This window comes from Ipomoea nil, unplaced genomic scaffold (genome assembly GCF_001879475.1).
Source record: "Ipomoea nil cultivar Tokyo-kokei standard unplaced genomic scaffold, Asagao_1.1 scaffold2848, whole genome shotgun sequence".
NCBI lineage: Eukaryota > Viridiplantae > Streptophyta > Magnoliopsida > Solanales > Convolvulaceae > Ipomoea > Ipomoea nil.
Window position 1 is genome coordinate 1,702,860 of NW_017619276.1, and position 60,948 is coordinate 1,763,807.

The window sequence follows — 60,948 nt, forward strand, 5'->3', positions numbered from 1 at the left end:
AACGAGACTCATACACGACAAACGGGGTACAAAGGGACACAACGGGACACGGGGAAACAACAAACGGGGGAAAACATCACAATACACACCAACTTTCCAGCGGGTGGGCGGCGGGTGGAGGACCACCCGCCAGTGGCGGCTACAGTTCCAGCGGGTGCCCGGCGGGGCAGTCGCCTGCTCGCCGGCTGCCCGCTGGAAATCGGGTAAGGGGGCAGCGGGTAGGTGGTGGGTACCCTGCCCCCACCTACCCCCCACTGACTCGTATGTAATATTTCGGTCTCGGGATCTTTCGTGGAACCCGAAACCATGTCCAGACACATTTGAACACAAAACGACGACACCATGTATTCAAGTAACGGAATTAAACCAAGAATCACAACAATACACCCTAACACGATTCCTAAACGTGTCAGGACTCAACATAAATCACATAACAATCCAGGGACATCTGGAATCACAAGAACATCAAGAAAACTATATGCAAAGTCCTAAACACAAGTCCTAGGCTAGACTCAACACCTGATCATGCAAAATCCCACCCAAATATACCAAGAATATCATAATACGAAATCCACGTTATAACCCTAGGGCTCTAGACATAATCAAAATATAAGATCGTTCATATAATTAATCATAGTATCAAGAACATCAAGATTATCACATAAACATCAAGATTATCACATAAACACCAAGATTATCACATAAACACAATATAATCCCTAGGCAAATCTCTGTCAAGACTCAAGCACAGAATCATATATCAAAGGAGCCAATGAATAAGATATAGCAAGGAAAATAGGTTTTGTCGAGACATGGGTTACCTCTTAGCCCTAATCACTATCCTTGGCTACTAAGGTTCTTCTCTAAGATTCTTCTTCCGATTATCCTTCTTAGGTTAGTTGGTGGGGGAATTCCTTGGCTGGGGTTCCTGTGAGTGATTTCGTGTGAGGGAAGGGAGAGGAAGGGTTCTATTTGCTTCCTAATCTCCTATTTATATGTCTAAGAAAAACCTATTCAAGGTCTGAGTAATAAGGCCTGCTTTCCCCCATTCCCTATGGGTTTAAGGTTCCTTGTTTAGGTAAGGGTCCACGATCCATTGTGGACCACCTAAGTTAATTAAGGGGATTATAATTGGATTTAATCCCCTTTTAATTATTTTAATTAGCGGGATTAATTTAATAATTAATTCGGATTTGAAGGTCGTAACACGTGGTGTTACATAGCATGCATCCTAAGCTCGCAAAATAAGATAATAACAAGGCTCAATAATAACAAACAACGACAGCAATGGGGCACAACAACAATCAATAACCACAAGCAGTCAATAGGGAACGCATCCATCATCCAACCTTATACCAAGTTCCAACCATTACTCCTTTCCATCCTTATATCAGTTCCAACATGTACCTCCAGGCCACCCTTATAACGCATCCCTTATCCCTCCAGAGCACGCATGCTCCCCACCGACATACCGCCTACAAAACCACCGATATGGTAGCTCCGCAGTACCATTAACACATGATCTGTGCCTATAGCACAATAATCAAGGGCTCATGCCTATAGCACAATGACATGGCACCGCAACGCTAATAACTTTATCTATGCTTTTAGCAAACTAATCAAGGGTGGTCTGTGCCTATAGTACAATGACCGAGCACTCGTTGTGTTAAACCGCCAACAAATCTTTTCCACCAATCACAACTCTTTTCTCATTATGGAAAAATCAATCACAATAACCAATGCTCAATGATAACAGCAACCAACAACACTCAATCAACAACAATAGCCAATCTTTAACAACAACAACAACAACAACAATTAAAGCTCAACAACAACAATAACCACGACACACGATGTGACACCCCGTAAATCTAAATTCTAATTGTGATTAATTAAGGAATTAATCCTAGCCTTCCTTGGTAATTTCTCTCTAAAAATCCTAAAATTTAATAGTCGAGGGACTAGAATTTGACTAGTCTCTTTAGTCAACCAATTGTACCTTTTGCCTTATGTTTTGTACCTCAACCCTTTTTACCTTTCCAACCTTAGTAAGGGTAAAGTTGACCTTTCACACATGTTTTGTTGTTCAAGCTATCCCTAGCAAGTCATTCCATTCATTTCTCATGCTAGCCAAAGTTCCCAAACACTCTATCCTCTCTCTAAAAAGAAACCTTGCTTATTCTTCAAGTCAAAAGGAGGACCTTCTAGCTTTGCAAGATCCCACCCCAAGATTCCTACTTTCTACTTCCCAAGCATAGGGAAGGGTAAGATTCATAGCTATTTAGTGTTTTTAGCCATCTTTTGGGTGTCTTTATCTAAGTTAGAATCTTTCTTGTGTTTTGGCTTGTGTAAGAAGTTGGTGGAGGAGAAGAACTCCAAGAGGAGGCTTAGGAGAGTGTAAAGGAAGAATTGTAGTCTACAAAGGTAACCCATACTATACCAAACCTATTTTATGCTTGCTATTGATATTTCTTGGATTCTATTGATGTTCTTGATATGATTTGTGAGATTTGATGCATGATCTTGTGATGATGCATGTTTAGAGCTTGTATTTAGGTTTCTTGAATGCCATTGCTTGGATTATTCTTGGGTTAAAGTCATATCTTTGTTGTGTGTGAGATTTTGGGTGTTTTAGACTTGAATTTGGCTTTGTTGATGAATTTCCCCGAAGGGAAAATATTATACAGGGGGGTGTACCCGCGGGCTGAACATCGGGCAGTGGCCTACCCGCCGCACCACCCGCGGGGAACGTGGTTCTTCTCGGGTTATACCCCGCGGGCAGGCTCACGGCTGGGGGCCTACCCGTGGCTCCACCCGCGGGGAACGTGGTTCTTCTCGGGTTATACCCCGCGGGCAGGCCCATGGCTGGGGGCCTACCGGTGGCCCCACCCGCGGGGAACGTGTAAGGGGATTGTGGAGATTTGTTCCCCCTAATCTTTTGTTCTTGGTATTTGATGTTTTGACCTCCTGTTGTTGGATTATTGAGCTTTTGTGAGTCTTCTTGATGTTTCGTATGTCTAGAACGATGTGTTAGGAATCCGTGTTAGGATTTGGTGTCTTGAATCGTGCTAAGGATCCAACCTTGTGATTCGTTGGACTAATATGAGTCTTGAAGGTTCGTTGGAACCATTTTCGGTTTATCCGTTTGATGAGCATGCTAGTTTGATATTGTTATGCTAGTATGTGTGTGGTTTGTTCCTTCTTGTTGGGGTTCGCAACTTGTGTTTCCAACCATTTTGATGTTGGATTGTAATCCCTTGTTGTTGAGTATTGCCTCATGTCCTTGTTGAAATCTCTTGATTGATTCTTATGATGTGATCTTGTACAAATCGTTGTACCCTTTGTTGATACTTGATTGGGCTATTGATGAGCCTTAATCTTCTTGATGGTGATGATTATGTGTGATTATGATTGAGATAGGTAGTATATTATTGAGCTCTGCTCACGAGATCGATGGTAATATTGTTACTTTACGGTACCCTCATGTACTATGAGATCGATGGTAATACGGTTCTGATTGGTGGTAAAGATTGGTGGGGGACGACGGTCCCAGGCTGAATAAGGTTGGACTCAGAAGTACAGGGTGGCACTAGGAGGTAACGGTTGGAACTAGTGATAAGGTCAGGGGTAGCCATAAGGTTGGAACAGGGCATAAGGTTGGAACTTGGACCTATTATGTGAATTGTCATTATGTGATTATTGTACTTCTTGCCTTTGAGCATGTCTATGATGAACTCTATGTGACACCCAGTAAATCCAAGTTCTATTTAAGGGTTAATTAAGTAATTAATCCTAGCTTAATTGATAGTTTAATTCCTAAAATCCTGAAAATTTAATAGTCGGGGACTAGAAATTGACTAGTCAACCCAAGTCTATGAGTTGTACTCTAAGCTTTGTGAATTGTTCCCTTGTCTCCTCACACTTTTCATCTTAGTAAGGGTAATGAAGACCTTTCACCTCATGATTGTATTCCAAGCTAACCTAGAGTCATCTTTCATTCTTTTCCCTAACACCCTAAAAAGAAAAGCTCCCCCTTCTCTCTAGAATTTAGCTAGCTTCTTCTTCAAGCCAAGTTTGGGCATTCCAAGATCTTTCAAGTTGGTCTCCAAGATTCAACCTTTCTTACTTTTGAGCATATACGAGGATAAGATCTTTGGTCCTTTAGTGTTTTTAGTACCTTTTAAAGCCTAATCCTAAAGGCATTGTCCTAGGGTCGAACTTAGGCTCTGATACCAACTGTAACACCCCTAAATTTTAAAACTTTTAATGCTTATGAAATAAAGGCAATTCTATTATCAAATCCCAAACAGAGCATAACTAAACATAATTGTTGGGGTGCTATGCCACATTTGAGCTAGAGAACTCAGATGTACAGGCTAAACTATCCAAACAACAGAAATCCTCAAATCAATATCTAGTACAACTTCGAGGCACGCAAGCCGATAAAAGAACTAATCTAGCTAGGTCCACGGGTTCAACTTGCGCGCTCCGGAGCTACTCATCTGTGCTTGAAAGCCAAATATATTTGTTCAACGAATAATGCTGGTAACCCACTCCAACGCGTTAAGTACAATATAGGTAGATATATAAGGAAAATCATTTTGAAGCCGGAATACATATATACTTATGAAACTCTAATTTAAAACCGAGAGTAGACTCAATCGAGCAATGGCAGATACATTCAATATAATTAATCACACACATAAAGATTCTAGCATGCACCCTAAGGTCACAAGACTATTTCATATCAATCATAACAGTATTCAATCACTATTTCAAACACGTAAACACATTTGGTGGTGCCGCAGGACCAATCGCATGCCCATACATGAGGGTCAGCGCATATAACTCTAACACGGCCCCGAAACACCCTGCTTGTACCGCCGAATAAGGAGATTGATCGCAACCAATTGATGAACCGCAGCTCATTTATAACGTTTGATCGCAACCAAACGGTGGACCGCAGCCCGAATAGTATGTATATCTGATCGCAACCAGATTATGGACCGCAGCCCTATATATATATATATATATATATATATATATATATATATATATATATATATATATATGTATATATATATATATATATGTATGTATATATATATATACATATATATATATATATATATATACATATATATATATATATATACATATATATATATATATAAAACAACTGATGGTTCTCAACCCATCCAACTGCCTGTATAGCCAATTGATCGCAACCAATTGGGGTATCATGCACAAATAGCACATAGCCAAGCACATGCAACCCACATTAACACATAAGGAGGGGGGAATCATTGGGGAACACTTATCCTAATATAACTTATGCGTGGTCAACCACATTAAACTACTCGAGACACGTCTAAGGGGTCATGCACCTTCCTCCTAGGCCAACGGGGTACCAATTCGACTAGCATGCGATATACAAGATGTAACACCCCGAAATTTCGAAACTTTTAAAACTTATATAACAAAAGTCAATTCTCATTAAATCCCCAAACAGAGTAGTACTAAACATACGGGTGCGGGGTGCTATGCCACATCTGAGCTGGAGAACTCGGATGCACAGGCTAAACTAACTAAATATCCTCAATACATCATCATGGCACGCAGGCCGAAAAGAAACTATCTATCTACTCCAAGCTCTTCTAGCGCGCTCTGGGAGCTAATCCTCTGTGCCTGAAAGCCAAATATATCTGTTCAGCGAATGATGCCGGTAACCCACTCCAACGCGTTGAAATACATTATAGATAGATATGTATAGATATATGAAAATCATTTTGAAGCAGGAAGATATATGCTTAAGAGACTCTAGTTTTAAAACCAGGAATGGACTCAGCAAATAGGGGTAAGCACAATAATCAATAATAACAGTTAAGGAGAATCATCATAAAGAATACGCAACTAAGGTCACAGTCTATTTCCACCTCAATCATATCATCATTCAATCATCATTCGTGACACTCAATCACACTGAGCTGGCGCCACGGGACCAATCGCATGCCCCAAACATGAGGGTTAGCGCATATAGCACTAACACGGCCCCGCAGCACCTTACCTCATACCGCAGCATGAAGGGAGTTGATCGCAACCAACCCTTTAAAGACCACTGACGAACTCAACGTCGGACCACAATCCTACACACCGCTGACGTGCCCAGTCGGTGAACTGTGATCCCCTTTACAAGGGGGGACATACGACCCTACACACCGTTGACGGGCACAGTCGGTGGACCGTAGCGGATCCATCCCTACACACCGCTGAGGGACTCAGTCGGTGGGCGAAGATCCTCGGAGACTACGACCCTACACACCGCTGGCCCATCACTCGATGGATCGTAGCCAGCCGTAGCCCTACTCACCGCCTGATTACTCAGGTCGGTGGACTATAGCCTTACTCGGGTTTATTGACCCTACACACCGCCTGGCGCGTCCAGTTCGGTGGGTCATCATACCCGAGGCCCATGTGGACCGCAGCCCAAGAAGTGAATCACTGACCGTAGCCAGGAGGATGAACCGTAGCTCATAAGTAACCAACAGTGGACCGCAGCCCTATATAATATTTATATACCTGACCGATCGCAACCGGCCTGGTTAACAGTTGGGATGGTTCTCAACCCATCCAACTGCCCGTATAGCCAATTTGATCGCAACCAAATTGGGGAATCATGCATCACATAACACACAATAGGACATAGTAGCACATAATAGCACATGGGGAAGGGGAAGACACATAAATAAGCTTACGTGTGATCATTCACATACTAAGAATAGTCCTAAGGGGTTCATACGACTTCCACCTAGATCAGTGGGTTACCGAATTGACTAGCATGCAATCCCTAAGACTCTTTTATCCTACGAACGGTACCCAAAACATCAAACTAGACTCAGGCACGACAAAAGGGGTCCGTTGGGACGCCACGGGGGGAAAGGGGAACATCAAACGGGGAAGCCGAAGACCCAGGGCGGGCACGGATCAGCGGGTAGCCGGTGGGTGGGGGTCACCCGCCGGCTGCCCGCCGGAGATCATCGCCCGGGCAGCGGGTTGCCGGCGGGCGAACGCCTGCCCGCTGTCGGCGATGATTCTCGGGAAGTGGGTAGGTGGCGGGTACCCCTACCCCCCACTGACTCTTTCATCACAATTACGTCCCGGGATCCTTTGTGGAACCCGAAACCATGCTTATACACTTTTAAACGCAATTAACGACACCACGTAGGCAATTAACGGATCAAAAGCAAGAATCACGTATAACCCATCCTATTATGACTTCTAAACATAAACAACACCCGAACATGCGAATTCCCACCCAAATATATATCAAGAACATTATAACACAAATTCCCAATCCACCCTAGGGCTCTAATCCCTCCCAAATCATCAAAATCACGATTTATCTTTAACATCAAGAAATATCAAGATTTGTCAAGGATCATCATATCAATATCAAGAACTTCTTTTTAACATCAAGATCATCAAGATTATCAAGAATACCATGAATCATCTTATCAATCATCAAGAATATATCACAAATAACATAGAGGAATTAATCAAGACACAAGCATATAGAAGGAGGCCAAGGAAGGAGATTATAGCGAAGAAAATAGGTTTTGTTGAGACATGGGTTACCTCTTAGCCTTAATTAATTTCCTTGGCTATAAAGGGTCTTTCTTTAAGATTTCTCCTTTCTTGATTTCTCCTAAGGGAATTCTTGGAGCTTCTTGTGTGGTGAGAGATTATTGTGGTGTGAGTTCTAGGTGCCTCCTATGTCCTTATTTATATAATTAAGGGTCCTAATTAGGGTCTAAGTGGCATGGGTTTGCTAATTCTATTTCTTATAGGACTAAGGGACTGGCGTTAGGGATAAGGGTCCATGGACTATGGTGGGCCCCTTTTTGGCTAATTAATGGATTTTAATTCCCTTCTTAGGGTGGGTGATAAATTAATTAATTTGGTTTAGGGGTCGTAACACGGGGTGTTACACAAGACCCTTTTATCCTAAGAATGGAACCCGATACATCAAACTAGACTCACATACGACAAACGGGCTACAATGGGACACAACGGGACACGGGGAAAAACACCACAATCCATACCGGAATTCCAGCGGGTGGCCGGCGGGTGGAGGGCCACCCGTCGGCGGCGAGTCACGAGGCAGCTGGTGCCCGGCGGGCAGTCGCCTGCCCGCTGCCAGGCGGTGTTTGGGCAGCGGGTAGGTGGCGGGTACCCCTGTCCCCACCTACCCCCCACTGACTCCTATGTACTAACACGGTCCCGGGATCCCTCGTGGAACCCGAAACCATGTCCAGACACATTTAAACACAATAATGACACCACGTAATCAAGTAATGGATTAAAACCAAGAATCACATCAAATACATCCTAACAAGACTCCTAAACATGTCAAGACTCAACACCCGAACATGCAAAATCCCACCCAAACATACCAAGAATAACACAATACGAAATCCACGTTTTAACCCTAGGGCTCTAGTCATAATTAAAATACAAGATCATTTATATAATTTATCTTAGAATCAAGAACATCAAGATTATCACATAAGCATCAAGATCAACACATAAACATCGAGATCATCTCATAAACATCAAGATTATCCTCATAATCATCATATCAATCTCAGGAAAAGTCTTATCAAGACGCAAACACAGAATCACATATCAAAGGAGCCAATGAAGGAGATTATAGCAAGGAAAATAGGTTTTGTTGAGACATGGGTTACCTCTTAGCCTTAATTAATCCTTCCTTGGCTATTAAGGTTCTTCTCTAAGATTTCCATTCGATTGATCTCCCTAGGCTTGGTGGTGGGGAATCTCCCGGGAATATTTTCGTGTAATATAAATATGGGTGGTAAGGGTTCTAATTGTTTTCTAATCCCCTATTTATAGAATCAGGAATCCTAATCGTAATCTGAATAGTAAAGGCCTACTTTCTTTATTCCTAATAGATATATAGGTCTAGGATTCCTAATTAAAATCTGACTAGTAAAAGGTTTACTTTCTTTATTCCTACCAGGATTAAGACTCTAGTTCAGGCAAGGGTCCACGATCCATGGTGGACCACATTAATTAATTAAAGTGAATCCTAACCAAATTAAATCCTATTTTATTATTATTAACGGAATTATTTAAATAATTAATCCGGGGTTGAAGGCCGTAACACGGGGTGTTACAAGTACGATGGTAACTTTGTCCTTTTCCCCTTCGGGAATTCATCAATTAAACTCAAAATCAAGTCCAAACACATCCCAATACATTTCAACAACAATATGGACTCGAACAACAGGAATTAAACCAAGAAACACCACAATTATACCCTAAACACAATCCCTAAACATGTCAAGACTCGAGATTAAACACATAACGGTCCAAAAGCATCAAGAACATCAATATCATCAAGAAATCTATATGCAAGCCCTAACCTTGAATCAACACCCGAGTATGCATAAACCTACCCAAGAACACCAAGAACATCACAACAACAAGATTTACAATATAAACCCTAAGGACAAGCTCTAAACATAATTAAATACAATAGCATACCAAGACCCGCAAATTATGCCGTGGAAACATGTTCACCATGCTTGGTGAACAAGGTCCCAAACGTCATCGTTTTTACCGAAAAAAAAATTAGTTAATGTGCTGTTAACGGCGTTTTGCATTCTATGTTCAGATTATGAATTTACATTTATTAAATTATGAATTTTCTGTTATGAGAATATAAATTTATAGTTATGTAATTATGAATTTTTTGTACATTCATAATCTCATAACAGAAAATTCATAATCTCATAAAAGAAAAACATTTATTAAATTATGAATTTTCTGTTATGAGATTATGAATTACAGTTATGTAATTATGAATTTTTTATACATTCATAATCTCATAACAGAAAATTCATAATTTCATAACAGAAAATTCATAATTTCATAACAAAAAATTCATAATCTCAGAAAAGAAAATTCATAATTTCATAACTACACATTCATAAATCCATGCCTGCACATTCATAATTTATGAGTGTTGAAGAAACTTGCGCGAAGAGGAAGTGAAACCCCAAAAATGTGAATATGAAGAAGAAAAGTTGCGCTGTTAATTTTAAAAAAAAAAAAGAAAAAAAAAGAAAGAAAGAAAGAAATATTGGTGGAAGATAACGGTGCCCGTAGACACCGTTACCGTTTGGGTCCGTGTTCACCATGGATGGTGAACACGGTTCCATGGCATAACGATTGACCAAGACCACACAGGGCCATCAAGAATATCAACAATAACAATAATTCATATCACAAATCCCTAAAGACAAGCTCTAACAAAGCACAAATACAAAATCATACATTCAATCGTTCAACGGAGCCAATCAATAAAAGATAGCAAGGAAAGTAGGTTTGGTAAGACATGGGTTACCTCTTAGCCTTAATTAATCCTTCCTTGGCTATTAAGGTTTTTTCCCAAGATTTTCCTCCGATTGATCTTCCTAGGCTTGGTGGTGGAGAATCCCTTTTGCTAGGTTTCTTGGGAAATTTCGTGTAATAGAGTTATGAGAGGTGAGAGGGTTCTAATTGCTTCCTAATCCTCTATTTATAGAGTTTGGGAATTCTAATTACAATCTGGATGGTAGAAGGTCTACTCTCCTTGTTCTTATCCAGCTTAATGTCTTTAATATAGACACGGGTCCACGATCCATTGTGGACCGTACTAATTAATTAAGGAAATTCTAACCAAATTAAATCTCATTTTAACCATTTGTTAACAGGATTAATTAAATAATTAATCCGGATTTGAAGGCCGTAACACGGGGTGTTACAATTTTTTTCAACAATTTTTATTTGGAAGACCTTTTTCGGCTTCTTTATTTTCAGTTTCTCTTTTCTCTTATATATTCTGAAGCTAGTTTCTGAATTATTATTACCACTACACCATCATATACTACCACCACCAACACTACCACCACCACAACCACTACTAGCACCACTTATTATTATTACTAGTTTTATATGCGCATTGCGCAAATGGGTCAATGCCCAATGTTTATATTTAAATAAATATTTAAAAGTATATCAATGCAAGATTATATATGATAAATTTATACATAGGTAATTGAATGTCGAATTTGTTTATTTAAATATGTAAATCAAAGAATATGAATGCAAGATAATATAAGAAATTCATTATAATTGTCACTAAAATAAATGTTTGCAACTTTGTAAAATCGATAATCTAAATACTTGGTCTAAAACGATAGTCTAAATAAATACTACTTTTGATTTGAATTTTTTTAAGTATTCTTAATTATCTTTTGTGTAGCATTGGCATTGTCTTCATCTTCACTATTTGTCCTCTTCATTTTTGTTGGTAGTGTGTTATTTGCAATTGGGTTACTGTTGGTAGCATAGATGATAGTGTCATGCAATGAGATTATGGTGTAGGAAGCTGTGGATTTTCCTTGTGTATATGACTAGGATCTTAGTTGTACTATGAACTCTTGATCTTGCAATAGCGTGTTGATATTTTTGCAATGGTAGTTTGTTCCCCTACATGTTTCATGTGGAAGTATTGAAAAAATATTAATATTTATTATATTTGCATAAGGTTCATGAGTAGTACCTCTTGTTCTGTTTTCATAACTTGTTTACTTGATAGTAACAACAAAAACTATACAGGTAGTCCGAATACTGATGCTGCAACGTGCCTAGTTTCATCAATAATTTCCACATCCATTTTGTACCTGTTCATTTTCAAGTTAATATTTTTAGAATTAGTAGGAAAGAGTGTAGTACTTGATTTTGTGTGTATTTTTTTTTTAATTTTTTTATTGAATTGATATTAACCTTCGAGTTAAATTGTTTTCCACTTTATGCATAAACTTTTTTGAAATAGTGACAACATCCTATATACCAGGTATTTTTGTTGTGATGTTTGGTGTTGATTTTGCCTGTAATCTAAGCAGGTTGAGTCTAAAAGATGAAATGAATTGTAAATTTATATTAATTCTAATATATTTAATGAATGCACAATAAGTATTTCACATGCAGGATAAATGAATCGGATGGGGTTCAAACCTAAGACATTTCTTATTGAAATCAATAAGTTAATAATTAAGGATAAATTTGGAAATATCAATGAAAAATTAAAATCTGAACCTTTCATTTCATTTAATAATTTGAGGGGCATTTTTTTCTACCCATTATAGGCCTAATTTTTCTACACGCTTTGCGCGAATGGAATAATGCCCAATGGTTATTTTTAAATAAGTATTTCAAAGTATATCAATGCAATATTATATAGAAGATGTTCATGCATAGATAAATAAATGTTGAATTTGTTTATTTAAATCGGTAATTTAAAGTATATAAATGCAAGATAATATATGAGAGATTGATTATAATTGTCACAAAAAATAAATGTTTGCAACTTTGTAATAACGCTAGTCTAAGTACTTAATCTAAAAGCGACAATCTAAATAAATACTACTTTTGGATCTTAGTTGTGCTATGAACTCTTTATCTTACAAACACGTGTTGATATTTGGTGGTGGTAGTTTTCCCCTACATGTTTCATGTGTTGTGAGATATGTGTAGTAGGTTATCATGTGAAAATATTGAACAGAATATTAATATTTATTATATTTGTATAAAATACTTGGTAAATAAATATATATAACATATTTTGTATTATAACTTTGACATTTAATTACAAGATAATGTAAAAAGAAAACAATGGACAATGTAATGAATATAATAAATTAAAAAGTTTAAAGGTAACGAATCTTTGAATTGTAGAAAATAAAGATAATATAACTAATGAAATTATACCTCTTTTAAAAAATTTTATAATGAATATTTATTTTTAAATTAAGGCATTATAGATATCTAATTCTCAATTAATTAAATGCATATGCATTATTTTTTGTTGTAGCTACTAATTTATTTTTTAATTTAATAAGAGCAATAAAGTGTCGTACATACTTTTCATCCACAATAATGAAATCATTGATTTTTTTTTTTAAAAAAAAAAAATCTATTCGTTGTTGAGACAAACTGTTTTGAGAAGTTAATGAAAATTGCTGTCAATGATAACAATATAAATAAAATTTGTAAAAATAAGTTGATTATTGGGTGTAATTACCTCTAATCCTTATCTAATTAAAGAAAGTGTATTAAATTTTAAATATTTACTTGAAGTACTGAATATTACATTTGAAAGCTTTTGTTCAAACCTATGTTACGTTGCCAGATTATAAAATCTTTAACTAGGACACTAGATGCGAAATTTTTTTTTATATACTACTAATAAAAACAAAATCATACTTTTATAACTTCCCGCCCAAACAACCTCTCAAACTATTACTATATAAAATTTAATAATTATTAGGGTAAATAAGCTCATAAATTACACGAATATTAGTATAATTAACTAATAATTATAATGATAATTAAGCTAATAATTACCATAATAATAGTCCAATTACAATTAAACATGGGTTGCTGAATTTTTTTATAATTATTACCATTAATTTTTCAATTAATTAATTAATTTTATATATATATATATATATATATATATATATATATATATATATATATATATAATTGCACAATATTAGTATAATTGACTAATAATTATTATGTTAATTAAACTAATAATTACACGGATATTAGTATAATTACAACTAAACTTGGGTCGTTTGATTTTTGTTTATAATAATTAAAATTAATTCATTCAGATATGGAGAAGGAGGAAAAAAGTAAAGGCGATATGATGAAAAGGAATATTTTTCTTTTGAAAGCTTATGAAAAGCAATATAATTAAAGTATAAAAGTATAATTGCACATATATTAGTATATTTGCCTAATTTTTATTATGATAATTAAGCTAAACATGGATCGTTAGATTTATTTTATAATAATTACAATTAAATTATTTCTCCTTTTTCCCATGTTTATTTTTGTAATAATATAATTATATAAATCATATTACATATCGATTTTTTTTAAAGATAATTGTAGACAAACAATTCATATATTATTCAATTAATTGAGTAATTCTTTTGCACTAATCTTATAATCAAATAAATTAATGTACACTTTCAAATATTAAAAATGTTTATAATTTCATATTTAATTTATTATATAAATATATAATAAAATATTGTATCCGTACATCGCACATGTAATTGGTTAATTATTTGCTCAAATTCAAGCAAGAATAACATCATAAAATATAATCGATCCAACCTATTTAATCAATTTCACTATATAATATTTGTTGTTATGATTTATATAATTGTATATCGATCTAAACTATTTTTTTTTCATCCACAATAAGAGCAATAAAGTGTCGTGCATACTTTTCATCCACAATAATGAAATCATTGATTTTTTTTAAATTTCTATTCGTTGTTGAGACAAAGTGTTTTGGGAGTTTGTCAATGACAATTGCTGTCAATAGAGGATGCTAATAATAGTAAGATATTATGTTCGATTGTGCATGTATGACAATGATGTAAGAATAATTTTGTTCGATAAAAAAAATAATAGTATGATATTTGTAAAGTAATATACAATTGTACCATTATAAAAAAACATACAAAAAATATTAATACCATAATGACCTAAATCATTTCAATAATGCAAAAGCATGATTGAAATATTAAGTTTTGTTCTCAATAATCAAAATAAGATTAATTAAATGAAAAAAAAAAAAACAAAAAAACAAAAGAAGCTTAACTTAAATTTGTTTTAAAAAAAATGAAAGAAAATCAAATGATTTTCAAAGTTCCTGATTTATAATATTTGAATGCTATGTATTTAGTTAGGCTAATTATTTGACCAAAGTTTATATTAAATTTAATATTATATTTTTAATACATTTTAACATATTCATAGTATATGTTTAACAATTATACCAACTCTAATTGGGATGGGGTTCGAACCTAAGACCTTTCTTATAGAAATTAATGAGTAATTTAAGAATAATAAATAGTTAACGGAATATTCCGTTAATAAAGTTTATACTAACGGAATTTAACGTTATTTAAGGGAAGAAAATAATATAATAAAAGGTAAATAAGGAAAATCATTAAAAAAAATACTAAAATCAAATAATATGAACCATTCATTTTAAGAAACAATTACCACTAACATTTTTTTTATTCCAGTTAATGGCCTAACATTATTGGAATTTATTAGAATTGTAGATATAGCCCTAATTTTATTGGCTCTTATTAGTATACTGCTAGTTCTTTTACGCGCTTTGCGCGAATGAAATAATGCCTAATGATTATTTTTAAATAAGTATTTTAAAATATATCAAATGAATATTATATCGGAGATGTTCATGCATAGGTAAATAAATTAAATGTTGAATTTGTTTATTTAAATCGGTAATTTAAAGTATATAAATGCAAGATAATATATGAGAGATTGATTATATTGTCACTCAAATAAATATTTGCAACTTTGTAATAACGCTAGTCTAAATACTTAGTCTAAAAACGATAGTCTAAATAAATACTACTTTTGGTTTAAATTTCTCTAATTTTTCTTAATTCTCTTTTGGGTAGCATTGTCATTGTCTTCATCTTCAGTACATGTCTTCGTTTTTTTTTTTAATTGGTAGTGTGTTATGTGCAATTGGGTTACTGGTGGTATAGCATAGATGGATTTATTGAAGAAGACAAATATGTCCTCAGTTGAATTAAAGAAGTAAGGACATCTATGTCATTTGCTTAGCTCAAAGTTTGTTACAACCGTTTCTTCCCGCCTCAGCTTTGTATATAATCTCCTCTTCTTCTCCGTTATGGATTGAATAAACAGTTCTTTTCTTCACCTGCATACGAGACACCTTTTCTCTCTCTAATCTTCCCTGCTGCGATTCATCATGGTATCAGAGCAGCGGCGATCAAGCTATGCCGCCGCGGTTATCGGTGAGTCCAGCCACGGTGTTCCTCCGACGAATTCTATAGTCAACGCACAGCAAACTCCAGTTCCACAGAGGAACAATACTGCGGAGGATTTGGAAAATCCGCTCTATCTGAGTGTTAGCGAAAATCCTAATGCGATTCTCGTTACTCCTCTTCTCTCCGGCAGTGGAAATTATGCTTCATGGAGCATATCAAAGCGCGTAGCCCTGGAGGTCAAGAACAAGTGGGGATTAGTTGATGGAAGCGTCCCTGCGCCAGAACTCACGCTCAGTACGGATCCTGGAGGAGGTGCAACCTGATCGCATCCTCTTGGATTCTTCGATCTGTCCACACTTCCATAGCGCAGAGCGTCATGTATATGGATGAGGCGAGAGAAATCTGGAACGATCTTAAACGAAGATTCTCACAGCGAGATCCGCATCGGATTTCGTCGTTACAGAGCGAGATTTTTGGTCTAAAGCAAGGAAGCTTATCGGCTAATGAGTATTACACTAAGTGCCGCACACTTTGGGAGGAGATGAACGCTCTTAGGCCTCTCCCAATTTGCAAGTGTACACCACGGTGTTCCTGTGATCTAGTGGATCAGATTAGAAACGATCGAGAAATCGATCAGGTCATCAGGTTCTTACAAGGACTGAACGAGGAATATAACTTCTTGAAGTCGGGAGTTCTGGTGCTTGATACTCTTCCTGAGATGCACAAGGTCCTTGTTATGTCTGAGAAATTCGAGAGGCATCTCAGTCTTACTAACCTGAACAGTCTAGGTGTGGATATTGCCCAAGCTAATGTTGTATAGGTTGATCAAGGCAGTTCTGATGAGATGACTGCTGCTGCAATCAACTTCTCGAATGGCAAGAAGTTCGTGAACTCGGGAGGAGCCAAGGCCAAGTGTATTTTCTGTGGAATGAGTGGACATACCATCGAGAAGTGTTACAAGAAACACGGATACCCTCCCGGTTGGGTTCAAGGTTACAAATCAAAAGGAAAGCAGTATGCATCCAGTGCAGCAGCCACGCAGATTGATCAGACCTTCACCCCACAACAAGTTCAGGGCCTGATTTCCCTTCTAGATCGTATGGGGCAGAGCCAACAGCCTACTAGTGCTGCAGTGTCCTTGGTCCCAAGGTTCAACAACACCAACCCCATTGATGAAGGCAAGTATATTTCCACACAAATTAACTCTGCTTATTTGACTTCTTCTACTTGGATTGTAGACTCGGGAGCTACTGACCACATCATATGTTCTCTTGATTTTTTTGATGAATATTATACTGTGAATGGTGCCATGGTCAATTTGCCAAACGGGGATTGTGTTGCTGTTAGACACATGGGAAACATAAAACTGAATGCTAATCTATAGCTGAAGGATGCCTTACACATTCCTTCGTTCAGATTCAATATTATCTCTGTGAAAAGGCTTCTGAAAAAACTCACCTTATTCTTTGATGTTTACACCTAATCAGTGCCTTCTAGTGGATCATGGGAGGATGATTGGCTTTGCTAAAGAAGAGAATGGGTTATACTTGTTGAATAATCCTCCTATTGCTTCTGTTGAGTCCGTTATTTGTAATTCGGCTCCAATACTTTGTAATAATGTTGAGCTATGGCATCAACGATTGGGGCATTTCCCCTTGAATAAACTGCATTTACTTTCCATTGATATTCCCTCCTCGAATTCTAAAAACATGGCTTGTGATATTTGTCATCTTGCTAAGCATAGAAGGTCCTCGTTTCCTCTGAGCACCACTGTATCCATTGCCTGTTTCGACCTTGTCCATATGGACATTTGGGGTCCATTCCACATCAAAACTATGAAAGGAGAGAGGTGCTTTCTCACAATTGTTGATGATTATTCCCGTTTCACATGGTTAAGACTCATGAGAGACAAATCAGAAACAAGAACTATGATCAAGGAATTTTACAAGATGGTTCAAACTCAATTTGGCGTCACTATCAAAGCCATAAGGAGTGACAACGGCCTAGAATTCAATATGAAAGAGTTTTTTTGGGAGCATGGCATTCTTCATCAGAAATCCTGTGTTAACACCCCCCCAACAGAATGCAGTAGTGGAGAGAAAACATCAGCATGTTCTAGCAGTGGCTAGAGCTCTGAGGTTTCAAGCAGGTCTTCCTCTCGAATTCTGGGGGCAGTGTGTTGTTCATGCAGTATATATTGTTAATAGACTTCCTTCCGGAGTTATTGGTTGGTCTAGTCCATACCTTAAGCTGTATGGTAAGGATCCTGATCTCACAGTTCTAAAGGTATTCGGCAGCTTGTGTTATGCTGCAACCTTGTCTACTTCTAGACACAAGATGGCACCACGAAGTCGGAAATGCTTGTTTGTTGGTATCCCTGCAGGTGTGAAAGGTTATCTGATGTATGATCTCGCTGACAGCACCACCTTCATTTCCCGTGATGTAGCGTTTCATGAAGATCAGTTCCCTATGGCTCTTTCAGATATTCATCCGCAGAAGATGGTGCCTTCTCTGCCTAACATCCCAACCACGACATGTGAAGATATCAACCCTCAAGTTAACCAACACTTAAATGCAGAACCATCAGACTTCCTACAATCAGGGAACATGGTTAGTGAGATTCCTCCTCAGATGAATCAACAGCTTTGTGCAGAGCCATTACCTATGCCTCAAAATGAGAATAGTGACAGTGAATCCTCCCACAACTCTGCTTGCAATGATCGAACTGAGCTGGTTAGTTCTGACACAAATATGTCCTCTAACGATCATGTTGATAACATTGATGATAACATGAATAGCTCTTCTCCCGCCATACAAACTCGTCGCTCCAGTAGACAAAGGCAGCCACCTAGTCGACTACAGGACTACTATTGTGACAGCATTGTTCATCACAGAAGCTCCCCTCACACATTATCAAAGGTGATGACATACGAAAATCTTGTCCCTTGCCACAAGATGTTTTCCCTAGCAGTCACAACGACTAATGAACCAAGGACATATAAGCAAGCAGCTCGACACACATGCTGGAAAGATGCTATGGCCGCAGAGATAAAAGCTCTCCAAGAGAATCAGACTTGGGAACTATCTGAATTGCCTCCCGGAAAAGTCCCCATCGGATGTAAATGGGTTTACAAAGTGAAATTGAAGACCGACGGCACAATCAAAAGACACAAGGCAAGACTCGTCGCCAAGGGCTACACACAACAACTCGGTATTGATTACCTTGAAACTTTATCTCCCGTTGCTCGATTGACCACTATTAGGACATTTATATGCACAGCTGTTTCCAGATCATGGCATGTCCATCAACTAGACATTAATAACGCTTTTTTACATGACGATCTTAATGAAGAAGTCTACATGGTGTTACCACCAGGTTTTGAGAGCACAAAGCCAAACCAAGTATGCAGGCTTCTTAGATCATTATACGGTTTGAAGCAGGCAAGCCGTCAATGGAATGCAAAATTGAGCGCAGAACTTGTTCAAATTGGATTCAAGCAGTCTCAAGCCGACAACTCTCTATTCACCAAAGAAGCAAACAGCGGCTTCATTGCCATCCTAGTGTATGTTAATGACATACTTGTGGCTAGTGCAGATATGTATCTCATCACAGATCTTAAACGCTTCCTGGATGCCACTTTCAAAATCAAAGACTTGGGACCTCTGGGTTATTTCCTAGGGATTGAAGCACACATGGGAGAAGACGGGATGAGTTTGTGCCAACGAAAATACGCTCTGGAAATCCTAGAAGAAGCAGGCTTCCTTGAAAGCAAACCGGCAAGCACTCCCATGGTTCCAGGCTTAAAACTTGTTCATGGTGAGGGTAATGTTCTGCCTGATGCTAGTTCCTATAGAAGGTTGGTAGGAAGGCTTTTATACCTCACTGCGACAAGGCCTGACATCACATATGCCATTCAACAATTAAGCCAGTTTGTAGGCACCCCTACGGATGTCCATTTGACAGCAGCACACCGGGTATTGCGGTACATCAAAGCCTCACCAGGGCAGGGGCTGTTCTATCCTTCACACTCAAGCCTACACCTCAAAGTTTTCTCCGATTCCGATTGGGCTGCCTGCAATGAAACACGAAAATCTGTAACCGGTTATTGCATATTCCTTGGCTCCTCTCTTATATCATGGAGGTCAAAGAAGCAGGCTATGATTTCTCGTTCCAGTTCCGAAGCTGAGTACCGTGCCTTGGCAGCAACCGTGTGTGAGATCCAGTGGCTCAAATACCTCCTCCATGATCTTAAGGTTACAGAAGTTAAGACTGCAACTCTATACTGTGACAGCCGGTCAGCCGTAGGTATTGCCGAGAACTCAGTCTTCCACGAACGCACCAAACACATAGAGATTGACTGCCATGTTGTTCGCGAGAAGATAAACCAAGGTCTAGTCAAATTGCTATCTGTATCAACCAAGAATCAATCGGCTGATGGCTTCACAAAACCTCTCCCTACCGCTATGTTTCGTGACTTCATTGGTAAGCTCGGCGTACAAGATTTGTACTCCCCAGCTTACGGGGGGGGGGGGGGGGGGGTATTGAAGAAGACAAATATGTCCTCAGTTGAATTAAAGAAGTAAGGACATCTATGTCATTTGCTTAGCTCAAAGTTTGTTACAACCGTTTCTTCCCGCCTCAGCTTTGTATATAATCTCCTCTTCTTCTCCGTTATGGATTGAATAAACAGTTCTTTTCTTCACCTGCATACGAGACATCTTTTCTCTCTCTAATCTTCCCTACTGCGATTCATCAGGATTCGTTGTGCAATGAGATTATGGTGTAGGAAACTTTAGATTTGTCTTGTTGTGTATATGATGAGATCTTAGTTGTACTATTAACTCTTTATCATACAAGCACCTATTGATATTTGATAGTTATAGTTTTTACCCTACATGTTTTATGCGTTGTGAAATGTGTGTCGTAGGTTATCATGTGAATGTATTGAACAAAATATTAATATTTATTATATTTGTATAAAATACTTAGTAAATAAATATATATAACATATTTTGTATTATAACTTTGATATTTAATTACAAGATAATGTAAAAAGAAGACAATGGACAATATAGTAATATAATAAATTAATAAATTTGAAGGTAATGAATCTTTGAATTATAAATAATGAAATTATATCTGATCTCTTTTAAAAAATTTTATAATGAATAATTTTTTAAATAAAGGCATTATATGCATCTAATTCTAAATTAATTAAATGCATATGTATTACTTTTTGTTGTAGCTACTAATTTATTTAATTTAATAAAAGTAATAAATTGGCGTACATATTTTTCATCAACAATAATGAAAGCATTGATTTTTTTTTAAATTTACATTCGTTGTTGAGACAAATTGTTTTGAGAGTTTGTCAATGACAATTGTTACAATTACTGTCAATAGAGAATGATAATAAATAATTCAAAATATATAGTTACAATAGATATTGTTATAATGATATAGTAAAAATTAACTTACAAATTTCTTTTGAAGTTTTCATGCATTGATAAAATTTTGATGTGTAAACTTGTTCAATTGGAGCCAGTAGGATGTCAACATTGTCAATTCTTTGAAAAATGGTCCTACCGTTTTAAAGTCCAGGTGTAATTGTATTTATGATGAACAACTTTGTACATAGGTCGCGCATGTCTGACAATGATGTAAGAACAATTTTGTCTGATAAAAAAATAATAGTATAATATTTGTAAAGTAATGTACAATTGTACCATTATAAAAATACATACAAAAAATATTAATACCATAACGACCTAAATCATACAAATAATGCAAAAATATAATTAAAATATTAAATTTTGTTTTGATATAAGTAATCAAAAGAATATTAATTAAACGAGAAAATAAAAACTTAACCTAAATTTGTTTTTTTTTTAAATGCATAAAAATCAAATGATTTTTAAAGTTCTTGATTTATAATCTTTGATGCTTAACTTTGAATGTTATGTATTCAGTCGGACTAATTTTTTGATCAAAGTTTATGTTAAATTTTATATTATATATTTTTTAATACTTTTTTTGAATGCATATATTTTTTAATAAAATTTAACATATTCATAGTATATGTTTAACAATTATTCTCACTCTAATTGTGATGGGGTTCGAACCTAAGACCTTTCTTGTATAAATTAATGAGTAAGTTAAAAATAATAAATAGTTAACGGAATATTCCGTTACTAAAGTTTATACTAACGGAATTTAGGTTATTTAATGGAAGAAAATAATATAATAAAGGGTAAATAAGGGAAATCATTAAAAAATACTAAAATCAAAATAATATGAACCATTCATTTTAAGAAACAATAGTACCGACATTTTTGTTGTTTCAGTTAAGGGCTTAACATTATTGACTCTTATTAGAATTTTAAGAGTAGATATTGAAAAAATTAATATGGGTATCGTATCATTAAAATATATCAATGAGAGCCATTTAATGCTATATATTGTTTATACATTAATTCTGTTTGTACAAAAAAAATCAGATAAAAAATTATGAATGATTTGAGTTCATATTGTTACCATGGTTGCAGTAGGCGCTAGGCGCTAGTCGGGCGCCCGGACAGCGCCTAGCGCCTAGGCGGAATCTAGGCAGCGCTAGGCGGGCGCCAAAAAAACAGTGGTAGACTTGCAGTTTGACAATTTTAATGAGGTTATTTTCAACATTTAATCAAATAACACATCCAAATAAATGAATTAATGATAATTCATAAGTCATAACATCAAAACAATGGTTTTCAAAAAATAAAAAATATTAAAACAATATTAAAAATTAAAAATACTCAAATATGAAATACTCAAATACTTCAATCATCCAAAGATTCAAGGTATCAAACTAGTCTACGAGTGTATATATGTCATATTATATATATGTATGCGGGCGCGCGCGCACACACACATATATAATAAAAAAAAATAGGCCGAGCCGATCGGGTTAACTCGACCGAAATGGACGAGTTAACTCGACTAACTTAGACACTAGGCGGCCAAATCGGCCGAGTTAGGCGCTAGGCGGACGCCTAGGCAGCCGGTAACCTAGGCGGGTGCCTAGGGGGGAAATCGCCACGGTCTAGAGGCGCCTAGCGCCTAGGCGGGCGCATAGACCAATTTTTACAACCCCGATTGTTACAGGCACCCAGTCTAATAGAATTTATAATACCCAAAATCGTTCATTTACTATGCCATAATTCACAAATTAGTCATTGATTATCAAATTTTTCAATTAAGACCTCAATGTAGTATTTAACTCTTACTCAATAAAGTCCTCCATCATTCACTATATTGAGTAAACATTGAATAATTGAGGATTTTATTGAGTAAAAATTAAATAGTCGAGACCATTTAAAATAAAAATTGAATTGAATATTATATAAAGACTTAATTTAATAACATTGATATTCGATGGCAAATTTGTGAATTATGACATAATCGATGTATGATTTTGGGTATTAACTCCGGTCTAAGATATACAACTATTAGAATAATGGTGAATTACATTCATTATAATATGGCAATAATAAATGAATAAATTCAGAAGGTACTATGCACATATGGGGAGCGTTATGCTGTGCAATCGTGTGCACCATGCATGGTACGATGCACACGGTTGCAAAAAATGATGTCGTTTTGACGTCCGACTTAAAAAATAAAAAATAAAAAATAAATAACAGAATTTGCATAACTACACACACATAACTTTATAATTATACATCCAGAATTGCATAACTACACATCCATAACTTCATAACTATAAATCCAAAATTACATAACTACACGTTTATAACTTCATAACTATACATCCAAAATTGCATAACTACACATCTATAACTTCATAACTATAAATCCAGAACTGCATAACTACACATCCATAACTTCATAAATATACATCCAGAATTGCATAACTACACATTCATAACTATAAATCCAGAATTGTCTAACTACACATCCATAACTTCATAACTATACATTCAGAATTGCATGTATAACTACACATCCATAACTTCATAACTATACATTCAGAATTGCTACACATCCATAACTTCATAACTATACATTCAGAATGTGAAATTATAACTTCATAACTAAACATTCAAAATTGCATACATAATTAGAGATCCATAACTTCATAACTATAAATCCAGAATTGAATAACTACACATCCATAATTTCATAACTATAAATCCAGAATGTGAAATTATACAATTATGAACATATGTTTAAGTAACTAACAACAATCAAAAATGATTTTTTTTATTTAAGTAAAACGACGTCGTTTTTACATCCGTGTGCACCATGCATGGTGGTGAACAAGATAATTTGCCCACATATGGATAGCCTAATTTTTTTATTTTTTTATTTTATTTTTTGCTCAAGGTGATCTGAGTAGTTGAATTGTATGGTGTTAGAGTTGACACGAACCACGAAACTATATGCGGTGATAATACATTAAACTAATGCATGGCAGCATGGTTTACACAGATTGCAAAATCCAGCATCCACCTACGACCTATAATTATAACATAATTAATTTATGACCATTAAACTATGTGAAAGGAAAATATTCATTCTGGTCAATAAAAAATGTTTAATTTGGTAGAAAAATGTTTTCCTAAATATTTAGTGGGAAGACTTTTTCCAGAATCTTTATTTTCGTGTCTATCTTCTCTCTCATATCTTTTCAAGCTAGATTCTGAATTTTTATTATCACCACCACCACTACTACTGTCACCCCCACCACCACTATTGCCACCACCACACCACCACGACCACATCACCACCAACACACCACCACGTACTACCACCACCAACATGCACCACCACTTTATTATTATTATTATTATTATTATTATTATTATTATTATTATTATTATGTTCATTTTTTAGGAAAAATGAACTAAACAGAAAAAATGCAATTTCGTAGCTTTCAACTAAACAAAAAACGATAGTTTTCTAACCTTTAGCCAAACACCCGAAAATTCAAATATTTTTTATAAAAATTAATTATTTTCTAAAAATTTCCGTTAGCCAAACTTCTAACATTTTCAAGGTTTTCAAACAGACCGTTAATGATTTGAAAAGAAGAAATAAAACATTAAGTAAACAAAAAAAAAAAAAAAAAAAAAAAAAAAAAAAAAAAAAAAAGGAAGTGATAACAATATTGATAAAATTTGTAAAAATAAGTTGATTATTGGGTGTAATTACCTCTAATCCTTATCTAATTAAAGAAGGTGTATTAAATTTTAAAGATTTACTTGAAGTTCTGAATATTACATTTGAAAGCTTTTGTTCAAACCTATGTTAGGTTGCTAGATTATAAAATCTTTAACTAGGACACCAGATGCGAAATTTTTTATTATCTATACTACTAATAAAAACAAAATCATACTTTTATAACTTTTCGCGCAAACAACCTCTCAAACTATTACTATATAAAATTTAATAATTATTAGGGTAATTAAGCTCATAAATTACATGAATATTAGTATAATTAACTAATAATTATAATGATAATTAAGCTAATAATTACCATAATAATAGTACAATTACAATTAAATATGGGTTGCTGGATTTTTTTATAATTGTTACCATTAATTTTTCAATTATATATATATATATATACACACACACACACACACACACACAAAAGATATAAAAATATAATTGCACAATATTAGTATAATTACCTAATAATTATTACGATAATTAAAGAACTAATTGCACAGATATTAGTATAATTGACTAATAATTATTATGTTAATTAAACTAATAATTATACGGATATTAGTATAATTACAACTAAACTTGGGTCGTTTGATTTTTTTTATAATAATTAAAATTAATTCATTCAGATATGGAGAAGGAGGAAAAAAGTAAAGGCGATATGATGAAAAGGAATATTTTTCTTTTGAAAGCTGATGAAAAGCAATATAAATAAGGTATAAAAGTATAATTGCACATATATTAGTATAATTGCCTAATTTTTATTATGGTAATTTAGCTAAACATGGGTCGTTAGATTTATTTTATAATAATTACAATTAAATTATTTCTCATTTTTCCCATGTTTATTTTTGTAATAATATAATTACATAAATCATATTACATATTGATTTTTTAAAAGATAATTGTAGACAAACAAGTCATATATTATTCAATTAATTGAGTAATTCTTTTGCACTAATCTTATAATCAAATAAATTAATGTACACTTTCAAATATTAAAAATGTTTATAATTTCATATTTAATTTTATTATATAAATATATAATAAAATATTGTATCCGTACATCGCACAGGTAATTGGGTAATTATTTGCTCGAATTCAAGGAAGAATAACATCATAAAACATAATCGATACAATCTATTTCATCAATTTCACTATATAATATTCGTTGTTATAATGATAATGATAATGATAATGATAATGATAATAATAATAATAATAATGTTTTTTTTTTTGTTGAGAATTAAGGCATGTCCATTTTAAATAAAAAGGGCAACAACAAATATCATCTTTTGAACATGTATATATTTGAGATAATAAAGTGGGTCAATTGCTTCACTTTGCATTTGGGGGCCTTGGACACTAAAAATAATAGGAATAAGGTTCAAAGTGGTCATTAAACGTAACTTGAAAATGCAATTAAGCCATTGAACGAAAAAAAAAATGTAATTAGGTCACTGAACACTCCAAATGTATGCAATTTCACTTGGTAGCAGGTTACCATCCATTTCAAGCAGGTTATTTGCTTACGTGCAGTGGCGGGGCCAGAAAGTCGAGGTTTGGGGGGCAAATTTATAGAGAAAATTTATCATCTTAGTCGATATTAGTACCAACCACACAATATCATTATATATATACCATATATGATTGTGTCAATTATTGTTGATAATTATTTTTAATTATACTATGTGCAATAATATATGAAATATATAATTATATAAGTACGATCGTTAAGATTTTCAAACATTACTTTTGAATTTTTTACATAACACAAAAATTATACAATAGTAAAAAATAGGAAAAACTACACTTCTAATTACTAAGTTATAGGGTAATTGAAGAATTCATAATTATTAGTCGTGCTTACTTTTCGTCCCTAAAATATACTCCGTAATTTATGTTGCAAATTTCGTCCCTATACTAACAAAACATTAGGAACGAAGTATAGCTTAGAAATGAAGAAGGACCACAACTTGTTATTAGAAGGACGAAATTTGCAACGTCAATTATAGCTTAGAGACGAAAAGTGAACAAGACCAACAATTATGGACAAATTCTACAATTATCTCATAACTTAGGGACGAAAAGTGTAACTTTCGAGTTCATTTAATATATAGATAATAGATTATTTTTAAAAAAAAAATTAGGTGTGGAGGAGGGGGAGCAAAGTGTAATTTATCCATATTATATTAATATGTACCTATATATTTACTAAAAATAGGTATGGGGTGGGGAGCCAAGGCCCCCCTACCCCAAGGGGTGGCTCCGCCCCTGCTTACGTGAAAGTTGAATTGACATTTTTAATAATTTTTAATAATAATTTTTAAAAAAAAAATAAAAATTATAAAATAAAATAAAATTGGATGCATTTATTTCTGTTATCATAAATTTGAATATGATTATAAATATTACTCCCCGTCTCATTTTATGTGTTTGGTTAAGTTAATGATCGAGACTTGACTGAAATTATTTTTAATTCAATTTTTCATAATATTTTTGTTTTAAACAGGAATTGCAATACTCTCAATATTTCTATACTGTATCATGCATTGCTGGTTCGTTTTTGTCTGTGATTACTACAATGCAGCCTTTTCTGTGTTGTACTACGCATAGCGATACCCAATCAGTATCATATCAGGTTGTGTAAGTTCATTATATCGTATTGACTTTAAAGCTATTATCGGGATTGTATTTGAATCATGGTTGCAGTAGGCGTTAGGCGCTAGTCGGGCGCCCGGACAGCGCCTAGCGCCTAGACGGTCTAGGCGGCGCCTAGGCGGAATCTAGGCGGCGCTAGGCGGGTGCAAAAAAAATAGTGGTAGACTTGCAGTTTGACAATTTTAATGAGGTTGTTTTCAACATTTAATCAAATAACACATCCAAATAAATGAATTAATGATAATTTATAAGTCCATAACATCAAAACAATGGTTTTCAAAAAAAAAAAAAAAACATTAAAACAATATTAAAAATTAAAAATACTCAAATATGAAATACTCAAATACTTCAATCATCCAAAGATTCAAAGTATCAAACTAGTCTACGAGTTATATATGTCATATTATATATAAGTATGCGCGCGCGCACACACACACGCATATATATAATAAAAAAAAATAGGCCGAGCCGATCAGGTTAACTCGACCGAAATGGACGAGTTAACTCGACTAACTTAGACGCTAGGCGGCCAAATCGGCCGAATTAGGCGCTAGGCGGACGCCTAGGCGGCGGGTAACCTAGGCGGGCGCCTAGGGGGAGAAATCCCCACGGTCAAGAGGGGCCTAGCGCCTAGACCGATTTTTACAACCCTGCTATTTACGTAAGTGGTTGTAAAAGTCTTCAAAAGATTGTTTAAACCAACTAAATACATTAAAAAAAAATTAAAATTAAGAGCAAAAGAAGCATTTTTTGGAGAAATTAGTGGGTTTGCAGTGGATAGATCTCGAAAAAATACGCAATTTGAAAAAAAAAATTTGTCCAAAACGGACAACCGAGTCAAAAGTTATGCCTTCCCGAACTTTTAACACTTTAAAACGCAAAAAAAAATAATTAAAATAACGGCCAAACCGGCCGGCTAGGCGGTCTAGGCAGCCGCGTAGACCGCCTAGCGCCTAAGCGCCGATTTTGCGATTTTTGCAACCATGGGTTAGATAGTGACCTAATTGCATTTTTTTTTTGTTCAGTGGCCTAATTGCATTTTCAGGTTACGTTCAGGGTCAATTTGAATCTTATTCCAAAATAAAATTTCAAGTAGAGTTTTTGTAGAACAATTTGGATAGAGAAATTTACAAGTTGATAGTGTGATAAATGGATCATTATTTGGCTCAAAATCTGTTGGTGTCTAAATCTCATAGGGGAAAGTCCTCAATGCATATCCCCTCTAAAAATATTATCATATCGTGGCCTTTGATTCTGATTCTGACTCAATTACGAAATATTCAAATGTAGTAAGACTTGTTGAAACGTTAGATGTTACCCCTGTTAATTGTGAAAAATCAATTCTTGCTGCTAATGAAGTAATTAATCACCTTGAAAAATCACATGATTACATTTGAAAATCCCAAACGAAACCCATCCACACTGCATCCCTTGATGAAACACAGACTGGAGTACATCATTGATGAATCCTTGATGACTGGAAAGCTGATTCACCAGATACTCAAGCCAAAAAAAACAAAAAAGAAAGTAAAGAAGTCAATAGTTGAATCCACTAATCTTGTCACAGAACTAGGAGTAGTTGGGTCAAAATGTAACAAGTGTCTTCTTGACAATGCTTTTTAAATTCCCTTGTGCTTTTGTCGTCTTGATTATCTGCAGTTGTTAATTTTTGCAGATTTATGAATGACCAACTAGATCTTCTTCTAATTAACTTGATTATCTAAATTTCTTATGAGTGGTAACTGGTAAGGACTAAATGCCAAATTAAAAATCTTACCAAAGGAGGAGATTGTTAATGATTAGGATTGTATTAATCAATCATCAAATTATAAGATACATATGTGAAATAAATACATAGAATAGAGGTATACATAGACTACAAGTACGATGCAATAAGAGTCCTAACATTAGTAAAATGCTTTCAAAATATTCTGAATTCAAAGACTTATCGTCTAGATTGTTAAAGATTTTGGAACAAAACACTAGTTTATAGTTTTCTTATTGTTGTAAATCCTTGACCTCCGTATAACTCATGAAATAGTAGATTCTAGTTCAAGACAAGAAGACCGTGTTGGATTGAACAAGTTCATATCCAAGTTTGATCTTTACACAATAAAATTTATATTCTAAAGAAAATGAATAAAGAGTTGGCTGGTTTGACCAATGAATAATAAAAATGACAAATAAAATTCTCAAACATTTTCAGTCTAAAAAATTAAATGTCAAAGGACCAATTTGAGAAAAAGATCATAGTGGGAGGATTATTTTAGGAATTTTCTCTTTATAGTTCAAACATGATTTGTATTCATTTTGATTAAAAGGGTTGATCTTGTACTTATTTTCATTTTATAAATAAACAATCTTTTTATTTTAATTGTTAGCCAGAATTTTTTTTAAGTAACTTAGAATAATAATTTTGATTATTAGCCTAGTACTCATATACAATTGTATAACCCTTTATTATCCAGAGATGCTTGACATTATGTATTTAGATTTTGATTTTTTATGATCATAAATTGGCATACATATAATGACAAAACTATTGTGAAAAATTACAACCAAATGGACAACAGACATAAACCATTGCTTATTAAAAAAAAAAAGACAACAGTTAAATACAAACAGATAAAGAAAGATAATAAAAAAAAAATCATTGTCTATTACAAAAATACAATATTGGTTTATAGGGGCAGAACCAAAAATGTTGGTCAGTGGATGCAAAAAATAAAAAAAAAATGATAAAAGAATATTTATAATAAAATATAAAATGGTTGGAATAAATTGTCTATCATCGCTATTAATATTATATATTCATAAATACTTTTTAATTTAATTATATCAAGTTTAAGTATTTTACATTAATTTAAATACGATAATACAGAATTGAAACTTTTAAATTATATTAACTAGATAGTTCATAAAAATGAAATTTTCTTTTAAAATATTAACTATATAGTTCAAATTGGTCCTTTGATTTTTAATTGCACCCAAAGTAGTCCTTTTTGATTATAGTGAAAATCTTAAATTACCAATTTTACCCCTCATTTTAACACCCAGTTAACACCAAAACTAACGGAGGACCATTTTAACTTAAAATTCAATAGTCGGAGGACCACTTTGGGTGCAATTAAAAGTTAAGGAACCAATTTGAAAAAAGGCCATAGTCAGAGGATCATTTTGAGAATTAACTCTAAAAAATTCAATGAGGTTCGAACTTATGACCCTCCATTTTTTAAATAATAACCAAATGCAATCATAATTAAATTAAATATTTAATTAATTGGATAATATAGAAATCGAACAAAAGAATCATTGTGAATTGGTTGGTATGTCCGAGTGGTTAAGGAGACAAATTTGAAATCTGTTGGGCTTTGCCCGCGCATGTTCAAGTCCTGCTGCCGACGATATGACTTTTTCCGGTGGAAGATAAATTTGCCTTAGCTTGCAGAGAAAATTATAAGTTGGCTCCATTCGAATATAGCCTTCTGCTCTGCCTGCCTGTTACAGTCCCATTCTGGTTGGTTCATTGCGAGAGTGTGGTGGGTTCGTTAGAGCTTAGCGACAAGGGCATTTTGGAGAGCTATATTGATGATATGGATCGGATCCAATTACACCAAACTGAGTTTCTCTTCTCTCACTCCCATGTCTCTCTCTTTTCTCCCAAATTCTTCCCCTTTTCAGAGCAATTCTAACATTTTATAAGTTCCCAACATTGCCCAACAACGTGCAGGCAACATATGAAGTTAATAAAGTGGGAAAGGAATTGATATCCGTAAGAAAATAAAGTAGAAATTTAAATTACATTGTTTGGTAAGGAGAAATAGAATTATTATGAATTGGGAGGGAAAAAACGTTATAAACACTAAAATATAATAATAATAATAATAATAATAATAATAATAATCAAGGACAAAATGGTCATTTCATTATATTTCTTTTTTCCTTTCCCCTGCAACAAATTACAATAATTCCTATGGGGGCCGGGGTCCAAGAATTCCAACTCCACAAATGAAGGGAATTGCAATTTCCTCTAACCAAACAATGTAATTCGGATGGCTAAAGAATTTTGTTATAATTACAATGCGATTATATTCATGCCAACCAAACATGCAATGCATAAAGGTATATGAAACATGAACAATTCGCTAAATATTTTGCATGCGCGCACACACACACACAAATGTTAAGACAAAGATGAAACCATAGATAAATTCATTTGTTATAATAATAAAGTAGAAACCAATTTAATAGAAAAATTAAGACAGTTGGTTAAAAGCGATAAGATTGAGGTGGTGAGTATGATACATTTATTGGCCATTAATATGTATAACATAGGTATTGTAAATGAGCGTATGACACTTTATTTACCTCAATCAAATGGTGTTGTTGAACGTATAAAACGAACATTAAAATAAATAATGAATGCAATGTTGATAAGTTCAAGTTTGCCCCAAAAAAAGTGGGGTAAGACTATTTCATCAAATAATTATCTTTTTTTTTTTTTTTTTTTGAAAAAGTAAACTTAATTCATTCGATCATTCTCAAGAATAGAAACAAGATAATGGGGTGGTAAATCCAACCACTCCCCAAGACCTGACACAGAAACGGCATCCCGTGCTATAGCGTGGGCCGCACGATTCGCAGATCGTTTGACACAACTGAAGTTAACCCCGTTAATCATAGAGGCAACTTGTTTTACATCATCTACTAAAAAGCCAAAAGTAGAAAAAAAATACTCCGAGCACAAAGCAAAATAACATAACTGTGAGTCTGTCTCAACATCTACCTCACCCATGCCAGTGTTTTGCATCCATACCAGTGCTTCCCAGATACAATAAATCTCAGCTTCTGCAACAGAAAACTGCCCTTGCACCCATAGACTCTTAGCAGCCATAAAATGCCCCTCATCATCACGCAACACCCAGCATAACCCCATGATATTTTGGTCCGAATCCATTGCAGCATCAGTATTTAAATTCAATCTTCCCGTAACCGGCCGTAACCACATGTTCGCCCCCAACTGCTGTTCCTGCCCATGCACACCATCGTCCCTCACAGCCAACCAATTCCCCCAGAATGCTAATGTATTGCGCAAAACAGCCCCTTTATTAAACTGCACACCACGCCAAACAGCATCATTCCTACTCCCCTAAAGCCCCCAACAAAGCATCACATATTTACATTGTAATTCATCCTGTTAGAGTAGATAGATGTGCAAAGAACCAATCTTGAAAATTACCTTGATCAGTACCCAAAGCCGGCAGATTAATTTCATCCCATATCGCACGGGCAAACAAACAATCACGGAACAAGTGTGCAGCCGTCTCCTCGACCGCACCACACATATGGCACTGAACCGTACACGCTACTCGCTTAGTTAGCAAAACATCCCGAGTTGGCAAGATCGCCATTGCTAACTGCCATGCAAAGACACGGACCTTCGGTGGAACATGTAGATTCCTAATCAAACGCCAAGGTTTATCAGCTGGTAACTCACCCGCAAGCATCCTATAACAAGATTTGACAGTATACAGGCCCTTAGAATCCCCTTTCCATACCCATGCATCACTAGGACTGCGAGAACTTACCAGCAAATTGAGGATACATTCAGACTCCCTCCCATCAAACAAGTCCATAACACATTCACGATCCCACCCAGTTCCTGCTCCATTCATCAACGAACTGACCAGTGCATTAGTTATTGACTCATGCAACAGTGTTCTTACATAAGGATCATCAGCCGTGACTAGCCATGGATAACCCCCTATGGTGGTTGTTCGGCCATTGCCTATACTCCGCCTAGCCCATTGCTTTATTGCATCCTTTGCCTCAACAATTCCACGCCAAACATATGATGGATTGTGGCCTACCATAGCATCCCAAAATGACGTAGTGGGATAGTACCTACACTTATAAACCTGCGCCACCAACGAATCCGGACGTACCAAGAGTCTCCAAGCCTGTTTACCCAGCAGCGCTAGATTCATACCTCTTAATGTCCTGAACCCCAATCCTCCCTTTTGCTTCGGCTTACACAAAGACTGCCATGACTTCCACCGCAACCCCGTTCCACCCAGTGCCTTCCCCGTCCACCAGTATTGATTCTGAATAACCTCTATCTCCCTGCACAAGGTTATAGGCAAACAAAAGACCATCATTGCATAACTTGGCAAAGCCTGTAAAACATTCTTTAATAAAACTTCATGCCCCGCCCTTGATAAGAACCAGGTGTTCCAACCCCTGACTCTGGCCAGAATACGGTCTTTCAGAAACCCGAGAATAGCCTTCTTCTTCCTGCCCAATAGTGAATGCAGACCCAAGTATTTCCCAGAAGTGTCCCCCAGCAAAACCCCCAAGATGCTAACAACATGATTCCTGCTAGTAGTGTCAGTGTTAGCGCTGAAACAGACCAATGACTTATCATAATTCACCAGCTGGCCTGACGCACCCACATACACATTCAAGACTTCTTTCATCTGGTTGCTCTCATCAATGTTTGCCCGCAAGAAGAGAAAATAGTCATCCGCGAACAAAAGATGGGAGACTGGTGGTGCCCCTCTAGCCAATTGTACCCCGTGCAACATGCCTCGGCTCATACGATTATCAATTAGTGCACTCAACCCCTCAATGACCATCAGAAATAAATAAGGCGAGAGTGGGTCGCCCTGTCTCAATCCACGCCCCGGCAAAATCGGCCCTAACTGCCTTTGTTCATGTAATATATAGTACCTCACACTACTAAGTGACTCCATCAGAATGTCCACCCATTTAACGCTAAAACCCATCTTCAGCATCACTCGACCTTGTCATAGGCCTTACTCATATCTATTTTGAGTGCAGCCACCCCATTTCTGCCTTGTGTCTTCCGTTTCAACCAGTGATGCGCCTCATACGCTAGCATAATGTTATCTGTTATGAGACAACCGGGAACAAACGCACTCTGCGCTTTAGAAATAATTTTCTCCAGCAGGGGCTTCATCCTATTCGCACACACCTTTGCCGCAATCTTATATAGGACGTTACATAAGGCAATAGGCCGTAAATCCTTCATTGATTCAGGTACTGGCTTCTTCGGAATTAGGACCACCAACGTATCATTCGCTCTCACTGGTAGTGTACCCGTGTCCATGAAATCACGGCAAAACCGTGTCACCTCACCCCCTACCATGAGCCAGAAATGCTGAAAGAAACCGGGACCAAAACCATCAGGTCTTGGCGACTTATCCGGATGCATCGCGAACACTGCTTTACGGACCTCTGCCATACTCACCGGATGCTCCAACCGAACATTATCCACATGTGTAACCAATGTACGGATACAGTTAATAACCTCATCCTCCTCCCCTGGCTGTGATGTAAACAAGTTCTGGTAGTACTCCAACATAACACTCCTACCTCCTCCTCCCCCTCGGCAGTAGAACCATCATCCCTACACAACCTCGTAACCTTATTCCGCCTCCTCCTTACCTTAACCGAATTATGGAAAAACTTTGTGTTCAAGTCCCCGTCCTTCCACCAGTATTCTTTCGCTCTTTGACGCCAAAACACATGTTGCTGTTCAAGAAGGGATAACCACTCTCGCTCTATTCTATTATATTCTGCACAACCTGCAGCATCATTCCGGAGTCGCAATGATTCAAGCTGCCTTCTACACCGATCAATACGCAGTAAGAACCCCTTATTATACACCCTTCCCCATCACCATATATCTCGATTGCATAACTCCACCCTCTGCAAGACATCCAAACCCGCAAACCTGTCCCAACTCGGCTCAACTACTTCCCTCAGCACCGGTTCACGAAGCCACATATTGTCAAAGCAGAACCGCTGACGACGGGGTTGTTGTCTAACTACTATGGGAGACAACATGAGAGGGAGATGATCACTGTACTGAAAAGGCAAAGATGTGGCCTTAGCCCCTTCGAACTGCACCATCCATGATTCAGAGACAAGTATTCTATCCAATTTCTGCTCAACCAAATCTGCTGAACCTCTTAAACGTCGCCAAGTGTACTGATATCCCGCGAAGGCAAAGTCAGTTAGGCCGCAATCACGGACTGCCTGCTGAAACCCCGTGATTAGCCACTGTGGATGCGGTAGCCTTCCTTTCTTCTCCCCTTGATGCAAGAGATCATTGAAATCCCCCATGACTACCCATGGGAGATCACTACCACCTGCTAAAGTACGCAGCAAATTCCAGGATTCTCGCCGACGATGCCTCTCTGCTATAGCATAGAACCCTGTAAATCTGAATTCAGGGCTTCCAACATCCAAGACCACCGTCGAGTCAATGTGGTTTATAGAGTATCCCGTTACCTCCACTCATACTGCATTATCCCACAGCAATGCAAACCCCCCAATATGCCCATCTGCATCCACCACTAACATGTTATGATACCACAGTCTAACTCTTATTGGTTCCATTCTGTGTTTCACCATAAATGTTTCCATCAAAAAAATAATTTTCGGCCGCTTTTCACGGACTAAGTCTGCCAACACGTGAACTGCCGACTGGTTGCCAAGCCCCCGGCAATTCCAGGCTAGGAGATTCATAATTCTTGGAGGGCTTGCTGCGCAAGTCCCGCCTAGTGCAAGTTTTTTGATCCCGATGTTTCGCAGTGCATCTCTACCCCATCAGTAACATCTGTTCTTCTACGCTTAGGGTCCATAACAGACACCTCCGGGACCTTCTGACCATCTACCACCCTCTCAGTCTCATTCAGCACCTCAACCACGGCCGCCTTCTACTTTTGCCGCTCGACAGTAGACTCCGGGGAGATCCAACGCTGACCATTTGTCGGTACTCCCCTCATACTACCAGCCCGAAGCCATGCCCCGTAGGGTTTAACAACATTAGACCCTTCGTCTGTAGAGTACTTGTGACAGAACCTGTCACCATGGCCTATAACCCCACACAGAAAGCAGAAAAGTTGGCATGCGTTCGTATTTAAAATCAATGACCGCCCACCCACCATTATCCTTCCGCAACTTCATCTACTTCTTGAGAGGCTTTGCCACATCTAAAGCCACCCTAACTCGATAGAAAGTTCGCATCGAGCCATCAAAATTACGCTCATCAGTCTTGATGAACGTATCCAGGAACGATCCAATTGTTGTCCCAACCACCTCAGATTGAAAGCCACTAGGTAGGGCATGGATTTGCACCCACAATTTAGCATGAGTTAGGGGTATTGACTCCGGTTCCTGCCCAAGTGGAACCCTTCTCAAAATCAACAAACATTGGTCATAGGAATATGGGCCTTCTACAACTATCCTGTTTATATCCCGGTCATCATAAAATCAGAACAAATACTTTCGTTGACTTCGTTCTTTAACATTCACCCCCATAATTGGACGCCAAACGGCAGCCATCGTATCGTTGAAGAATGGCAGTCGTATTGGCTTTTCCGTAACCAATCTACCTACACTATAAAAAATCTCATCTGTACTGTCCACAACATTAGGTGCGAGGGGCAGCTGCACCGAGACCTCGTAATTTGCACACATAGTCATGATCTGGGGCGTCGTCATGATCGCCGGCAGACGTTTTCCGTAACAATTCGTTCATAGAAAAACCCTAGAAATCAAAAACCGCGCGAAGGCGGCGAGAGAGAGAAAAAAAAAAAAAAACTTCAATAAGACTCTTTACGAATTGTAAAAAGGTAGAATACTATCCTATCAAAGTATCAATACTTAAAAGTATGTGGCTATCTTGCAATTTGTATCAAGTTGAAAATTTACCTAAAATTATAACAATCTTTTACAATTATATATCTATTTAGAGTTAATTTCACTTTTGGTCCTATGATTAATATTGGAGCGCTGTCAATTTCAGTTCACAACTTTCAAAACTAACAATTTAGTACCTTAACTATTCAGATTTTTATCAATTTTAGTCACTCTAGCCAAATTGACGATCAATTGTCGCTAATTTTTATCCACATCCCACCTGCCTCTATATTAATTCAAACAATAGTTCACAAATTAGCTTTCATTTTAACACTGAATTAAAAGATTCCGACAATAATTGACCGATAATTTGATCGAATTGACTAAAATTGATAAAAATTGAATAGTTACGGTACTAAATTGAATTGTTAGCTTTGAAAGTTATGGACTCAAATTGACAACACCCTAATAGTTATAGGACCAAAAGTGAAATTAACTCTATCTATTTATATGTGCCTATATGGTGTAAGTGTGTGTTAAAAAAAAAAAAAATCAATTTGTAATGAAAAACGAACTTTGAAAATTTCAGTTGCAAAAATAATAAAAATAATCTATTATTAATTTTTATATAAACGTTGCAAAATTGCAACGAAAATAATTCCATTGCACCGTCTGCAATGGAACAATTCCATTGCGAAGTTTGTAATAGACAAAATTTTCAACAAATTTAGTTATATTGCAATTTCGTTGCAATAAATCCAGACATTGGAAACTAAAGAACATACATTTTTCCGAGGTGAAAGGTTCGAACCTCAGTTGAGGCAAGTAGTGTGTATATGTAGGGTATCTCTCTTCCTTAAAAAAAAAAAAACATACATTTTTCCATGCCTGTAGAGTACGCGTTATAAATCCACCAAGTCAATGCAACACATGCATGTAATGACTGGTTCTGTAACACCCCCAATTTCCATGACAATTTAAACTTAAACATGCAAGATATCTAACCACGAATATATGCATACACAGCGGAAGTCTAACTATATAAACTGGAAAACGAGAAATGTTATGCCACATCCACGCTAAGGTGAACGCACAGGCGAGATCAACATCCACATAATCAGTCTAACAAAGGACAAGGTTAAAACAACAACAATCTACTGTTCATCAAAAAGGCTCACAGGCCCAAAACAAAGCTAATAAGTCTGAGGCATCAACACTATCCATCACTAGATCGCGCTCGCCACTACTCGGGACCTGAAAAGCACATAAATAAATGGGACGACGCCTGGTCAGCGAATGATGCTGGTAACCCACCAATACATGTCAATAGCATATATAGATAGGTAGTATATACAAAATCATTTCGAAACGGAATACTGTATATATAAGTTCAAACCAAGGATAGAAGTCAACCACAAGACTCTATATCACTCACAACAAGAATAAGGGAACACATCCCAAGACACCAAGACGTAACAATGACAACACAAGTAAGGCTCAAGGTATAATCTACCATCACTCAGTAGAATATTACCCGACATGCTCAACAAATGAGAATAAGGACACACACTGGCAACACAAGCCTTCATAACATCACTCGTCACGAATAAGGAAACACACAACGGCACACATGCCTTCGTGACATCACCCATCACGAATTGATATTCCTTCCTTATGCCCGGTTCCAACCTTATGGCTACCCCCAACCTTATAGCTAGTTCTAACCTTTACCTCCAGAACCCCTGTACTTCTGAGTCCAACCTTATTCCTCCGGGACCGTCGTCCCCATCCACCAACAAACCACCAAAATTTTCCACCAACAAAAGTACACGAGGGTACCAATCACACACTTTGGCAACACATGCCTCCCAAGAAATACGTGAACCCATCACTCAAGTCACCAACTCCATAATCGCGTCATGGCCACCACGAGGACCATTGCCGTACCTTGGTGACTAATGCCCCATACCATTAATCGTGCAATCCAGGTACAGCCACACACACCACACGATCATTGGAATCAATCAACGGATCACAACGAAGATATGAAACCATACTCAACAAGGAAATGATCACAATCCGACAACAACGATGATCAACACAAGTCACCATCCATAATTGGAAAGAAGAAACCACACACGCTAGCATTTAAACACCAAACTAGCAAGTTTATCAAACGGGTAAATCAAACATAGTTCCGAAGAACACACAAGACTCATCATGGTTCAACGAATCACAAGGTTGAACACTTAGCAAGATTCAAGACACCAAAACCTACATGAAATCCTACCATATAGTTCTAGACATACGAAACATCAAGAAGACACTCAAAAGCCCAACAAAAGAACATCGGGAAGTCAAAACATCAATTACCGTGTCAAAAGAATCACGGGGAACAAATCCTCATACAACCACCATACCGTACCCGCGGGTGGGGCCACGGGTGGACCCCCACCCGTGGTTCTACCCGCGGGAACCAATGTTCCACACGCCAATACCCCGCGAGTGGGGCGGCGGGTGGACCCCTACCCGTCGTTCCCCCCGCGGGTACACAACCCTGAACAAAATAATTCCTTCGGGGATTTTCAACACCAAGCTCAAATTCGAGTCCAAAACATCCAAAATCTCACCAAATACAACAAAATGACTTGAATCAAAGGAATTGCCAAGCAATGGCATACAAGAACCTTAATAACAAGCTCTAGATATGCATTTTCACAAGACAACGCATCAACTCTCACATTTCATAGCAAAATCACATATAGAATCCAAGAAATCATCATATAGGTAAGCAAAATAGATTTTGTAGAGCATGAGTTACCTCTTGAAGACAAAACCTTCACTTAAAACACTTCCCAAAGCCCCTAACAAGGTTCACCTTCAACACCCACTTCAAAAACACACCAAAAGATCATAAAGATTTCATCTTTAGGAAAAGATACCTTAGAAAACACTAAAAACACAAAAGGAACATAGATCTTACCCTCCTAGATACTCAAGAGTAGGAAATGTGGAATCTTGGAGACAAACTTTGAAGATCTTGGAAAGCCTAAACTTAGCTAAGAGAGAAAGCTAGCTAGGATTTTAGAGAGAAGGAAGAGCTTTTGATTTCAAAGTGTTAGGAGAGAAATGAAAGATGTCTTCTAGGTTAGCTTGGAATACAATCATAAGGGAAATGTCTTCTTTACCCTTACTAAGATGAGAAAGGTGTAAGGGAACAAGGGAACTATTCACAAAGCTTTAGGTACTACACCTTGACTTGGGTTGACTAGTCAATTATTAGTCCCCGACTATTAAATTTTCAAGAATTTAAAGAATTAAATTACCAATTGGAGTAGGATTAATTACTTAATGAATCCCTAAATAGAATCCGGATTTACGGGGTGTCACATCCTCTCCCCCTTAAAAGAAGCTTCATCCCCGAAGCTTGGGTACAACGAATTAAAAAAAAACGGTGAAACGAAACAACAATGTGACAAGAGTGTTAAGAACATCCTTTTTTGTCAGAACTTAAAGAATTCAAAAGATACCTTCAGCCAAACTTTATCCCCAACCGCGAACTCTACTTGCCTTCTTGCGAAGTTGGCGTAGGACTTTTGACGATCTTGTGCCGCTTTCATTCTTTCCTGAATCTGTTTAATCTTCACTGTTGTATCATGCAAGTACTGCGGACCCAATACTACCGGATTGACCAAATTTTCCCAACACAACGGACTGCGACACTTTTGACCGTATAGTGCCTCATACGGTGCCATGCGTATGCTCGAGTGATAACTGTTGTTATAGGAGAACTCTATTAGATCCAGGTGATCCTCCCATGATCCTTGAAAATCCAGCATACATGCTCTCAACATGTCCTCGATGGTCTGAATGGTCCATTCCGTTTGTCCGTCTGTGGCTGGATGGAATGCGGTATTAAGATTCAGTTTGGTTCCCAAGGCTGCTTGCAAAGATTTCCAAAACTGAGATAAGAATCTTGGATCCCGATCGGAGACGATATCCCTTGGTACCCCATGATACTTCACCACCTGATTAACATAGGCTTGGGCCAACTGCATCATCGTCCAAGTTTCCTTCATCGCGATAAGTCGAGCAGTCTTGGTCAACCGATCAACTATCACCCAAATCTTGTCCTTGCCAGTGCGGGTCACCGATAAACCTCCCACGAAATCCATGGATATGGAATCCCACTTTCCTTGTGGAACTTCCAACGGCTGCACCAAGCCCTTGACACTACAACGCTCCGCTTTAACCTTTTGACAATTCAAGCATCTACCCACAAACACCCACTACCTCCTTCTTCATGTTGGGCCACGAAAAGAGGTTCTTCACATCCTTGTATAATTTGTCGCCTCCGGGATGTACCGAGTAGGGTGTATTATGGCCTTCTTCCAAAATCTGATGCTTCAACCGATCGCACGATGCAGGTACACATAAACGGCCCTCCTATCTCAACTCCCCGTCCGTAGATAACTCAAACGGTCCCCCTCTTCCTTTGGCCAGGTCATCTCTTGCTCTCATTAAGCTAGCATCCTTTAGTTGTTCCTCCTTGATCTCCTCCAAAAGTGTAGGTACGACCCTTAGGCTGAAAAGACGGACTTCTGACTCAACTTTGCCTTGGTCCACCACTTCTAGGTTCATCCTTTGAAGTTCCTTGCAAAGCTCGTCAGCCACTACCCAAATGGAACTAACGGCATGTTTGGATTTCCTGCTTAGAGCGTCCGCCACGACATTCGCTTTCCCTTCATGATACTGAATGTACAACTCATAGTCTTTGATGAGTTCCAACCACCGTCTTTGACGCATGTTAAGATCCTTTTGCGTGAAAATATACTTGAGGCTCTTGTGGTCCGTGAAGATCTTACAACGCACACCGTACAAGTAATGCCTCCAAATCTTCAAAGCGAAAACCACGGCTGCCAACTCTAAATCGTGCGTAAGGTAGTTCTCCTCATGCACTTTATGCTATCGTGAGGCATAAGTGATCACTCTCCCATTCTGCATCAACACGCAACCTAGTCCTTTCTTAGACGCATCGCTGTACACTTCAAACCCTTCCGTCCTGGATGGCAAGATTAACACTGGTGCGATCGTGAGCCTCTCTTTTAGTTCCCGGAACGCTAACTCGCAAGCTTGATTCCATTGGAAAGGCATGTCCTTCCTTAACAGCTTAGTCAATGGTTTAGCCACTTTGGCGAAATCCAACACAAACCTTCGGTAGTAACCAGCTAACCCAAGGAAGCTTCTCACTTCCGCCACGGTCATCGGCACGGTCCACTCCTTCACCGCCCAAACCTTATCCGGATCCACCGAGATGCCTTTGCTGTCTATCACATGACCCAAGAATGCCACGCTATCCTTCCAGAATTCACATTTCGAGAGCTTGGCGTACAACTATTTTCCCCTCAGAATCTGGAGTACTGTCCGGAGATGCCCTACATGCTCTTCTTTATCCCGAGAGTACACAAGGATGTCATCGATAAACACGATTACAAAATCGTCGAGATGAGGCTTGAATACGCAATTCATTAGATCCATGAATACTGCGGGGGCGTTTGTCAAACCGAACGGCATCACCGTGAACTCGTAGTGTCCGTAACGAGTCCGGAATGCGGCCTTAGGAATGTCCTTATCTGCCACCTTCAACTGATGATACCCAGATCTTAGGTCAATCTTAGAAAGCACTCCGGCGCCTCGGAGTTGATCAAACAAATCGTCGATCCGCGGTAGAGGGTACTTGTTCTTGATAGTGACTTGGTTCAACTCACGATAGTCGATGCACAGTCTCATGCTCCCATCTTTCTTCTTTACAAAAAGCTCCGGCGCTCCCCACGGCGACGTACTCGGCCAAATGTAGCCTTTGTCTAACAACTCCTGCAACTGGGTCTTCAACTCCTGCATTTCCTTGGGCGCTAACCGATAAGGAGCTTTCGATATAGGCGCCATACCAGGTACAAGATCCACTAAGAATTCAACTTCTCTCGGAGGAGGCATTCCCGGAATCTCCTCGGGAAAGACATCAAGGAACTCGCAAACAACGGGTATGGTCTGAGCTACATCCCCTTTCGCTTTCAGGATTTCGACTGAGCACAAAAAGATCTCATGGCCTTTCTCCACGTACTTTTTCATCTTCAACATCGACACTAACTTGATTCCTGGTTCTTCTGTTGATCCTCGGTATGACACCCTCTTCCCGCTTGGCCTTCTCAAAACCACTTTCTGCTCACCACACAAGATTTGAGCTCTGAACTGCCCTAGCCAGTCCATGCCCAGGACCACATCTACCCCGTCCAGGCCGAACTGGATCAGATTACTGGGAAAATCTTCTTCCCCGATGAGTATCTTAACGTCTTCGAAAATACGGTCCCAGGTTTTAACTTCTCCGGATGCCACCTTAACACTTAACTTCACTCCAACGCCTTCGGTTAAGCCTAGCTTCTTCACGAGTCCCGGAGATATGAATGAGTTGGACGCTCCGGAATCGAACAAGATTACCGCTGGGACAGCTTGCACAAGAAAAGTCCCGATTACAACATCACTACCTCCTGCCCGAGCTTCGTTTAAGATGAGGGTCTTCTCTTGAGATGACTCTTCCGTTGAGCTCTGGGTCCCTAACCCACTACTCCTTCTTAGATCACGAGGCGTCGGCAAGGTAGCTGCACTGGGGCTTATCTGAGTGGACGTGCCACTCCGAATCCACTGCTCGACTACGCTAGGAGCGTTACAAACTCCCGTCGTCCTAGGTTTCTTAGCCACATCACCCGTATCTTCGAACGTCGCGGTACACTGACGGGGAGGCATTGCAAAGCTTCTACAACAACAACACTGTTACAAACAAAGCAACAAGCAAGCAAACAACTGAAAACAACAGACAGCTCACCGCGCGTCCTAAGAGTCCTAAACTTAAACACTTAGATTCTTATGGTCGTCTTAAGGTTTCAAACCACACTTAACCACTTAGAACTTAGAAGTCTAGACTCTATCATCATTCGCTCAAACCTAGGCTCTGATACCAACTATAACACCCCTGATTTCCATGACAATTTAAACTTAAACATGCAAGATATCTAACCACGATATAAGCATACACAGCGGAAGTCTAACTATATAAACTGGAAAATGAGGAATGTTATGCCACGTCCACGCTAAGATGAACGCACAGGCGAGATCAACATCCACATAATCAGTCTAACAAAGGACAAGGTTAAAACAACAACAATTTACTGTTCATCAAAAAGGATCACAGGCCCAAAACAAAGCTAATAAGTCAGAGGCATCAACACAATCCATCACTAGATCGCGCTCGCCACTACTCGGGACCTGAAAATCACATAAATAAATGGGACGACGCCTGGTCAGCGAATGATGCTGGTAACCCACCAATACATGTCAATAGCATATATAGATAGGTAGTATATACAAAATCATTTCGAAACGGAATACTGTATATATAAGTTCAAACCACGGATAGAATTCAACCACATGACTCTATATCACTCACAACAAGAATAAGGGAAAACATCTCAAGACACCAAGACGTAACAATGACAACACAAGTAAGGCTCAAGGTATATTATACCATCACTCAGTAGAATATTTCCCGACATAATCAACAAATGAGAATAAGGACACACACTGGCAACACATGCCTTCGTAACATCACTTGTCACAAATAAGGAAACACACAACGGCACACATGCCTTCGTGACATCACCCATCACGAATTGATATTCCTTCCTTATGCCCGATTCCAACCTTATGACTACCCACAACCTTATAGCCAGTTCCAACCTTTACCTCCAGGACCCCTGTACTTCTGAGTCCAACCTTATTCCTCGAAGGACCGTCGTCCCCATCCACCAACAAACCACCAACAATTTCCACCATCAAAAGTTCACAAGGGTACCAATCACACACTTTGGCAACACATGCCTCCCAAGAAATACGTGAACCCATCACTCAGGTCACAAACTCCATAATCGCGTCATGGCCACCACGAGGACCACTGTCGTACCTTGGTGAGTAATGTCCCATACCATTAATCGTGCAATCCAGGTACAACCACACACACCACACCATCATAAGAATCAATCAACGGATCACAACGAAGATATGAAACCATACTCAACATGGAAATGATCACAATCCGACAACAATGATGATCAACACAAGTCATCATCCATAATTGGAAAGAAGAAACCACACACGCTAGCATTTAAACACCAGACTAGCATGCTTATCAAACAGGTAAACCAAACATAGTTCCGAAGAGCACACAAGACTCATCATGGTTCAACGAATCACAAGGTTTAACACTTAGCACGATTCAAGACACCAAAACCTACATGGAATCCTACCATATAGTTCTAGACATACGAAACATCAAGAAGACACTCAAAAGCCCAACAAAAGAACATCGGGAAGTCAAAACATCAATTACCGAGTCAAAAGAATCACGGGGAACAAATCCCCACACAACCACCATACAGTACCCGCGAAAACCAATGTTCCACACGCCAGTACCCCGCGTGTGGGGCGGCGGGTGGACCCCTACCCGCCGTTCCGCCCGCGGGTATACAAATCTGAATAGAATAATCCCTTCCGGGATTTTCAACACCAAGCTCAATTTCAAGTCCAAAACATCCAAAATCTCACCAAATACAACAAAATGACTTGAATCAAAGGAATAGCCAAGCAATGGCATACAAGAACCCTAATAACAAGCTCTAGATATGCATTTTCACAAGACAATGGATCAACACTCACATTTCATAGCAAAATCACATGTAGAATCCAAGAAATCATCATATAGATAAGCAAAATAGATCTTGTAGAGCATGGGTTACCTCTTGAAGACAAAACCTTCACTTAAAACACTTCCCAAAGCCCCTAACAAGGTTCACCTTCAACACCCACTTCAAGAACACACCAAAATATCATAAAGATTTCATCTTTAGGAAAAGATACCTTAGAAAACACTAAAAACACAAAAGGAACATAGATCTTACCCTCCTAGATGCTCAAGAGTAGGAAAGGCGGAATCTTGGAGACAAACTTTGAAGATCTTGGAAAGCCTAAACTTAGCTTGGAGAGAAAGCTAGCTAGGTTTTTAGAGGGAAGGAAGAGCTTTTGATTTCAAAGTGTTAGGAGAGAAATGAAAGATGTCTTCTAGGTTAGCTTGGAATACAATCATAAGGGAAATGTCTTCTTTACCCTTACTAAGATGAGAAAGGTGTAAGGGAACAAGGGAACTATTCACAAAGCTTTAGATACTACACCTTGACTTGGGTTGACTAGTCAATTATTAGTCCCCGACTATTAAATTTTCAGGAATTTAAAGAATTAAATTACCAATGGAGTAGGATTAATTACTTAATTAATCCCTAAATAGAATCTGGATTTACGGGGTGTCACAAGTTCAACATGCATGTAATGACTATTAACAACTCGTTTTGTCGGAGTGAATTATAATTTCACTCCCACCTAATTTTGAAGGCAAGTAAGTTTCATCGTTTGGTTGAAAAGAATTGTAATTTCATAAAATTGCAATTTCTTCATTTTTGTTGAATTAAAATCATATACCCCCCCCCCCCCCTAGTATTTATAATTTCATGAAATTGCATTTTCCTTAAGATATCATTGAGATAAAATTATGTACCCTTCTCTTTTCTAACATAAATTGATATTTCATTTGTATGTTCACCTCTCCCTCGCATCATATCGCGTAGTCTTCTTCCTCTATCTGGTTATCATATTCTTTATAAAAATCGATTGGTGATAAGTAGATGAACATTAATAATAATTAATTTAACCACACCCCTCTATGGTAAGCCACACATGTTACGTTTCGAATCGAGTACGTAGTGGATGGGTGCACTTTGCTGACCCCCACAATTATGAAAATAAATTACTGCATTAAAAATTATATAAAAATTACTATATCATAATTTATACAACCAATATTAAAAAATTTTATGAATTAAAATATATTTCCTTGCCTATGGGTTACGTTAAGAAATCTAGTCATTGCATTGAAGGACTTTATTAATGTATCTATCACTCACTATAGATGACCATATATAGAATAGAGACTCTAATTTGTGGAAAACTAGTCATGAAGATAGGGATTGATTCATTACTGGAAATTATGGAACTTCCGACCACCTGAAAGTGATCTTAAATCAAGTTGATATCAAAAAGTGGTCGGAAATAGCAACAAAGGTTTTTCCGGATACCAAAAGTGGTCGGAACAAGGCTTTCGACTTGATTTAAGATCATTTTTAGGTGATTGGAAATTCCATAATTTTCAGTAGTGATTATGTCATTGAATTACTCAGTTAATGTCTTTTTTGGTCCTAGATTTATTAAGGGTTAGACACTTTTAATCCACCTTAATAAATTTTTTCACATTTTAGCCACAGTTATTAGATGTTAGACACTTTTAATCTTCCGTAAGCTTATCAGTTTGTTCACCGTCAAAATGAAGGACATTTCTGTCATTTCACATGTTCTTCTCAGCCTTCATTTTTATGCTTTTCCCGCAACAATCTAAAGAAAAAAGCTCTAATTCCTACCTAAAAACTAAAAAACAATTTTTCATATACATTCATAAATTCATTTACGCATTTTCTTATTGAAGTTGATGGTAGTTGACCCAGTGTCTGAGGAAGCTCGACCGGCGGCAAGAACTATCACTGGAATTTTTGTTCTTTCTAGAAATTGTTCCAGAGTCATCTCTGCCTGCGACGGTCGTCTTAGATGATCAATCTGGACAAGAAAAAAATCAAAATAATAGTAGGAGGCTTCTGACAACTTTGCGTTCGTTTGCGTATGTGCTATCGACAGGGAGACCAAAATTCAATAAAAAAAATCAAAATAACAACTAACAACGAAATCAAGCAACGATGATCAATCCAGATTCAATTACTAGAGATCAATTTCAAAATGGCACATAACAGAATCTAGAGGCTAGAACATAGATTGAACAGAATACGCAGCGAATCAATCAATCACTGATGAACAATACGAATGCAGGTCTGCATTAGGGGAAGCTGATTGTAACAATTGAGGAGGTGGAGTGGAGAAAATTGGCTAAGATTGAAGAAAAACATACCTTGATGGCAATTCCTCGAAGGGGAGACCAACAGTGGATACGGGTAGGGCAAAATTCCAGGCATTCTTCCCTCTCTTTGGTTCAGCGCACATCGGAGCACTGGATGCGAGGTATATACTGATTAGATTCACATCATAGAACAATTGTGAGCAGGTGTTAGTAGGTGGTCGCCGGAATGGATCGGAATACAAGAAAGGACTTGTGGTTTGCTGTGATTTAACTCATTATCCTAAAATTGTAATATCACTTGGCTCTAGATTTGGCGATGGGTTGAACAATGTGATTGAGCGTGGCTAAAGTCAAGATATAAGATGAATTTGTTGAAGCCTAGATATGATGATTTATGGATTGAAATTGCAAATGGAGAAGGAGAGGTGAGGGTTTTGGGCAGAGGATTGAATACAAGCATGTTCCTGCCTTATGTTCTAGGTAGACTACAAGTATCCAACCCCTAATAAGTCTAGGACCACAAAAGGCATTAACTCTTGAATTACTACATATAAATTAAGGAAAATACATTTTAATCCTTCAATTATTACACACACACACATAATTTATATATATATATATATATATATATATATATATATATATATATATATATATATATATATATATATATCAGGGTTGCAAAAATCTCGCTTAGGCACCGAGTAATCGGCGCCTAGGCGCTAGGCGTCCCTAGACCGTGGCGATTTCTCCCCTAGGCTCCCGCCTAGGAGACGGGCCGCCTAGCGCCTAACTCGACCGATTACGCCGAGTTTACTCGTCAATTTCTGTCGAGTTAGCCGAGTTAACCTGGCCGGCTTGACCTTGCTAATTTTCTTCATATATATATATATATATATATATATATATATATATATATATATATATATATATATATATATATATATATATATATATATATATATAGGGTTAGGTTCTTGTGAGAACAGGTCTTCCTGTGCAGTCAGTGCGTCATACACCATTAGAGGTATGCATAAATGCACCACACAGTGTTCGAAAATACACCATTATTTGTGGTGTATTTTATTTTTTTTTTTGTGGTGCATTTTTTAGCATTTCATTCTGGTGTATTCTCGAACACTGTATGGTGCATTTATGCATACCTAATGGTGTATGCCGCACTGATCGCACATTAAGTTTCAACAAAAAACACACCTTAATTATTATTATTATTATTGTTATTATTATTATTATTATTAATTTCGTACTTTGAATTGGCACTACATTCCAATTAGCATAGAAGCTTCATTAGAAAATAATGTTATTCATTCTTCATGCCCGTAAAGTACGCAATTGAAACCAACTAAGTCAATGCATTAACTAGTGGCTGATGAATTCAAAATCTAAAACATTATATAGAATTTAATTATTAATTTTGATAATGTAAATAATCTCTAACTTTAAAGGGTAAACACATAAATTATGTTTAAATAAGTAAAGTAAATAGAAAAGATAGAAGATAATGATAAGTAAAATAAGATGATAATGAATGTAATCATAGTAATATGGTTATAGTGAGATATAACTAAATAGATGATGGATGATTCTGTTTTCCATTTTAAAAACAGTTTTTAAGTGTGTTTCAGTTTTCCAGAAATTTTCAGAAATTATTTTCAGTTTTCAAAATGAAAACTGTGTTAGTAATTAAACATGTTTTCTGTTTTCTATTTTTCAGTTTCCGGAAATTTCCAGTTAGTAAACGGCCCCTAAAATTTCCAGTACTTTAATAATAAAGAATAAGGTCTAAATTGGTCACTAAAGAAAGTGTAATTAGGTCATTGAACAAAAAAAAGGTACAATTAGACCACTAAATACCTCATATATATATATAATTTCATCAGATAGCAGGTTACCATTCTTTTTCATCAAATTATCTGCTTACGTGGATGATGTATTGACATTTTAAATAATTTTTAATAATAAATTTTAAAAATAAAAATTAAATTTTTTTAACGCAGCCACCCCCTTCCCCCCTGAGGAGGGGGAAGGAGGTGGCCAGCGGCCACCCATGTGTTTTTTTATTATTAAAAATTATTTAAAATAATATTAATAATTTTTAATATTATTATTATTATTATTATTAATTAAAAAAAAAAAAAAAAAAAAAAAAAAAAACTTTGACTTGGGAAGTTGGCATATTACGAAAGAAGCTTGATTGGACAATGAAGTTACACATACATTTCCCATATGCATGTGGACTGCGCAATATTCCGTTCTAATCTAGACATGGAAAGTTTCATGGGAAACTAAACTCACACACATTTTAGGACTTTGTAGTACAATGGTACCGCATTACTTCTTTATGTGAGAGGTGATAGGTTCGAGCCTCAATAGAGGCATTTGATGTAATTGGGTATCCCCTTCCTAAAAAAAAACCATTCACATACATTTTTCAATGCCCGTAAACTATGCATTACAATTTTTTTGGTTTCGTTTCGGAGTGAATTATAATTTCACTCCCACCTAATTTTGAAGGTAAGCAATTTTCTTCGTTTAGTTGTAGAGATCAAAATTGCAATTTCGTAAAATTGCAATTCATTCATTTTCACGAAATTAAAATCATATGCCTTCCCTTAGTATTTATAATTCCATGGGAATTGGGTGCAATTTCCTCAAGATACCATAGAGATAAAATTATCCTTCTCTTTTGTAATCTAAATTGATATTTTATTTGTCCGTTCACCTCTTCCTCACATCGCGTGTCTTCTTCCTCTATCTGGTTGTTATATCTTTGATAAAACTAATGGGTGATAAGTAGATAGACATTAACAATTTAACCACATCCTCCATGATAAGCTACACAACGACAAAACGTCATGTCTTCAATCGAGTAGGGGCTGCACTTTGCTGACCCGGCTGATGCCCAATAATTATGACAATAAATTACTACATTCAAAATTATAAAAAAAGTTACTATATCATAATTATTTATACAAAAAATATTAAAAGTTTTCATGAATTAATTAAATATTTTTCCTTGCTCATGGGTTACGTTAAGAAACCTAGTCAATGCATGCAAAGACTTTATTAATGTACCTAGCTATCACTCACTATAGATGACCATAGAATAGAGTCTCTACTTTAATTTGTGGAAAATTAGACAACAAGATAGGGATTGATTATGACATTGAATTACTACATATATGCCCCCGTTTGGTAAAAAATTAGTTTATAGGTTAAATTTGACTTATTTGATCACTATTAATTATTTGATTTGGTTAAAATATCAATATAAGTGTTTGGTTAATTAGCTTTTTGCAACTCCAAAATGCTAAAATTCAAAAAGTTATTCCAAACAACTTTTTCAATTAGCTTTTTCAGAAAAAAAAATTATACCAAACAACTATCAGATAACAGCTAATTTACCAAACACTTTTCTACAGCAGTTAATGTTATCAACTAGTTATACCATCTAATTAACACAATCAGCTAACAACTATCAGCTAACAACCATCTACCAAACAGGGCCATAAATTACTGTTGTTGTTGTTATTATTATCATTATTAGTTAAAAGGGATTATAATTATTTTTGTACTTTGAATACATTCGCACTATTAGAAAATAAAGCTATACATACATTTTTTTTATGCCCTTTACGCATTAGAAACCAACTAAGTCAATGCATTAACAATACATGCATACAAACACTGCACTGTACTATTAAAAGTCTTATTATTGGAAACCCAAAAATGTAAATAGAGATTGATTATGACATTAAATTACTACATAAAAAATTATATAAAAATTACTATATCATAATTTATAGAACAAATATAATTAATTAATATGACATTAAATGTACATTTCTAGTTCTTTAAGGACTAGTCAATTTTGTTACCCAAAAGAGGTACCTACAATTCAGCAAAGGATTAGTCACTGTGTTCGACGGTGGAAACTCTGGGTATACCAAAAAAAAAAAAAAATTGTTACACTGGTATTTGAATTGGAAAATTATCTTCAAACGTGTTAATTATTATTATTATTATTATTATTATTATTATTATTATTATTATTACTATTATTATTAGGATTAATATTTGATGCACCGTCGGTGTATGGATGCTATACAACGGCGGTGAATGAGGAGATGACACATCATCAAAAATAAAATTAATATTAATCGGGTCCTTTTTTGCAAAATATCTAAGACTTGTATTTTTTTAGGAAACTTTTTTATTTCTAATTAACAAAATATATCTACTTTCCTAAATATATTTATTACTTAATTATTATGCTATATATAATTATCTAATTATTAATAGGATTACTAATGATAAAAGTGTATCGCTGAAACCTTCAAATTAACATTAACATTGTAAATAAATTTCCTATTATTAATCCTAATATAAAAATAAATTCCTATTGTTGATTCTATCGAAATTTAAAAATAAATTTCACTAAAATTAAAGAATTCTTAATTAAGAATTGTAATTGATATATAAAAATAAATTTCTAAATTATTATATTTATAATTAAGAATTTTTTGATTTTTTAATTAACAAAAACTATCGGATTTCCTGTATCTATCTTTAACTCCTAAATTTATTTAAACCTCTCTAAACTCCTAAATTTAAATTACAACCTTAGTCACTATTAGAAACAATTGCAATATCTTGTAAGAATATATATTCATCAAATAAGTTGGGTCAAAAGTCACAACATCTCCAAAAAATTTATAAGTCACTCTAGACCTAGAATCAACCCAAAAATTAAACAATTCGCTAGTTGACCTTCTGTGTCCATTTGTATTGCATAAAAAAATACTAGATTTTTAGATTGACAGTGACACTAAAAATAATTCAACATTGTTTGTGCATCTCCTTTCTCAAGTTGCTTTTGCCTTTTGTTACTTAAATAATTTTGAATATCTCGCTCAGTACAACCGGCCCTATCTATTCCTCCAGATTTAGTAACCAAAACTGGCATTATTTTACTAGTACGTATTCCAAATTCATCAAGCACGTCGATCAAATTCCTTTGAGATTTTGTCCTCTTTCTATGAACTCGATGAAATCGAGCACTACTAGGAGAAGCAAGCACATGACTATGATCTTTAGTAAATTTAGATATTATCCATTTGTCTTCGTCTTTTCTATATACATAAATTATGACTTTGCATCCCATGCGTGTTTCATCATATGGAGGTTTTTTCTTATTGTTTCGCTCTAAGTATTTTTTTTTTGCACGGTAACCTTGCTTTGAACAAACAAACTCTTGTCGAATAACCATTTGATTATTTCTAGACTTTACTATGCGGCTTTGCGAATTCCAAAACCTTCATGTTTTGCATAATTAGTATAGCACATTAAAGCATCATCTAGTGATTGAAACTCCATTCCCTACATAACTCTATTGTGTCATTATTCACATCATTCTTCGCATTTGCACGGACATTTTGTTCAATCTCACATATATTAAATTCACCATTATTCACCAATTCATCATGATTGCTTTTACTCAATTCTGTTGTAATTTTACAACCGTGATCTTCTTCAATTTTGACTATATTATGGTCTTTATCATGGAAAGTAGCCATTATTAATCTATAAAGAAATATATAAAGGGATTAGAACACAAGTGAACCCATGAATAGTGGCATATTTTAGGTTAAAGACTATTGTCACCAAGTACCAAAATAGTAAAAAGAGAAAACATATGAGAGATGAAAAATATAGTCATTACAATGTTCATCATTCTTAGCCACTAACAAAATTATGCATATTATGCTCTTAAAATTTAAGACCCAAAATCCACAAATCAAGTTACAAACTCGATCAACCTTTCCACTTTATATAAAAAATATAGCTTTTTAGAGTTTACAAATTATAAAAAATAAAAAAAAATAAAAATCAATAGCTTACAAGAGAATTTCAACAATAAAAAATCAATATAAAAAAAAAAAAAAAAACTTACCGAAGTGAACTCTTTACTAATGGAATACTAATAAAGATTTTGATAGAGAGAAAAGATTGACAGATTGAGTTCTTCTGACAGAGACAATTTGAATTTTGATGAATATATATTCTTACAAGATGTCTTATTTTCAAAAAAAATATATATTCTTACAAGATGTTGCAATTGTTTCTATTAGTGACTAAGGTTGTAATGTAAATTTAGGAGTTTAGGGGTTTAAATAGATTTAGGAGTTAAAATAGATATAAGAAATCCGATGGTTTTTGTTAATTAAAATTCAAAAATTCTTAATTACAAATATAATAATTTTAAAATTTATTTTTATATAGCAATTACAATTCTTAATTAAGAATTCTTTAATTTTAGTGTTCAAAGATAAATTTATTTTTAAATTTCGATAAAATCAATAATAGGAATTTATTTTTATATTAGAATTAATAATAGGAAATTTATTTACATTGTTAATGTTAATTTGAAGGTTTCAGCGACACACTATTATCATTAGTATTAATAATTAAGATAATTAGACATATATATAATAATTAAGTAATAAATATATTTAGAAAAGTAGATATATTTTGTTAATTAGAAATAAAAAGTTTCCTAAAAAAATACAAGTCCTAGATATTTTATAAAAAAGGACCCGATTAATATTAATTTTATTTTTAATGATGTGTCATCTCCTCATTCACCGCCGTTGTATAGCATCTATACACCGACGGTGCATCAAATATTAATCCTTATTATTATTTTACAATTTTGGTATTTTGCCTTAATAATTTACTTCAACCTTCCTTTTAATTCCTCAAGTATATATTACACAAATTTCACACAAGTTAATATTATATTATTGGGAAAATGACACTTTTTCCCCCTATGTTATATACTTATAGCACTTTTTCCCCCTCAATTATTTATGTAAGCACATTAGCCCACTCAATTATTTTAAAAGTGGTGGTTTTTCCCCCTAATATATTAAATTGACATTTCTACCCTTAAAGTAAACATTTTATTTATTTTACTTCTCCAACAAATTATTGCGTATATGTAGTGATTACCACGGTTCGGTTCGAACTGAACCAGACACTATAGCAATCGAATTAAAAGTTTTCAGTTATGATTCAGATCTAGAACCCAATATTTGGATTTCAATTTATTAAATTTAAGAATAAAAAAAAAAACTGGATCATGAACCGGCGGTTCCGGATCCCGTTCGCGATTTTGAACCGTCTTTATTTTAAAATTTTATTTTTTATTTTAAAATAGTTTAAATTCAACAATAAATATATTTTATTTTTTCAGTTCGGAACATGAACCGGCCATTCCAGTTCGCGATTTTAATAAACTCTAAATATCGCGTTTTGATTATAAATTGTAATTGGAATATTTTGGTTTGGTTACTATAGTATCTGGTTTGAACCAAATTATAGTAATAATTTATTGGAGAATAAAAATAAATGAAATATTTATTTTAAGGGTAAATATGTCTATTTAACATTTCAGGGGGAAAAAGAGCCACTTAAATAATTGAGGGGGAAAAAGTGCTATAAGTATATAACATAGGGGGAAAAAGTGCCATTTTTCCTATATTATTTGTGTCTTTTCAAGCATACAAATAGTACAATAATTGCCTGCTTGACAACAAGTTAATAGATTTTGTTTCAGTTTTTTTTTTTCAAAAATGTAAAAAATAAGAATTAAAGAATTGAGTATTCACTTTTTATTGGTTCTTAAGCTAAAAAATCTTTAAAATATACTTATTATTTTTCATGAATTATAATTTTTTCCTTGCCCATGGTTTATTACGTGAAAGAGACCAAGTCAATGCATGCAAACACTATATCAATATACCTATCACTAACTATCGATAACCATAGAATTGAGACTCTTATTTGTGAAAAACTAGCCATGAGATAGGGATTATATTGATTATGACATTAAATTACTACATATAAATTAAGGAAAATACATTAACAATTTATATCCTGCACCAGGGCGCGCATTGCATTGTGCGCCCTGATGCACAGGGACGGAGCCAGAAATTCGGTTGAAGGGGGGCGAAGAAGTAGAGACGGATTCAGAAAATTTTTTCAAGCGAAACATTAAAACAAAAGAGATAATTTAAAAAAAAAAATAAACACATCTCATTATTAATATAAAAGAATGTTATATATATGTGTGTGTATTAAATATTAAAAAGCTTTTAAAAACGTGACTAAAACTGTTGAAGCCAACTATAAAACTACGTTAATGCCAGCACCCTTATCCTTTATCATAACTCAACATATGCTCAACCAACTCATCTAAATCAACTCTTATTGACATTCAATAGTTTTATTTTACTAATACTAACACATGTACTATAGATACATATATACATACAAAAATTATATATGGGGTGGGGGTGGGGTGAGGGGGGCAGCTGCCCCCTGCCCCCCTTTGGCTCCATCCCTGCTGATGCAAAACGACGTCGTTTCAGTTTTTTTTTTTTTTTTTTTTTTTTCGCTACCCCTATGTTGGCGGTTAATTTTCTTTTAAAAAAAATCTCATGTTCAAAAATGTACATAATTTTATACTAGAATACACATAATTGTATACATGAATATACATAATTGTATAACAAAATACACATACTTTTTTTTAAAAAACATAATACATAATATACATAAACTTTTAACATAATTAACATCCTCTTAACATAATACATATAAATTTCCTGTTTCGGATATACATAATTGTATAAAAAGATTTACATGATTGTATAAAAAATGTACATAATTGTATAAACAAATACACATAATTTATAAACAAATACACATAATCACGTCAACTCCCTACATAACTTACCAAAACGACATCATTTTTGGAGGCGCGGTGCACACAGTTCTATGCGTGCCGTGGTGCAGGGTATAACGATTATATTGTCAAATGGGAGGGTGTTACCTGTGATATTTTCCCACTGGACACTTAGGGTGTGTTTGGTTGGTGGGTTTTGCCCATAGGAATGGGTATGAAAGTGATTGTTGTTGTTTGGTTGATAGGTTTTTAGAACACTACTATGGGTTTCGAATACCCCATCAATTAAAAAACTCATATCCAAATAAAATAAGGGTTTCATTCCCTTATTCATTCTCAAGCACTACTACTATTAGTTACCATTCCCATTGCACCCTACTACCAAACATGTTAAATACCTTCACCAAAACTCATTACCATTACTAAGTATTTGATACCCATTCCGATTTAGATTTCAATTTCTATGTGCGAACCAAACACACCCTTATATTCCTCTATATTTTTTTTTTGAAGGTATATTCCTCTATATAAATACACATAACATTTCAATTCTTGCAAACCAAACAAAAACATGAAATAAAGCCATTTGCTCTACTTCTTCTTCATATTCTTGTTTACTTTGGAGAAAATATCATTTTTAGTCCCTCGACTATAATACATGTATCAATTTTAGTCCTTGACTATTAAAATTTTCAAATTAGGTGCATGACTATTCAATTTGATTAACATTTAGTCCTTGACTATTAACATTTTCAAATTAGGTGCATGACTATTCAATTTGTATCACATTTAGTCATGCCGTTAAATTTTCCGGTCAAATTCCCGCCCGAGTCACTAGTAACCGGCTAATTTATTTAATTTTTATTTTAAAAATTATTTTACTAATTTTTAAATTAAAAAAAAAAACTTAAAAAAAAAGAAAAAAAAAAAAGGAAACGCTGGCCACCCCCCACCCTCCTTCGTCAGACTAGGCCGATGGCTACTTCCAATTCAAGTTATGTCCCTCCATAATATGTCAATTATCAATGTCACCCCTGAATTATTAGTGGTGTAAATGTTGCCCCTCAATTTTCAAAACGGTACATACATATATTGCCCCGTCCGTACCTTACCGGAAGGGCAACATATATACCGTTTTGAAAAATGAGGGGCAACATTTAAATTATGGGAGGGCACTATATGTACCGTTTTGAAAATTGAGGAGCAACATTTACACCACTAATAATTTAGGGGTGACATTGATAATTGACATATTATGGAGGGGCATAAATTACAATTTAAATTAATTTTTTTTTTGAAAGTTACTGGCTCTATTACATTGTAGTATCTGTTCATATACTTTCTCAACCTATTGAAACACAAAGAACCAATAACGCCTCCACTGAGGCTCGAACTTATAATCTTCCAAATGAATATAGTACGTAACAGAAACCTTAAAAATGAAAATTTCCTCTTTTTTAAGTTGGATCAATTTTATTTTTTTGTCTAAATTAAAGTTAACAGTTTATCTAATTAATATTATTTCAATATTTGAAGTCCGAATATTAAATTATCAATTTTTAAAAATTTTAAATTTTTTTACAACTAATGTCTGATAACGGCTGGTTGACTGATTCAAATTACATACTACTAATAGATTTGCTTCTGCTTCTTCCACTCCCACAGAACACTTATATTCCACTATAAATAAATACACATAACAATTCAATTCTTGCAAATTAAACCAAACAAAATCAAATAAAAACATGAAAGAAAGCCATTTGCTCTACTACTTCATCATTTTCTTGTTTACTTTATATGTCTCCTCTTCTTCTTCTTCTTCTTCTTCTTCGAAGCATCACCTCTGCTCTCCTGCTGATGCCTCTCTGCTATTGCATTTCAAAAACCATTTTAACATTAATGAATCTCTGTCATCCATATGTGAGGACCACTACTTTGGGACATTAGAGGGGTTAATTATTGCTCGCCAACCAATAAAGAAGTTAAATTGGGATGAGGGCTCAGATTGTTGCAAATGGGAGGGTGTTACCTGTGATGCCTCCACCGGCCATATCATTGCCTTGGACCTTAGCTGCAGCAATCTTCATGGATCCATCAACGCTAACACCACCCTTTTCCAACTTTATCACCTTCAAAGCCTCAATCTTGCCTATAATGGTATTCTCTATGGCTGGTACTGGTCTCTCATGTACCATACCAAGGAATATATCTGCTCCATTACGATATTTAGATCTTTCACTGAACAATATAGTTGACTCCATTCCTGAAAGCATTTTCCAACTGTCGAAGTTAGAATCACTTATTCTTTCTCATAACTCGGAGCTAGTTGGTTCATTGCCAAAGCTCGGTTGGAATTGCAATCAAACATTACAAGTGTTAGATCTTAGTTTCACAAATATTTCTGGAGAGCTACCAAATTCAATTAGCAATCTCATATCCTTAAAGCATTTTTTCTTAGTCGCAGTAGTTTTTCCGATTTTATTCCACAATCAATTGGCAACCTAACACATTTAAAAGTAATATATTTTCATGCTAACAAATTTAGTGGTAGTGTCCCATCAACAATCTCAAATTTGAACCAACTAACTTATTTAGGCCTTCAATCCAACCATTTTGAAGGAGAAGTTCCAGATATTTTTTCTAACCTCCAAGAGCTCATCTATTTATGTCTCGCTGAAAACATTTTCTATGGTCGTTTCCCTTCTTCAATTGTAAACCTTACCCAACTTGAATTTTTACATTTATCTGGAAATTCACAAATTGGTCCTCTCTCTTGTGTTGCGAACGGACTCCAAAAACTCCAAGCGTTATACCTGTATGAAAACACACTAAATGGCACTATACCTCCATGGGTTTTTTGCATTCCTTCTTTACTCTATTTGGGCCTTGACCGAAATAAGTTTACTGGGAGTCTTCCTGAGATTTCATGCAAATCATCATTACGAGAAGTTGATTTATCTAATAATCAACTAGATGGTCTGATCCCTCATTCAATTTCAAAACTTCTTCATGCAGAGTTCCTTCTCTTGGCATCCAACAATTTCAGAGGCACTATACCTCCTTGTATTTTTAACATTCCCTCTTTACTAATAATCAACTAGATGGTTTGATCCCTCATTCAATTTCAAACATTCTTCATGCAAGAGTCCTCAACTTTGCATCCAACAATTTTAGTGGTGATCTTTCTGTGCTTAATCTTCACTCCAACCAACTCCAAGGACCTTTAGATATTGCCATATGCAACTTGAGTGCGCTTGAGTTTTTGATCTTAAAAAATAACAAGCTCAGTGGCAGAATCCCACAATGCCTCGGTGAACATCAAAACCTTGTTGTGTTGGACTTGGGAATGCATAACTTCAACTGGATTTTTCCCACCATGTTTGCAAAGGAAAACAACTTAACAACCATAGCTTTGAATGGAAATCAACTCCGAGGACCTATTCCAAGATCTTTGGTCAATTCCAGTAAACTAGATGCTCTTGATTTGGGAAACAACAAGTTACAAGATACATTTTCAATCTGGCTTGGGAATCTTCTAGAGTTACAGGTTTTAGTATTGAGATCTAATAGACTGTATGGACCCATAACATCATTCAGGAACTTTAGAACCTATTTTGGGCAATTTATATCC

At 35.9% G+C, this 60,948-nt stretch overlaps 1 long non-coding RNA gene and 1 other non-coding gene across 2 annotated transcripts; one reads left to right on the top strand and one right to left on the bottom strand.

Annotated features, from left to right (window-relative positions):
• The first annotated feature begins 31,138 nt into the window (after window positions 1–31,138).
• TRNAS-UGA lies at window positions 31,139–31,220 on the top strand. The gene has a single exon. It is a non-coding gene; the product is annotated as a tRNA-Ser (tRNA).
• Window positions 31,221–47,984: 16,764 nt separating this feature from the next.
• LOC109160518 lies at window positions 47,985–48,998 on the bottom strand. The gene is made up of 2 exons (XR_002050754.1): window positions 48,599–48,998; window positions 47,985–48,252 (listed from the first exon to the last, which is right to left on the bottom strand). It is a non-coding gene; the product is annotated as an uncharacterized LOC109160518 (long non-coding RNA).
• Between the last annotated feature and the right edge of the window lie 11,950 nt (window positions 48,999–60,948).